The sequence below is a fragment of the Astyanax mexicanus genome, chromosome 7 (genome assembly GCF_023375975.1).
Source record: "Astyanax mexicanus isolate ESR-SI-001 chromosome 7, AstMex3_surface, whole genome shotgun sequence".
Taxonomy (NCBI): Eukaryota; Metazoa; Chordata; class Actinopteri; order Characiformes; family Acestrorhamphidae; genus Astyanax; species Astyanax mexicanus.
The window spans coordinates 20,260,690-20,332,778 of NC_064414.1; the positions used below are offsets into that span (position 1 = coordinate 20,260,690).

General features: G+C 36.8%; 2 protein-coding genes, 1 long non-coding RNA gene and 1 other non-coding gene across 4 annotated transcripts; 3 read left to right on the forward strand and 1 right to left on the reverse strand.

Moving 5' to 3' along the window:
* The first annotated feature begins 10,654 nt into the window (after nucleotides 1–10,654).
* On the forward strand, nucleotides 10,655–11,378 carry LOC103023856 (transmembrane protein 229B-like). Its single transcript, XM_007235277.3, has one exon. The coding sequence runs from the start codon at nucleotides 10,655–10,657 to the stop codon at nucleotides 11,219–11,221; it is 567 nt and encodes a 188-aa protein (XP_007235339.3). The 3' UTR covers nucleotides 11,222–11,378.
* A 4,287-nt stretch (nucleotides 11,379–15,665) lies between these two features.
* Nucleotides 15,666–32,215, reverse strand: haao (3-hydroxyanthranilate 3,4-dioxygenase). Its single transcript, XM_007235270.4, has 10 exons — nucleotides 32,020–32,215; nucleotides 31,838–31,916; nucleotides 26,267–26,350; nucleotides 25,972–26,078; nucleotides 24,120–24,209; nucleotides 23,978–24,021; nucleotides 22,720–22,865; nucleotides 16,788–16,856; nucleotides 16,589–16,671; nucleotides 15,666–16,432 (listed from the first exon to the last, which is right to left on the reverse strand). Exons 1-10 carry the CDS (start codon nucleotides 32,106–32,108, stop codon nucleotides 16,357–16,359), a joined length of 867 nt encoding a protein of 288 aa, XP_007235332.3. The 5' UTR covers nucleotides 32,109–32,215; the 3' UTR covers nucleotides 15,666–16,356.
* A 633-nt stretch (nucleotides 32,216–32,848) lies between these two features.
* Nucleotides 32,849–45,645, forward strand: LOC111196024 (uncharacterized). Its single transcript, XR_002651970.2, has 3 exons — nucleotides 32,849–32,952; nucleotides 37,694–37,910; nucleotides 45,514–45,645. It is a non-coding gene; the product is annotated as an uncharacterized LOC111196024 (long non-coding RNA).
* Nucleotides 34,194–34,287, forward strand: trnai-uau (transfer RNA isoleucine (anticodon UAU)). The gene is made up of 2 exons: nucleotides 34,194–34,231; nucleotides 34,252–34,287. It is a non-coding gene; the product is annotated as a tRNA-Ile (tRNA).
* Nucleotides 45,646–72,089: the final 26,444 nt, after the last annotated feature.

A 72,089-nucleotide genomic window follows, 5' to 3' on the forward strand; every position in this document is an offset into this window, starting at 1 on the left:
CAGTGACATCATGCACCTCAGCGAGTTTACACGCCACACATGGTATTTTTCAAGCTTGCCAATCAATCGGCTGCATATTATAATGTACTCTTGTTTAGCCAATCAGAATATAGATCGCTCTGTTGTTAGGCAGACCTAGTCAAAAGAGGGTGGAGTTTCAGCCAGAGTGTCAGGCGCGAAGAACTGTCCAAAAAGTTCTGAAACCCCCCCAAACAATCTCACTCCCACCAAACTACAAAACTTGAGAGCCCTGTGTGAAATACTGTTTAATATGTTTGAGAAGTTTATCATACTGTGAAAATCTCTTACCATTGCAACCCTAGTCCCATGATTTTTAATTGGGCCCGCCTGTCATAGAACCTCAGTTGGTTTTCTCTAATGAATATTTGGTCCCACTTTATAATAAGTGTCCCTAAGTACTATGTAGTTACATGGTAACAATACATGTAACTACAGTGTAACTACTGATGAAGTACACATTGTTACAGATTAACTACATAGGTACAGGTTATGTAATTACACATGTGTATTAAGGTTAATTTTGACTTGTGTAAGTACACATGTGTACCAGGGGGAGTGTACTTACACAAGTAATAGAGCACATGTACTTACACTTGTGTAACAATGTGTGTGTACTTACACATGTGTAATAGTGTGTGTGATAAGTTGAGTGTAAACTTATCCAACAGATATTGTCTGATATGTAATTAGGGCTGATTGAGTGTTTTGAAAACTAAAATAATTTTTTAGATTTGATCATGGGAAGAAAAGGATGTCAGCATATCATCCCCTCAGGGGGAAAGTACTCATTGATATCCAGCACATTACCTTACTTTTTTAGCTCACTTTAAAGACTCCACTTATGTTCATTCAGAACAAAAACCTACAGGTTTCCATCTTATAAATCAAATCATTAAACACTCCTTCTTTTAATATTTAATGTAATGTTTAACTATACTTAAAATGTAATATAATTAAAATGTTTCTAACCTTTATCTAGTTTTAATGGTATGATTATGTTGCCATTACATTATCAGGGATCAACCCCTCTATAACCTTGCAGATCTATAACAGCAAGTTTCAGCAAACTGAATTGTAAAGAAAAAACTCCTATTTATTACACTATCCCAAAAGCAGTACTCTGATTAACAACCTGTAATTTACCAGTACTTACATAATAACTACACAGGAACATTTTAAAGTGTAACATTAAAATGCTATATAATAAATATTTTTAACTTTGGTACATCTATATCATATTTAACAGCAATGTACTTACACAGTACTTACACAATAACTACACAGGAACATTTTAAATTGTAACATTAAAATCCTATATAATAAATATGTTTAACTTTGGTACACATATTTCGTATGTAACAACAATGTACTTACACAGTACTTACACAATAACTACACAGGAACTGTCCACTTATTTTAAAGTGTAACATTTAATGTACTTACTGTGGGATAAATATGTTTAACTTTGGTACACATATTTCGTATGTAACAACAATGTACTTACACAGTACTTACACAATAACTACACAGGAACTGTCCACTTATTTTAAAGTGTAACATTTATTGTACTTACTGTGGGATAAATATGTTTAACTTTGGTACACATATTTCATATGTAACAGCAATGTACTTACACAGTACTTACACAATAAATACACAGGAACTGTCCACTTATTTTAAAGTGTAACATTTAATGTACTTACTGTGGGATAAATATGTTTAACTTTGGTACACATATTTCGTATGTAACAACAATGTACTTACACAGTACTTACACAATAACTACACAGGAACTGTCCACTTATTTTAAAGTGTAACATTTAATGTACTTACTGTGGGATAAATATGTTTAACTTTGGTACACATATATCATATGTAACAGCAATGTACTTACACAGTACTTACACAATAAATACACAGGAACTGTACACTTATTTTAAAGTGTAACATTTAATGTACTTACTGTGGGATAAATATGTTTAACTTTGGTACACATATTTCATATGTAACAGCAATGTACTTACACAGTACTTACACAATAAATACACAGGAACTGTCCACTTATTTTAAAGTGTAACATTTAATGTACTTACTGTGGGATAAATATGTTTAACTTTGGTACACATATATCATATGTAACAGCAATGTACTTACACAGTACTTACACAATAACTACACAGGAACATTTTAAATTGTAACATTAAAATCCTATATAATAAATGTTTAACTTTGGTACACATATATCATATGTAACAACAATGTACTTACACAGTACTTACACAATAAATACACAGGAACTGTACACTTATTTTCAAGTGTAACATTTAATGTACTTACTGTGGGATATATATGTTTAACTTTGGTACACAAATTTCATATGTAACAGCAATGTACTTACACTGTACTTACACAATAAATACACAGGAACGGTCCACTTATTTTCAAGTGTAACATTTAAAATACTTATTTTCGAATAAATGTATTTAGGTTTGGTACGCATATATCATATGTAACAGCAATGTACTTACACAATAAATACACAGGAACTGTCCACTTATTTTAAAGTGTAACATTTAAAATACTTATTTTCGAGTAAATGTATTTAGGTTTGGTACACATATATCATATGTAACAGCAATGTACTTACACTGTACTTACACAATAACTACACAGGAACTGTCCACTTATTTTAAAGTGTAACACTTACTCTGACAGATCTGCGTTGGATTATAGTATCCTAAATAGTAATTTAACAGTCACTACCTAATAGATCACTTTATGAAAGTACACAATCGCAAACATACAGAACACAATAGAAATGTTTATCCAATGTTTTAACAATAAAATTATCATGATAAAATAAAACATTTCCAATGAACCTCTATTTCCCTACAGCAAAAACAAACAAAAAAAAGCTCATGAATTCATGAGGCATGAATAAAAGTTCAGCATCCCTGCTTGAAGAAGCTATCTTATCATTGGAGACAATACACCTCCCACTTGTCCAACACCTGTAACACAAAGGAAAAGAGAAGTTAGAGATGATGCAAAAAAAAAAAAAACATTTTTTGGACAATAATGCACAATTATTCATGAATTTTACCTGTCAGGTATTAAAGATCAGTAAACTCAAGTGGTGTACAGCGTTACAAAGGAGTTTATAAAGGAGCAGTATTAGCATTAGCTAACTGTAGCACTAGTTTTTTCGCTGTGCAAAGGTGCGTCATTGCTGTTTTAAAACAAGCTACATGAGATGACCTGGTAACTAATATCGGCCCGGCCTACCGAAACATGCAAGTAAAGGTGACATTAAAAAAACTAGACAAATAAAACTAATGAAACTAAAGGTTTGGAGGACATGACCTGTTTGATTTGTATTCAGGAACATGTGGATTTTAAAATGAAGTTCAGGAAATAGACAATTTTATAATTTTATTTGTTATATTTTGACATTAGCAGATTAATTTTTTTATTTTATTTTCTATTACAATTACAATTACATTTTTCAGTAATGTTCCTTATCAAACATGAAAGCTTTTTATGTAATGACTAAATAGAAATCCACGAGATTTAGTGGTGTAATGCTAGGTATTGCCTGGTTTCTACCACTTTACAAAGCGTTATTATTCTGTGATTGTTTTCCGTGAATGACCTTGCTTTTTGTTCTCGACTTCACTGTGGATTATCTCGTGTATTACCTCCCGACTCTGATATGGTCTTAGCCTCCAGGTATCTGTTTGCTGGCGTTATATGCTTTCTGTTTTGACTATCCCTGGACCCTGTGGATTTTTAATAAAATCTCAAAACTGGTTCCGTGAGTGTCTGTATTCCGTCCCCATCATGACAAGAAAGCTCAATTAAGTAGAAACATCCACTAGATCAAGTTTTTAGTTTGGACAAATATGAATCTGAAAAACTACAAATAAATGCTTTTTTATATAAAAAAATACACTTAAGTCTAGTTTGCTTCTAAAAAGAAATGGTGAACAGGGCTGGACAATATGGCAAAATGTAGTTATTGTATTGTGGTGGATATGTTTTCGATAGCTGGTTATAAAGGCAGGTCTCTGAATGAAAACACACAGATCAAACCCACACTGCAGCTTGAGTCAGTTAGCTTAATTTTGGAATTGGCTAGATAGGGAGTCCAGGTTTAAGAAAAAATAAACTATATATATATATATATATATATATATATATATATATAATGTTCAACTTGCCCTGATGTGCCTGATCATTTAATTTTCAAATTGTGTTTATTAATTTGGGATTGCAGGACTGTGATCTATAATGAACGAAAATTAATTTAGCTAACTAGTTAGCTAGAAGCTGGATGTAGTGGATAGCCATAATTTAGTACAACACTGTATGTTGGTAGTTTAAAGCAGTTTTTAAACCCTGGACACTGCCCTAAACTGATTAGCTAAAAAAAAAACAGTCCTTTACTGAGTTTACCTGTTATCCCTTAGCCCCCTATGGAGCTTCATGTTTCTCCAGCAGTGTGTTAGACACATCATACCACCACGTACCTTATTAAGTGCATTTATAGAAAGCTCTATAATATGTTGTATAATACAATGCTGTAATCTGACTTCTGTTCATTTGTAGTTCACAGTAAGACCACATGTCCTGACTTCTGCCAAAAATCTCTATGAAACGAAAAGTTACTTTCTTTTACATAAAAGGACACCATCGTAAGAAGTGCACTTAGAATAAACAAATTAAAAGCACAGGACCCAATGCTTCTAAGTATTTTTAAGAGTGAAGAAAATGTAAATATACAACATATATTGTTATATTATTTTAAATATTAGGTGATAACTGATCAATTTTAATAATATTAATATAAACATATTTTTTTCTATGTAAATGTAATGTAGAGTAACATAGAGTAACTTAGGTTGTTAAGTCACCTTTACTTGCATGTAACTAATAATAAACAGAATACAGAAAAAAAAAAATATTTTTTGTGATTAAAAGTAATTGGGTGTCTGCCAAACCCAACCCCCCCCAAGCCCGCTCCTATGCCCTTGTGTGTGTGTGCCAGCAATGAAGTAGCTAATTACATTCATTAGAATTAATGTCCACAAAATTAATGTATAGCGAGTGTTTTATGTAAACATTATATATTTAAAAAAATGTTTGGGGTTATATTACACCAGCCAACTAGTCCAGTGTTTTAAAGTTTTGTGTGGGCTGATTAACTCACCTTTTTCCTCAGCTGCTCTGGCAGGCATCTTTTTCCTTGCTGGTCTTGGAGGGGCCATTTTATGAAGCATTAGCAGCAGCAATCTAATGTAAACATGCAGGAACATTTACTCTTATTTTAGACAAAGTTCCAGACTCAAACACTGCAGCTTCTCTCCTCCACCGTCAGCGCGCGTGCACACCCGCACACACGCACGCACACACACACACACACACACAAACACACACACACACACAAACACACACACACACACACACGCACACACACACACACACACAAGCGCGCCCGCGCGCGGCTCTGCTCGCAAAAACCGGGGAAATATCGCGTTGCCTCAACAGCCAATCAAATCCGTCCGTGCTCATCCAATCAGTGGAAAATACCGGGAAATTCAAAATCCAAGTCCTCCACTAAGGCGCGCGGATCGTAAATAACAGAGTTAACGCGGATAATGCTGATATATTTTACAGCATACGATGGTTTGTTTAATTCACTGCTTTAAAAACGGTAAAGGAAACAGACGACTAATTAATTGGTTTTGTAAGTAAGGACTGCTGTACAGAGATCCGCCCTGCTCCTGCTGCTCCTGCTCCTGCTGCTGCTGTGGGAGGAAGATGAAGCTTCAGCACACTGCAGATCAGACGGGCTTAAACGGTAAGATCTTTCATACACTATCACAATTACACATTACAGCATTCTACACAAAATACTGCTTTTAGAACTGCAAGATGTCTTCTTCTTTTTTTTACTGGCTAAATTATGCTATAACATAGTTAATATATTGACTGAATGAAAGTGTATAAATTTAAAGTTACAAAGTTATAAAGGTACAGCGTATTATTATTATTATTATTATTATTATTATTATTATTATTATTATATTGTTTTATTGTTTTATTATTACATTTTTATGGAAACAAAAAAGGCAACAACAGTCACATTTTCCATGAATAATGCACTGTACTAAATGGCTCTAACTAACTTTCTAACTACTAAAGATTTCCTCCATAAAAGTAAATCTGCTAATGTCAAAATATAACAAATAAAATTATAAAATTGTCTATTTCCTGAACTTCATTTTAAAATCAACATGTTCCTGAATACAAATCAAACAGGTCATGTCCTCCAAACCTTTAGTTGTATTAGTTTTATTTGTGTAGTTTTTTTGTCTATTTTTAAACCTGCAGAAATTGGGTTGATTCCTGTTACTGATTTGGAATTATTAAGTTGAGTAGAGAGAAAACAAACCCTCACATTTTCACAATATAAATAACTTACTTCACTGCAAAAATCACCTACACCTTTAGCCCGTATACGGGACAAGGCATTATAAGGGGTTATTTTACACTAAAGCCATGTTCTTGCATAAAGTTTAATGTCTAAAGCAAAGTTCTCTTTCTCCAATAGAAAAACCTGACAGCTATCTGGACAGCTATCTGGACAAAAATATAAAATACAGAAAAGAGTGAATATTAATATAAATGAGAATGGGTGTGCAAACCTATATGTATATAGAGCTCTGGAATAAAATTAAAAATGAATTTAATAATAAAAAAAAAAATTCTGAATCAGTTTCTGAGTAAAATGAACATTGTTGTTTTATTCTATAAACTACAGACAACATTTCTTCCAAATTCCAAATAAAAATATTATCATTTAGAGCATTTATTTACAGAAAATGAGAAATGGCTGAAATAAAAAAAAAAGATGCAGAGCTTTCAGACCTCAAATAATGCAAAGAAAACAAGTTCCTATTCATAAAGTTTTAAGAGTTCAGAAATAATCAATATTTGGTGGAATAACCCTTACTTTTAATTACAGTTTTTATGCATCTTGGCATGTTCTCCTCCACCAGTCTTACACACTGCTTTTGGATAACTTTATGCCACTCCTGCTGCAAAAAATCAAGCAATTGATTATATTCCATAGGTTTTCATTTTCTTTCTCTTATTTCTTTCCAGAGCTGTATATAGTACCAGTCAAACGTTTGGACACACATTCTCATTAATGTTTGTTCTTTATTTGAACTATTTACTGCGTTTTAGATTAATATCAAACACGTTTGCAGGTAGTTATTAGACAAAAAAGTGTTTGGTTTTCACAAACGCTTGATACAAAAACTCAACCCAAGTGGTTTGGGATGAATTGGAGCTCAGATTGTGTGAGTGAGTAGAACTAAATGAAAAAATTACATTTTCAGGGCTTTCAGAAAACAAAGCATGGTTCAGCATTATTTATTTGTAATATATTTTTCAGGTGTATGTGGAAATGGATTATATGACGCACTATCAACAAACGTGTATTTTCTGTTCTATGTTCATAAATAAGGCGCAACATATTGTAAGCGACAATAGTAAGAAACATGTAATTCAGCATGTATTGCTGCTGGGAGCGATTCAGCGAGAATTAAAAAATGCTTTTTTTAATTCTTAAAAAGTCAAACGAGTGCTGGATGTTAATCTACACAGATTTCTCTCCTGAAATTTGTTTTTTAAACGTAGGTTCTAACATTTACTAGCACTAAGCGCTACTAACGACTGCTGAGTGTTAGCCGATATTAGTTACCAGGTCATCTCATGTAGCTTGTTTTAAAACAGCAATGACGCACCTTTGCACAGCGAAAAAACTAGTGCTACAGTTAGCTAATGCTAATACTGCTCCTTTATAAACTCCTTTGTAACGCTGTACACCACTTGAGTTTACTGATCTTTAATACCTGACAGGTAAAATTCATGAATAATTGTGCATTATTGTCCAAAAAATGTTTTTTTTTTTTGCATCATCTCTAACTTCTCTTTTCCTTTGTGTTACAGGTGTTGGACAAGTGGGAGGTGTATTGTCTCCAATGATAAGATAGCTTCTTCAAGCAGGGATGCTGAACTTTTATTCATGCCTCATGAATTCATGAGCTTTTTTTTGTTTGTTTTTGCTGTAGGGAAATAGAGGTTCATTGGAAATGTTTTATTTTATCATGATAATTTTATTGTTAAAACATTGGATAAACATTTCTATTGTGTTCTGTATGTTTGCGATTGTGTACTTTCATAAAGTGATCTATTAGGTAGTGACTGTTAAATTACTATTTAGGATACTATAATCCAACGCAGATCTGTCAGAGTAAGTGTTACACTTTAAAATAAGTGGACAGTTCCTGTGTAGTTATTGTGTAAGTACAGTGTAAGTACATTGCTGTTACATATGATATATGTGTACCAAACCTAAATACATTTACTCGAAAATAAGTATTTTAAATGTTACACTTTAAAATAAGTGGACAGTTCCTGTGTATTTATTGTGTAAGTACATTGCTGTTACATATGATATATGCGTACCAAACCTAAATACATTTATTCGAAAATAAGTATTTTAAATGTTACACTTGAAAATAAGTGGACCGTTCCTGTGTATTTATTGTGTAAGTACAGTGTAAGTACATTGCTGTTACATATGAAATTTGTGTACCAAAGTTAAACATATATATCCCACAGTAAGTACATTAAATGTTACACTTTAAAATAAGTGGACAGTTCCTGTGTATTTATTGTGTAAGTACTGTGTAAGTACATTGCTGTTACATATGAAATATGTGTACCAAAGTTAAACATATTTATCCCACAGTAAGTACATTAAATGTTACACTTTAAAATAAGTGGACAGTTCCTGTGTATTTATTGTGTAAGTACTGTGTAAGTACATTGCTGTTACATATGAAATATGTGTACCAAAGTTAAACATATTTATCCCACAGTAAGTACATTAAATGTTACACTTGAAAATAAGTGTACAGTTCCTGTGTATTTATTGTGTAAGTACTGTGTAAGTACATTGCTGTTACATATGAAATATGTGTACCAAAGTTAAACATATTTATCCCACAGTAAGTACATTAAATGTTACACTTTAAAATAAGTGGACAGTTCCTGTGTAGTTATTGTGTAAGTACTGTGTAAGTACATTGTTGTTACATACGAAATATGTGTACCAAAGTTAAACATATTTATCCCACAGTAAGTACATTAAATGTTACACTTTAAAATAAGTGGACAGTTCCTGTGTATTTATTGTGTAAGTACTGTGTAAGTACATTGCTGTTACATATGAAATATGTGTACCAAAGTTAAACATATTTATCCCACAGTAAGTACAATAAATGTTACACTTTAAAATAAGTGGACAGTTCCTGTGTAGTTATTGTGTAAGTACTGTGTAAGTACATTGTTGTTACATACGAAATATGTGTACCAAAGTTAAACATATTTATTATATAGGATTTTAATGTTACAATTTAAAATGTTCCTGTGTAGTTATTGTGTAAGTACTGTGTAAGTACATTGCTGTTAAATATGATATAGATGTACCAAAGTTAAAAATATTTATTATATAGCATTTTAATGTTACACTTTAAAATGTTCCTGTGTAGTTATTATGTAAGTACTGGTAAATTACAGGTTGTTAATCAGAGTACTGCTTTTGGGATAGTGTAATAAATAGGAGTTTTTTCTTTACAATTCAGTTTGCTGAAACTTGCTGTTATAGATCTGCAAGGTTATAGAGGGGTTGATCCCTGATAATGTAATGGCAACATAATCATACCATTAAAACTAGATAAAGGTTAGAAACATTTTAATTATATTACATTTTAAGTATAGTTAAACATTACATTAAATATTAAAAGAAGGAGTGTTTAATGATTTGATTTATAAGATGGAAACCTGTAGGTTTTTGTTCTGAATGAACATAAGTGGAGTCTTTAAAGTGAGCTAAAAAAGTAAGGTAATGTGCTGGATATCAATGAGTACTTTCCCCCTGAGGGGATGATATGCTGACATCCTTTTCTTCCCATGATCAAATCTAAAAAATTATTTTAGTTTTCAAAACACTCAATCAGCCCTAATTACATATCAGACAATATCTGTTGGATAAGTTTACACTCAACTTATCACACACACTATTACACATGTGTAAGTACACACACATTGTTACACAAGTGTAAGTACATGTGCTCTATTACTTGTGTAAGTACACTCCCCCTGGTACACATGTGTACTTACACAAGTCAAAATTAACCTTAATACACATGTGTAATTACATAACCTGTACCTATGTAGTTAATCTGTAACAATGTGTACTTCATCAGTAGTTACACTGTAGTTACATGGATTGTTACCATGTAACTACATAGTACTTAGGGACACTTATTATAAAGTGGGACCGAATATTTTATTGGAGGGATTATCATTATAAACTGATGAATAAATTTAACATGATTGTTTTCAAAGTTTATGGAACCTCCATGAAATGTAAAGGTTCTATGCTGACTCTCTAGGTTTCTCTAGAACCATAGGCCAAAGACAAGCCAGGAACAAGCTACATTTTAAAGAGCTTATCTGTCATGTAGTTAATCAAGAACAGTATAATCAATAAAGAATGTGTCTGATGATGATGAATAAATATGCTCTAACAGGGCTGTGCCCTTTCTTTCCTGGTACAGGTCCTGGAGCTGACATAAAGACACCTCCTAATCTTCATGATCAGCCAGCCCTAGCACTGCTGTCTCCACTCGCTCGCCTCTATATCTACGCCCTGCATGGGTGTGTGTGTGAAGTGGTGTTCACTGCTGCCTGGAACTGGTACTACACTCGGGACCGGAGGCTCTCTGGCTACACCAGTTTGTGGGCACTCCTCATCTACAGCTCGGCCATCTTTATCATGGAGTTCATAAGTGCAAAGCTACACCAGAGACATTGCCCACTACTGCTAAGGTTGGCCGTGTACATCCTCTTCATATACCTGTGGGAGTTCAGCTGGGGTTTCACGCTCAGGTTGTTGCAGGCATGTCCCTGGGACTACTCAGATTTCAGGTATAATCTTATTGGACTGGTGACGCTGGAGTACGCAGTGCCGTGGGCGTTGGCTGCTTTCTTAGCAGAGCAACATGTGATCAAGAACACTCTAAAGATACGAATGGAGGGGGAGTTAATGCTCTCCAGATGATGAGGTGCTTCCATCAGGATTGTATGCATTGTTTACATTAAAGTTACAACAAATGCTTGTCCTGGTGATGTAATTTCATTTTCATGTAGAATCATAATCAATAATCCCTGGTGAAATTTCAATATTTTTCATTAACTCATTTAAACTCCTTCTAGAGTTTTCTTCAGATTACTTCTAAATTACATGTGTATAAACTGCAGAACATCGGATGATAAAATGCAAAGGAATGGTCGATAGCTGAAACGATGAAGAAATGGCAGACAATTGATTTACTGGAGATGCAACACTACACCTAGGTAAAACAATAACATTGTCAGAGCACTGCTACTTGGGAATCTCATTACACAAGTTTTCAGTATTGGAACAAGTGACTCTGCCCAACTACACTTATTTTTGCTTACTTTGTCGAACTCATCTTAGGATATTTGTCAAATTCACTTGTTAATTAGCAGGAATTAACTGCAAAACATATATTATGATAACCTGCAATGAAATAGTCAATACTTTGCAGGATGACAAAAAGGCAGGCAGTTGAGTTGCTTGGGATGCCACATGAAAACAAGTAAATACATCTTGGTTGTACGTGGAATTTTTGCAAATTTGACACAAACGTATTTTATATTTAAGAATAGAAAAATAAAAATTCTTTGCTCCTTTGTTGTGAGTGTGGCAAGAGTACTTCATACTGTCCCCTAGATGTTGCAAAATATTTGATTACTGCCATTATCCTTGTCTAATGCTCACTAATTTTGGTGAAAACATTGTCTTTACCCTGACAGTAAAATTACCCTTTGGGTTGTACTTACTACACCCTAAAGGGAGTCAGCCATGGTGATATTTATGCACCAATATAAAGTCTTGTTTACTGCAGAATGAGGTAGGCATTACATGAGTTTGCGGGTTTGTCAAAAGGTAAAAAAAAAAATATATATATAATAATAATAAATCACATCTGGGCTAGATGTGATCCGTGTAGAGACCAATAGAGTTCAAGCTCTCGAAATGTCCCAACTAAGGTTCTTTAAGATATTTACAATATACTAAAATGCATTCATTCTCAATGGGCATATATGCAGCTAAAATGGGAAGCCTAGTGCATTCCAAATTTCTATACAGTAACATTTTAATATTACATTATATTAATTATGGCTTTTAGACTCTATAGGCTATTATCAGCCTTTAAGGTATATTGATAAAAATATTTTTAAACCCTAGTGTACTGTACTTCTAGTAATGAATGTAAATACCTTTGCCGATTTTAGAAGGCCCAGAAACCAGTGCTCTGGGCGGCTCCTGGGCTTGATAACTAAATCCTTTATGCTTGACAAAAAAATATATATGTCTGAACACAACTTTTGAGGCACATTTGTCAGTACTTCACACATAGCATCCAAGCCATCAACCAAGTCAATGCCAAGCCTCTGATCTGATTGCATTTTGCAATATTGGATCTTTAAACGGTTGTAAGTAGAGCTTCACAGAGCTAAAGGCAGAAATTAGCGCGAGACAAAAACTTTTGAAAAGTAAATTTATTGAAAACAACAATTTAACTGAAATAGGCTGTTCATCAACCCCCCCCCCCCCCCCCCCCCAAAAAAAAAAAAACCCTCAAAACGGAAATTAAAGTGTCAAAAAATGGACTCAGTAGTGAGTAGCTCCACCATTCTTGTTGATCACTTCAAACAATCGTTTAGGCAAACTTGATGCCAGTGTTTTCAGGAGGCTAGTGGGAACGTTGCTCCAAGTGTTGAAGATGGCTTCAAGAAGAAGGGCATCCACTGTCTGGAACTGATGTCCGTTTTTGTAAATTTCCCTTGCCATCCATCCCCAAATGTTCTCAATCGGGTTTAGATCAGGGGAACACGCAGGAAGGTCCAAAATAGTGATGTTATTCTCCTGGAAAAAGTCACGCGGGCATTGTGAACTGCAGCATTGTCCTGTTGAAAAACCCAGTCAATACCACACAGACGAGGGCCCTCAGTCATGAGGGATGCCTGCTGCAACATCTCCACATAGCCCCCCCCACTGTGCCGTGTAGAAAACATCTCAGGTGGGATCTCCTTGTCATGCCAGTAACGTTGGAAGCCATCAGGACCATCGAGGTTAAATTTTTTCTCATCAGAGAAGACAACTTTCTTCCACCTTTCAATGTCCCATGTTTGGTGCACCCTTGCGAAGTCCAAACGGGCAATTTTGTGGCACTGAAGAAGACGTGGCCTTTGAAGGCGTTTTTATTTTCCTGAAGCCCTTCCCTCGCAGATGTCGTCTGATGGTTATAGGGCTGCAGTCAGCACCAGTAATGGCCTTAATTTGGGTAGAGGATCGTCCTGTGTCTTGGCGGACAGCCAATCAGATCCTGCGGCTTAGAGCTGGTGAAATCTTTTTGGGTCTACCACTTGATTGTTTTGTTCAATAACCCTCAGGATCATTTAAAAAATGCAAAATGACTGTCTTACTGCGTCCAACCTCAGCAGCAATGGCACGTTGTGAGAGGCCTTGCTTACGCAGTTCAACAATCCTGCCAACACTCAAAGTCAGTAAGCTTTTTTGCTTTTGTCATCAGGAGGTCTTGACAGTGCAAATACTTAACAGAAAATAACATGGAATCCAAATGTTTGTGCAGCTTTTGGCTTTTAAAGGCTATGGTCTTAAACTTTTGATCAGCTGAAAAAATCATGTTTGAGTGTAAATGCAGTTTTAACAAAATTGGCTGCTCAAAAGTTTTTGTCTCTTGCGAAGATTTCTTCTTTTAGCACTGTGAAGCCCTACTTAGAACGTACTTAAGAGCCAATATTGCAAAATGCAAATTCTTGCAATTTTTTAACTGGTCTTAAGATTTTGATCAGGAGTGTATACCCATACTCTACATACATATTGTTGAAGTAGTAAGGGGCAATCTACATCTACTTAAAATGCTTTAAATTATGTCTATATAGAAGCCTTTCCACCATTTTAGCTGCCACATTCTTTGGAAAAGCACTTTGGAAAATAGCTGCACCTTGACATTCGTCATATCATGATATCTGACTGCAGATTCATAGTTAAATAAAGGCACATCAGTCTTTCCTGCAAGCAGACAGACGTACAGGAAAAAATAGTGATGAAATGAAGATACATCTGGGGGAGAAGACCTAAAATAGAATGGTGCAAGCTGAAGAAAGACTCATTTTCACGTGAAATGTGACTAATGCAGAATAAAAATCCCTATATAGGTCTAAGGAAAACATAAAATAGAAACTTTTAGTAAGATTTAGTAAAATCTTGCTAAAAAAAAAAAAAGAACAATTTAGTAAGATTGAATTAAGATTGTTTATTAAGATTTAAAGGTCTCATTCTGCTAAAATCCACTTGTTCTTGTTCTTCAATGCCATGGAGGGGTGTGGGTTGGAGGAGGGCATAGTGCACTGCCGCGGGGATAGTAGCATCGTGGCCGTGGGTAGGGGGTTATTTGCGCTGTCGCCATGGGCAGTGTCTACTTGCACTCGCACCGCAGCATTGATAACATATTTTGGTCGCAGAGATGCTTGAGTCTGACAAAGTGAAATTTAAGGGTTAACTTTACCTAGCACTCAGTGCTACATCTTTATAACTAAGGCTGTATATCTGAAAAACTGTCCTTTGAGTTTTAGAGCTGTAAAATTGACTGTGGGGGGGGCGGCAGCTAGGCGTTCTCTCCTGCAATGCTGTTAGCCAATCAGAGGTGATATATTTGCATGTATGAATATTAATGAGGAAGAGCCAAAACCCGTCTTTCTTTTCAGGGCTTAATAGAAACACCTGAGCACTTTTTTTCACAAAAAAAAAAAAATAGCTCACATGGCATTCATTCATACTAGAGACCACAACTAGACAGTTTAAAATGAATGAAAGACCTTTAAAGCTACCTCTTCTTATTTTTATTTCATTGTGTTGCTGCTGTCTGAGTCTCCCCCCATCTTTGTTTTTTTTCAAGAGGCATTCGTTGGGTGATTTTCATCCGTCGTTAGTGATAGAGAGTAACATATTTTATGGGTGTAATTTACCTGATGTTAGTGTTTGTGTGTTTAAATCAGGCGCTCATATGTCTCAGGAATAAGTGGACCAAAGACCAAGTTCTCAGCAGCATTATTTTTTAGTTAAGACATTACCTGTGAAGGATTACCTGATTTTCCAATAAATTTAGGGTTTCCAATAAAAATAGGGTCATCCGAGGTAACTTTTTTGCATTTTAATTTATGTGATGTTGTATGTTATAAAATTAAAGAAGGGTTCCAAAACTTGTCATACAATGTATACCCAATGTTAGCGATGGTGTTACTAATTTGAACGTTAGTGTTCTAGGCCTAAATGAATAAATCATAGAATTTTTTATACTTATTAAAGCATTGGTCATTGCATGACTGGCTAAAATACTGCTTACTGTTATATCTGTGAACAAACATACAAATAAACACAATAGACAATATCACATTATCAAATATTATTTTATATAGGTCATGTCCATTTATTCTACGATAATTCAATATTATAGCTATCTTGACAGGCCTAGGTGTGCTCAAACCTTCAGCCTACAAATCCTGTATAAGTCCACCTCCTAAAATAAATCTAATCCCATCTGAGTAGGGTGTATGATTGCATGATTGCCAATATTGATCTCCATTTGTCCTATATTATTGTTTTTACAGGCTAAAGATGTTAGTAAAAAATTCCTGACAACCAATTTCTGTAATGAAGAAATTTTTGATGTAAGAGTTTTTTTTTATTATTCTACTTTTGTTGGTGTAACTGTCCTTACTGTCCAAGGAGGGCTTTCCGCTAGATTTTTGAGTGTTGCTGTGAGAATTTGATTGCTTTAAGTTACAAGGGTTTTAGTGAGGTCAGGATGTTTAATGATTATCCAATAATATTTTATTATCTCACCTCATCTGGAAAGCCCTGGATGGAGCAGCACCATTCCAGACAATACACTTCCACTGCTCTACAGCTCAATGTTGTGGGGCTGCATTTGCAGATCTGTGTCAGCAATGGATGCTACTTAAGGTAGATGAATGCATTCATTAGAAAGGGAGTTCAAAAGCATTTGAAAGCATTGTCTAAATATAAAGAATATGGCGCATTTATAGGGATCTAAAGCTGAGTAATTGTGTTGCTAATGTTTAGGATGGTCTCTTCCTCTCTGGATCCTGAGCCACATATAAAGCAACACAATCTGTAGGCCTGTTCCAGGTATACCTAAGGAACACACAAAACAAGCACACACAAACACACACCCAGAGAAACACACGCACACATACTTAGATCACATGAAGTTTCAGTAAAGCCTGTAGCAGTCAACTGACGTCTTTCAAAATGCGTCACTGCTAACCTCACTGCACAACACCCACTTACTCAGTCTGCTCAAGTATTAGAAGACAGTCTCCCGCAGAGAGATTGTACTCTCGGCCATTCATAGTGACACTTGATGATCCCTCCTACAGTGCAGAGCAGAGAAAGAAATGAAATACTAAACCAAAAACGGAGGTTTTCAATACTTCAATACTGTAACAGAGGCATCATAAAGGAATACAGAGTATCTTAAGAAAGATACCAGCTGCCAGATCCAGACATCAGTGGCTCTTTTGGAAGGTTCAGACTTTCCAGGTCCGTACAGGAATGTCTGGAAACAGAATGATAAAAAAAAGGTTATTGTTATTATACTGTCCTTTAAATCAGGGCTCATCAGTTTTATTCATGAAGGGCCAGTGTACAGTACAGTTTGGTGATTTCCCTGCTCAAACACATCTGATTCCATTCTTTTTAACCCTTCTATTGTGTTCGGGTCAAAATTGACCCGTTTTCAAGTTTAAATGTGTAAAAATTACCATTTGCTTTTTTGTTCTGGAATGAGGCTTCATCTAATCCTCAGACACACCTGATTGAATGTAGAAATATACATTTTTACCATTTTAGTAAATTCTAAAGGTCTCAAAAAAAAAAAGTTACATCTGTGGTGTTACGGGTCAAAAATGACCCGGCAGAGACTACTGGCTGTTTTATGCATCACCTTAAAGCTATGGGTTGCTCTGAGGATCAATTGTGGCCCAATATGCCCAATTATGGCCCACACACACACACACACAGGCTTCTTTCACATGCACAGACACAGAGACATATAGAAAATGCATACAGGCACACACACACACACCACCCCCCACGTGAACTAAGACTTTCTCACAGCATATTGATACATTGTTTATAAACATTGGCCCACATACACACACACACAAACACCACCCCCCACGTGAACTAAAACTTTCTCACAGCATATTGATACATTGTTTATAAACAAACATTGGCACATATAAAGAGGGTTTGGGTGGGATATTATTAGTTGAATTCTGTAGGAGTATCAGTCAACATGAGCAAAAGGTATTCTGTTCATGAGGTGCTAGATCATATCTTTGGTAATGATGGTGATCTTGTAGAGAGAGAGAAGGAAGTGAAGCTGAGGAGGATGTGTCTGAGGAGGAGGATGATGTTCAGTATGACCCTGAACAAGACCAAACATCTGATGAGGAGGACCCAGATGTCACAGATGCTCAAGGAGAGGTCTTCAAGTCAAAAAAAGGTGACATTTCATGGTTATCAAGCCCTCCTCAAACCCAAGCCAGGGCACCGATGGAAAACATCCTCAGAATGACTCCAGGGCCTACTAGATACGCTGTGTCACACGCCCAAGACATCAAGTCAACGTTTGAACTGTTCTTTCCACGACCTATTCAGAGTATCCTACTTGAGATGACCAACATGGAAGGGAGAAGAGTGTTTGGTGATAGCTGGACGGAGATGGACAAAACACAGCTAGATGCGCACATGGGACTGTTGCTTCTTGCGGGGGTGTACAGATCCTGTAATGAAGCTACGGCCAGCTTATGGGATAGTGAGTCAGGACGCCCTATTTTTCGTGCCACAATGTCCCTTCAAGCCTTTCATGTGTTATCAAGAGTGCTACGTTTTGACAACAGGGAGACCAGAGTTGCTCGTCGTGAGAATGACATCAGGGAGGTTTGGGACAAATGGGTGGAAAATTTACCCTTTGTGTACAATCCTGGGCCAGAGGTGACAGTGGATGAACGGCTAGTCCCTTTCAGAGGCCGCTGTCCCTTCAGGCAGTACATGCCAAGCAAGCCTGGAAAATATGGGATCAAAATATGGGCAGCTTGTGATGCAAAAACTGCCTATGCATGGAATATGCAAATATATACCGGAAAATCTGCCACCGGAGTGCCAGAGAAGAACCAGGGCAAGCGGGTCGTCCTGGACATGACCAAGGGTCTTCGGGGGCACAACATAACTTGTGATAATTTTTTTACCTCCTATGACCTTGCGCAAGAGCTTCTAAAGAGGAAGCTGACGATGGTGGGAACAGTCAGGAAGAACAAACCTGAGCTTCCCTTAGCTCTTCTTGGAACGAAAGACAGGGCTCCTCTCTCATCCAAGTTTGCATTCTCAGAAAGAACCACAGTTGTCTCCTACTGTCCCAAAAAGAACAAAAATGTCATTCTGATGTCAACTCTCCACAGGGATGCTGGTGTGAGCAGTAGGGAGGACAAGAAGCCAGACATGATCCTGGAATACAACAAGAACAAAGGTGGTGTTGACAACCTGGACAAGGTCACCGGCACATACACATGCAAGCGGGGGACAAAAAGGTGGCCAATGGTTGTGTTCTACAACATGCTGGACGTTTCGGCATACAACGCATATGTAGTGTGGACTGAAATAGATCCAGGATGGAATGGAGAAAAACCTTTCAAGAGGAGGCTTTTTCTGGAGGAGTTGGGCAAGTCTCTGGTTTCTCCCTATATCGAAAGACGAAAGAGGCTGCCCCGAAGCGAAGCGTCTGTTCGTTTGGTGAAAGGGCTTCAGCCAACACTCACATCATCATCCTGTGATACAAACCAGGGAGGAGATTCCAGGAGCAGCAAGAGGAAGAGGTGCCAGTCCTGCCCCGCCAACAAGGACAGGAAGTCCAACACCACTTGCCACACATGCAAGAAATTCATTTGCGCGGAGCACACAGTAACCATCAAATACTGTGATTCATGCATTTGAACACACACACAAACACACACACACACACAGTTAAAGTTTCTGATGCTAAGTTTCATGGTTCATAAGTTCATAAGTTCATTCAGAGTGACTCACCTGCACTAACATCATATTATTTTTCAATGTTCAGTTTATGGTTAATGCAGGCGCACACACACACACGCACTGTTGTTGGTCATTGTTCATTTGTTAAAGTTAAATTGCTTGGTTAATTGGTATGGTTAAATAAAAGTTGGTTTTATGGAAAGAAATTTGAACACTTGTTGTCTTTATCCTACTATTTATCTATGCGGGTCAGTTTTGACCCGAAACACCAAAGATGTCACTATTGTTAATAATTTTAAATAATATTATTTTTTTCTTTGGTAGGTGTACTCTAATATAGGTCTATAACACATTTACAGTTTCTAATTACTCAGTCTATAAGTATGACAAATATTTTTTGTGAATTTAAATAGTTTTTGCATTCAAAAACGAGTGGTACTTTTTAAAACACTGTGTCTGTGGAGCCAACTAAAGAAATTTCCCACACTGGTTCCATTTATATGAATGTATACTAAGCCAACAATGAGTTGAAAAACAATATTGGAAGAAAACTGGTGATTTTAAGCATTTTCAAGCATTTTCAAATCACGGGTCAAAATTGACCCGCAAACACCACAGGTGTAAACAGCTTTCTAACACAATATAAGGGTTAAAAAATAAAGAGGAAGCAGTTGGCTTCTAACGCACTTCTAATATGGGAATAATAGTTTATAAACTCTTTACAACCAGTTATCATGGTCCCCAGGCAAACTGTGTAATTTTCAAAGGATTAGAATTGGGTGGAAATGAATTGGATAACTGGGGTGCGTTTCCCGATAGCGATTGTTCTTAGGGATTTAAGAACAACTTTAAGAACGACTTAACTTTAAGAACGCCATTTTTCCGACTGTTTCCAGAAGCCACTCTTAAGTCTCCATACTTACGAAGGACCTTTAAGTAGCACTTTGGTGGCTCCGCCCCCGTGTCTGTGAGGTTTAAGGCAAAGCCAGATGAAAACTAGACCACCGATTTATATACAGTTCTTCATTATTAAGCCACAAAGGTATAATTTTGTATGATATAAAAAGCCAAATAAAATATATTTACTTATTTGTTTACTACTACGACTGTCAGACTGGGGAAAACCGTTAATTTAATCCATATGTGTGTGATATGTGTGAATAAAAATTATATTTGTAGGTAATTGTAACTTTTTCTTCACGTGAATACGATTATTTCAACCATATAATAAACCCAAATACTATGAATAAATATGCGCAGGTTAATAAATTAATTTAAATAGTCTGGAATTTAGTCTTTTTTTTATTGTTTATTTTTTTATAAATACGTATGCTGAATGCATCTTTAAATGCATTTTTTTAAGGATCAAAAGCGGCCTCTTTCGTTTTTGAGTCAGAACTGCACGTGGATTCCACGTTAAGAAGAACTTAGTTATTTACGAGTGGGTCAGACCACTCGTAAAGTTACGAACGAGTTTAAGTACTACGTTAGTTACGAAGGCTTTCGGGAAACGCTCGTAATTTTAAGATTGTTCGTAAGTACGAAGTTACGAAGTACTTAGCGTTAAGAACGTTTTGGGAAACGCACCCCTGATTTATAGACTAACTATAGACTCCGATGCACACACTGAGAATCTAGTAGTGAAAAGTTCCCCATGTTGTGAGTTATTAATGTGTTTGCGCTATATTTTGGCCAATTAGCACAGAGGCTAATCCAGCAAGCTACCTATTGAGCCATCCACTACTTTTATCCACACTTTATTTTCCTCCAAACTGTCAACACACTGTCACTGTTCTGAAGACTCTCAGCCTCTCTGTCTCTCTCTCTCTCAGTGTCTCTCTCTCTCTCCGTGTCTCTTTCTCTCTCCGTGTCTCTCTCTCTCTCTGTGTCTCTCTCTCTCACACACACACACACACACACACACACACACACACACACAGCTCTGTTAAACTCAGGAAATCAGAACATTACAATATTCTAATTTGAAAAGCATCAAATGGCTATTTAGCACTTGGCGCTAAAATGATATTTTTTAATACTGTTGTTTGATGGACAGATTGATAAATTCATGGATTAATGGATCACTCAATCACAATGTGGATGAATTGATGTTTGCTACAGGAATGTTTTCTACAGGAGTGTTCCAGACATGCACGGCCTCCCTCTGCCACCTGCCTGTGTCAATACTCAACACATTCACAACCCAGATTCTGTCTCAATTTTCTGATTACATGAGCTAAATTTCCCCTGACTGATTCACAGGCTTGCAAATGTCACAGAAACATCTGTGGAAATCTAGTTTACCCGAATAAACTAGTTGGGGACATGTTTGTGGAAACCTGTAGAAACTCTAAGAAACAAATAGCAGGGGGGTTTCATGTGTTGTTAATGTTTGTATTTGTTTTGTAAATGTATGATACACTCTTAGTCATGCTTTTTGGTGCACATGCACATAGAAATTTCGATTTTACTCATGCCTTTAAAAGGAAACCAGTTGGTGGTAAGTGGCTTTGCTGCATTGTGTAAGAATGAAACAGCTCAAACTCTTGATTCATGCATTATATGTCCAGATGTGTGAGGACTACCAGAGATGTATAGTAATGAAGCAGAACTACTGTACTAAAATAATTAAGTACTAAAATGCTGTATCTGTATTTCCTGCACTATTATTTCTTTCTCTTTAATCCACTTTTACCACTATATATTTCCACTGAGTTTAATACTTTCACTCTTTTACTTTGATATATATTTTTATGTGATGCATTTTACTCGTTACAATAATAATAAAAAAGGTTAGGATTTATTCCAAACCCACATTATCATTAAAGCCAGAGTTGTAGATGCTCTGCACCGTCACCGGGTTTAATGAAGCTTCTCATCATTCAGTAAATCAAGCTATTGAGCTTCATAAGAAGACTGTGCTGCTTCCTTCTGCCTTTCACGCTGCAAACTTTCCACTACCCTTCTGTAATAACTACATAACACAATACTGTATTTTCACTTTCAGTACTTGAGTAGTACACTTTAGAATAAACTACTTACAATGCTTAAGTACAATATTCTGGCCACAGAGAGTCAGTTTCAATTCAGGGCACGTCTAGGATGTTAAAAAAGAGCAGGAATAAGGCTACATCTGCTACAAACAAGGAAGCCAAATTGGTTGACCCTCAGGTGTACTTTGTTTGGTCAGTCCCTGCCATCTAAAATAGACACTCATTTTCTATTCCCAAACAGAAAAAATAAACTTTTTTTTATATAGACCACTAAAACTTAATTTTCTCACTGTGGGACTAATAAAGGATCATCTTATCTTATCTGATCTTATCTTACCTTAAACCCTTTAAAGCAAAAATGCATGAATAAATTACACTTTGTCTCCATACCTCAGTCTCAAACTCAGCTCCAAACATGTCCACAGGCTGTCCACTGGCCAGTGTAGGCTTCTGTTTCTCCAGCCAGTCTTGGAAGCAGAATGGGGTCATTACTTCAATCGTGTTGAGGGAGAAGGGCGCCGGCTTGATGGGATCATCTGCAAAAGTTCACACATCAATTAATTTACTGTCCAGTTGATATATTGTTACAAAACTATGACAGCATTGTTAAAAAAAATACAGAGCTCTAGCAATGGCATTACATTTTTAAACATGCTTTTATACACAGACATGGTACATGGTACATAGTAGAGGAACAAGTATCATGTCTAATGGAAGCTAAAGAATACTGCCCTCACCTGCGGGATGTGTGTGTGTAGGACCACATATCAGGCCTAATTTGAACTTTGATATTTTACACTGCCTTGCCATGAGCACCACTGGTCACTGGCCAGTGTTAAATTCATTCACATGATAACACCTCAAAGGTTATGACAGCTTCATTTTCAGTTTTCATACTGTTATCCTATGACTTCCGACATGTCAGTGTATTTTAGGTGTTGCTTAAAAAGGAACTCCAGTATGAAATGGACTTTAGGTGTAATAAAACATAATAACAAATGCAAACTTTTGTTGAACAGCCCACCTCCATTTACCGCTAACATTCTAAAATACAGTGCTTTTAGCCAATGCTACCAACATGCTTACAATGCTAGTATTAGGGGCATAGCATTGCCCATGCAAATAAAACACTATATCATGACGCCCAAAGAACTATCTCAAGGTACTGTGTGTATATACTGTGTGTCTTTTTAATAAACTATCTGTGCACTTTTAAACTTCTCAGTGACTCGTTTTAAATATCAGGGCTCCCAAAATTCTACCAATGAAGTGTGGAGCTACTTTGAGTTTGTTATTGGTGTAAAAAAAAAAAAAAAGATTTCTTTAAATAAAAAAGCTATGCCCCAATCACTAGCATTGTAGGCCTGTTGGGAGTATCAGCTATAAGCGCTGTATTTCAAAATGCTGGGGGTGAACGGAGAAGGTCTATTCAAGGTTCATAATCGTCAACATGTTTAACAAAATCTCAAGTGCATTTCACACCAGACTTCTCCTTTAATGTGAACATTTGCTTGATTACGTGAGCCTAGAGCCCAGTAAAATATTACCTGAACTTTATGTTGACTGAGCTTTCTTATTTTATTGACTACTACATGTCGGAAGCAACATGAACACATATAAAACATGCTTGAATTCAGAAAACTTTTACCTGGGTCAGGTTTCCCAGTCTTATGCTGCTTTGAGGCCATAAACCTGACAGCAAGAAAAAAAATAAATAAATAAACGTTTTATATACAACCACATGGCTGTGTCTAAACCCATAAAGTGTAATTCACATTACTATGACTTACTCCTTAATAACTGGAACTAGTTGGGTGCCCAGGTTCTCACAGTAAAACCAACGTTCAAACAGGATATCTGTGCTGTTATCCACATAATACCTAGAAACAAACCAAAATTGTGAGTAAACTGTTAATTATGTTCAGCGAGCATAAATGAAATACATTCTACCAAAACTCCTACTATTCTAGGTTTATTGACTACAAAAAATATGGATCTTTGATATTCATTTTAACAATATTGAGAGAGTGAGGTAATATAACTAAACACATAAAACAAAATACACTACAGTTAACAGCTGGCATTTTCCCATTTGGCTGAAATAATCCCAGTAGGGCATTTTCTAAACCACTAACATTATCTGAAATCAAGGTTACTCCCATTTCTCTATGCATAATTCTTTCATGTGATGTTTTGAGTTTTTTTGCACATTCACCATCCATATTAAAAAAAAAAAAAAAAAAAAAAAAAAAAAACACCACAGCATCTTAAATGTCTCAAGATCCATCCTTTGACTTGGTCATTACAGTTAAGGCATTCCTTTACAAATTTACTGGAATGTTTTGAGTCATTATCATGACGCATGGCCCCCTCAGCGTGATCCTAGACAGATGGCCACATATTCTTCTCAAGCAACCTCTGATACAGCAAAGAATTCAAAATGGATTTTATAATATTATTGAGAGTTTGCCAGACACAGTTTTAACTGAAGGTGCGCACAAAATAAAATGATGGTACTCGCTAAAGGGCACGGGAAAGTTTTGCCATTTGCTGTTCTAAACAAGTCTTCTTCTAATTTACATAAACAGACGATTTAAGTAGTCATTAAGGCTTCATAAGAGGGAAATTGCATTTGTATTAATTACACTGAAAAATAAAATAAAACTATTTATTTTTTGGAATAGAGCAATAACAGCTTACTTTAATATTCTAAACATCACTTAATTCCACATCTGCAGCAAGTTTAGAGCGCTGCTGCCAGGGTTCAGTCTCGTAGGAGAAAGAGTGATCATATTACACCTGCTCTCTGTTTATTGCACTGGTTACTTGTTAGTTTTAGAGTAGATTTAAAGTACTAGTAAGGTTTCTTAAACGTCTTCATGGCCTTGCTCCTCTTTACTTTAGTGATAAGATTGTTAGGAATGTTCCAGCCAGAGCTCTTAGGTCTTTACATAGCAATCTGCTGGTAGTTCCCAAAACTCAGCTGACATTTGGAGAGGATGCTTTCAGTCATTATGGCCCAAAGCTTTGGAATGCTCTGTATTTAGTATTTTAGTAGAGTTAATTTTATTCTTATTTTCTTTTTACCTGTCTCTGATCCTACCTAAACTATTGTTATTTGTAATTTTGGTTCTCTATTAAATTCCATTTAATTTTTTTATAATGACTGCAAATGTTTTATTAATTGCATTTATTCATGATTTTAATTGTTTACCTTTTTGTGATGTGATCTAAGTTGCATTTATAGTTCATTAAATAAAGGGTATAAAAAGACTGAAAAAGGGGTAAAAGAATAGATTGGACTTCATTACTGCAATATTGTCCATTCCTCACTCAAGTCAGTCACTCACCCAATAACTCATTGGGTCATTCTTCATGTCTGTTTAAGTAGTTACTGAAATAACAGGCCTCAGCACGTACACACAGGGGTTACAGGCATTTAAACCAATATTAATTCAAGGTAAAAGTGAAGTAGTGACAAGATTCTACTTAATAAAAAAGGTTCTCTGATGGGTTAGGAATGATATGTGTTTAGCAGGAAAGGAAGTAATGATATGCTCTAGGGGGGGGGGGGGGCAGTTGATAACACTAAAGACGTGAGTGTGTGTGTGAGTGTGTTTTACTAGCTGCCGACTCAGTTACCGGAGGCAGTCTGTCTCCGAGCGCAGTCTCCTCCTCTCCACCACCAGACCCACTGTGTTGGCCTGCCTCTGAGGAGAGTGGGGGATTCGTGCTGGCAGCAGAAACATCTGGCAACAACAGCAGGGCCGCAGTATACTGGTTAGACAGTTAGACGGATGCAAACACCCACAAGAATGACAAGAAATGAAAGCTGGAAAATGAAAGGCGTGAAACAGCACCACAGCCACTGCAGAGAACACACTGGGTGAAGACAACACACACACATTCACGTGACAATCACAGTTCTGAGCCCCACCTCTCCTTCACGGATGTGCACATCTTTGTGTTTGCCATTCTCTATCACCTTCAAGACCATGTCTCCTCGGATCTGGTAAAACAGCTGAGACACAAAGCAGAATAAGGTGTGAAATCAGTGGCAAAAATATCATATACTATACAATATAATTACTATTTTAATTGCATGCAGGTCACATGTGATTGTTTGCAAAGCATTAGTGCGTGATGGCGCATGCAGGCATTTCATTGGTTATTTAGGATTTTAGGAAATCATTTATTGAAGCAGTTGTTTAAGTTGTCAAATAAAATATAGCCACCACAGGAGCTGCTATGCTGTCATTAAAATGTAGCTGTAAAGAGTTTTCATATAAACCAGTGGAGGCTCACAGAACCTCTATATACACTTAGTGCCATTAATGGGTTTGTGCTGACCTCTACTGACCAAGATCAACACAACAGTTATGCTTATTCTGGATATTTACTATAAATTAAGCATTATTACTTTATATATCATCATCTACACACAGTTCATGTAGCATAATAATTACCCAAGAGGTTACAGTTTCCCATTCTTTCCCTCTTTGACAAAATTTTAATCTAGCACTTGACTTGGATGGATAATTTGTAACAAATTCTCTTTAGACTTTGCCTAAACGTTTTATAGGTTTTCCCTTCCTGTGCAAAGATAGAAAAAAAAAGCCTTTAAAAATCATCATTCACTAGTTTGTCATAAGTCCATTCTTATTAGGGTTGTCACGATACCAAAATTTTGACTTCGATACCGATACCAACTGTAGTATCACGATTCTCGATACCAAAACGATACTTGGAAGAAAAAAAAACAATAAAAATATCTGAACATAAAATGTTTATTTTTGACTGAACTGGATTGAACACTGAACAATCGGTGCAAACGTTTTTATTCTAAAATGAAACATTTGTACAAAAAAAAAAAGTTTCGTTATTATAACCTTAACTATAACATAATTATCTAAACACTTCCTAAAAACTAAAACTAAAACCAGAGGTAATGGTAGCCTGACTATGTGAACCTGACGGGCGGGCAGAAGTTAAGTTCTGAATAAGGAAAATAAAGAGACAGAAGAACATTACAATGTTATGTTCCTTTTAACACTCACTGCTCCGTTTTATTAATCAACCGTTTACCGTTTTTAATAAGCCCATGTTCAGTGTAACGATCAAGCAGGCTACGTGCCTGACCACAGATTTGCGATGGAAACGCGAAAACGTGAACATCTTGAGTTCATGTTTCACAGCCAATGGGATAATGGAGAAATAGAGAAAAACACGGGTCCAAAACAAAACTCCTGCACACTCCCCTCCGTGTTAACGTGATTTACTAGCAGTCGCTAGTAAATCTTAGTAAAGCTACAGACAGAGTGTATCTTGACTAACTCCACTAACCTGTCGACTTCTCAGCTCTTTGTAGAGATCAGGGTGCTTGTCTGCTAAATGAATGAGCGAAATATGATCAGAATTATGTTAAATAACACTGTAACATAGAAGCATAGAACTATTATTTAATTAAAATGATTTTTAAGAACAGCTAAACACAGTTCTGCAAGTCAAACGCGGAGGCGTTCACGTGCGAGAGAGAGACAGAGAAAGAGTGAGAGAGCGAGAGATTTGCGTGTTCTGATGTGAGCTACTCACAGGTAAAGGTTCTATTTTATCTCCTCGTGCTCATATTCTAGTCCCACACATAAGTCTGCAGCTCCCTCAGTGTTTTCTGTCGTATTTTGTGGTTAGCGCGAGCGCGAGGTGCCGCCGCGCTTGTGCCGAATCCGCTACTGAATCCGACTCCCGCTTCGCGGACAGAATCGGCACAACACCCCCGCTGTACAACTGCGGGAGTGAAAACAGCGCTAATAAATAAAGTAGTTTAGTTTCACTTTCAGTTTTCGTTATTTTATTTAAAAATAAAAATATCAATAAAAAACAGATGCCTACATCTCAGACTATTTTCCCACACTTCACTCCTGGCGCCCGTTTTGTCCACAAGTCGCGGACGAGAGACATCTGTTATTTTAGCCGTCGCCATTCTACACTCGCTGCTGCTCTGCTGGCTTGCGCGTGAATCGATTCATTTGTTCAGAACACTAAGTTTATCTGAATCCTGCCACACCGACTGCTGCGGTGTGAATCAGTTTTCTTATGAACTGAATCAAATCGCGCCTACTAATTTGACTCATTTGAAGCTAGTGACTGGGCTATATACAGTATCGAAAGCATCGAACGCTAAAGAACCGAATCGTTTGTGATGACGTAGTATCGAAAAAGAATCGAACCTTCGGTACACCGTGCAACTCTAATTCTTATACTTAAATACTGGAATCAAAATGATAGCTTCAGTTTTAAGTGAAGTTAACCAACGTTTTAAAGGAGGAACATGCCAGAAGCCACATTAATTTCAGCAATAATATCAGTACTGCATATATTTTTGTTACTTGCAGTCTCCGTTTTATTTTGATGACATGATGCACAAGTGAGCACATTTGACTGTAAGTTCACATGCATATATCTCCTGAAGAGATCTGTTAAAAAAAATACACTGACATGCCAAAAGTCATTAAAAACAGCAGCATGTAAATAGATCATTAAGTGTTACATCAGGAGTCAACTTGGGAAATTCCACATCTGTGTGAGGTTCTATCTTTTGCCAGTCACAAAGTTGAGCAGGCTTAAATCCACAGTGTCATGTGCCATGATATGTGGCATGTCAGTGTCAATATGAGATTTGTATGTGATGTGACTTTGCCAAAATAAAGACTGGACAATTGCCAAGGTATTCCTTTTAATTTCCAACTTTCCAACCTCCTCTCTCTTTCTTTTATCAGTATTATTTATTGAATTCTTTCCTTGGTCATTGTCATAATACACAGCCCTACTAATCTTCTGTTTTTAGACAGATTGCCTCATGTAGGTTTGTACAAAAAAATTACCAAAATGTAATTAAAACTACCAGTTTCCTTTGAAATATTCTCTAAAAAGTTTCCAATACTGTGCAGCTAATGTACTGAACCTGATTCTAATTCACATAGCAACATCTGCAATAACTGTTGTTATTCTGCTTAATCTCACTTCATCTCTCTATTGTTTTTATTATTTATTATTTAAAAATAATTATAATATAAAGTGTTAACACTCTGCTCTAACAATGGTCAATTTTCTCAATATTTTCCTCTCTTTAAATAAGATAAATATTTCAGAGGGCCATGTTTGAAAACTCATCAGTACAGATAGTTTGTGCACACAACACACAATTAATTTGTTTCTGGGTGTTCTAGACACATACGTGTCTTTTTACTTTTTTTTATTATTATTATTTTAATATTTTTATTTTTTTTATTTTTTAATCAATGGTACATACACTTGGGTATCTGGAGTGCTCACTGAGACACAAACTATGAAACAGAACAATTCTGTCAGTTTTTATACAAGTTGCCTAAATTAGATCATTCAACACAGATTTGGCTCAGTTTTCTACATCACAAACCATCTCAGTTAGGTAGCTGTTTTGCCCCATGAGAATATACTGTACTACTGAGAATATACTTTGGACACAACTTCTGATTCAGTGTTTTACTTTATTTCTTTATTTAAATTATTTTCTACATTATAGATTAATATTAAAAACATGAAGGGACACATATTATGTGGGAATTATGTAGTAGACAAAAAAATGTTGGGCCCCTGATCTAAAGCCAACTGAGATGGGTAATTTGGTGATTTGGGATAAACTGGAGCTACACAGCATAAAGAAAAGCAGCAACTTTTGTTCAGAAACTCCTTCAAGATGCTGAAAAAACTATTCTTGGTGACTCTTCTTTATGAAGACACAGATTAAAATACCAACAGTGTGCAGATCTGTTCTTAAAGCTAAATTTGGCTACTTAAATGAATCTAAATTATAAAATATTCTGGTTTGTTTAACACATTTTCCATTTACAAAATAATTCCACATGTTACTATAAAGTTTTAATGTCTTCACTATTATATTTACATCGTAAAAAAAACATAAAATAAAATAAAACACAGAAAAGAGGTGTGTCCAAACTTTGAATGCTACTGTATATCTAGTTTTCTGTAGCTCAAAATGTGCACGGTGGTATACTGTAGTTTTTTTATTGTTGAGGCTGGTTATATAAAGCTAATGTTGAAGTTGGGAAAGAAACTGTTCCTAACAGTGACATACAGTGACACAGTGCATATATTCTCAGTGTAAGACATGTCAGGTGATATGAGAGCAGTGTATCTTCCCTAAAATGAAACCTACACTACTGCTAAGCAAAGAGGAAGCAGAGGAAAACAGCAGAAGTGAAAGAATGTGTATTAAGTGTGGACACTTAATATGTGAAAAACAAGGGCAGATTCAAAAGTCAAGTCAGAAAACTCTGGACTTGACTTTGAGACTCGGCATGCAATAATTAACCCGGACAGATCACTGAACTGTCCAGTCAATAGAGAGTAGACTATTTCAAGGCTATGCTTGTGCAGGAGATATGATATAATCATTTGTAATTTGTTTAATTAGACAGACTGTAGTCTAAATAAGAACGGGACGGGATAAATTAACAATAAAAAGTGACGTACTGTAAATAACAGGATTCAGCAAGAAGAAAAAAACACTAAGTCCCAATCCTATTTCACCCTTAGGCCCTACCACTTAGCCCTAAGTGTGTTAGGGCTACTTGGCTCATCAAACTAAGATTTTTCAGAGGCTCACTCAAAACTGAGGGATAAAAGAATCACTGGCAAGATGATAGCACAAGTGACAAAATGAAACCCACAAATTTGAGTATTTTCCTTGTTAAAAATCATCATAACCACTATTATGCCATAGTTTAATGTGTTGTTTCAATGTTTTGTAGCCATTTTCTTCATAACAAGCATAGAAAATATGTAGTAGTTTGTCTCGGTAGCTAGCTAACAAGCTAACTTTCACATTCCACCTTAAATAGTGCAACAGACACAGGGAGGCTGCAGCATTTAAGGTGGAACAGAAAAATAAAAGCTAATAAAAGCTAATTTTAGCTCCCCATCACAGGGGAATGAAAGAATAAACAATAATAATTAATTGCTGCACCACCCTCGTTCTAAAGTTAACTAGTTAAACAGCAGCTAGGTTGTTGAATTGCTAGAACTAGCTATGTCTGTACTGGTGGGCTTGAAGAGTTGTCCCAATTCTTAACGTACCTCTGTTCCAAGGGGAAGGGTTACAATCAAAAATGGGACTGGGCCTACCCTACTACAGTGCAAAAACCAAATTTAATTAGAGACACCACAATTGCAAAACACACTTAGTTAAAAAAAGCACTTACACATAGAAAAGGCTTCTCTGGAATAAGAAGTAGAATCACAGAATCAAATCAGTAACAAATCACAGACAAAGTTGCAATCAATTAAATGCGAAATATCAGAAAGAAGACATATTTCATTAAAAAAATCAGCAAAGATTAAAAGATAAGAACAAAGCTTTACAACAAATCTGCAGATTTGCCTTTAGAACCCATTGAATTGAAGCCCAAATTTGTCCTGTAAACCCAATTTTCTACCATTTATACTTCACCTCTTCACCCTCCTCTATGTGGTAATCCTTCCGTATGTTGGGACCTCCAACATACATTATATTAAGCTGATAGAAGAACCTGAAAATGATGATTTTCCTCCTCAGTTCAGTACAAGTGATTTCAGTAAATAACGTTACAGTACTTAACTAACGTTAAATGTCTGCACGTCTGTAATACTTACATTAATTTGTTGCAGACGGGTGGTAGAAAGGATTTCTCATTCTCCGCAATCCACTGATCTACATTAAGATGAAGAGACTCGTTTGTCATTTTTCTGGATGACGGCTTCGAACCACAGTAAGTTAGTTTAGTTTAATGTATGTGTGTGTGTGTGTGTGTCTCTGTCTGACTGCTGCTGGTCTGAAGTTGCTTTCTGCAGCTGCAGTTTCTTGAAACGCGGAACAGTTGCTGGAAAGTTTTGTAACTTTCCTGTCAAAATAAAAGCCATTCTGAAATATACCAAATTCGAACAAAAAATACAGAAGGAGGAGGACAGGTAACGCTAGTTAACACTCGGTAAAGTGGCACATCTCACTATGCCTTCAGTTTTTTTTCCAAAGTAATGTTTAAAATATTGAAAGTTCTCTATTTTTGTGTAATAAATAATATATCAATTAATAAAAATGTTGGCAAATGAAATTATTGAGCAACACTGTTTTATTGTATGCATTTTTATTAAGGAGTCAAATTATACAAACTTAATTTACTTGGAATACAGTTTTCAGCTGACATTTTTATAAACATTCATGACATTAATACAGTACAATACAGTGCAATAATTGCAATTTCAATGGTGAAATAATTATACCTAATATTAAACCTGGTGCCAGTGTTTGTGTGTGTATAATTTATTTTATTATTTACATCAATCCATGAATTTAGCCGTTTTTATTGTTTTCTATTATATTTTCTTAAACTAGTTTAGGATATTCAATGAAAAAAGAAATCTATGTTTTTAAGGATGAACTTTTATTTTGACAGAATTTTGTTTTGGACTCCGGCGGGAAAAGGGGCGGGGTGCTGCAGTCTGGAGCCAGGATAGCGAGAGGTGCAGAAATGGACTATGAGCCCAGACTTTACTTTCGGAGTTCAGCGACCTAAAGTACCCGAAAAGGTTTAACTAAAATGCTCGTGTTTGCTAATTAAATTTCCCTTGAATGTGTGATTTTATATGGTTTAACATTGTATAGCCTGAATAGTCAGTCAGCTGTCAATGATAAATACGTTTTTTAGCTTCAAGTTCATGTTTAAGTTTAAAATCCCAGTGAGTACATAGTTATACTTGACTTAGCTAGCTAACTTTAATGAATTATATAAGACGAAAGGACTTTATTACGATGAAGGGTTCAGGATTTATTAGTTCAATATCAATAATGTGAGATAAGGATAGAGCCTGCTGTCAGCACTAACTACATAAGGGAGTAGGATTTGTTGTATAGCTAACAGCTGTCAGTCCTTTATCATACTTGAGATTAATTAGAATCAGTCAGTAACGTTAGCTAGTTAGTTAGTTCGTTAACTGTGTGTCGAGGCCAATTTAATGTAATCAGCGAGCATCAGACCAACTAACTTTTAGCTAGTTAGCCAATTAAACTGGATTGACTAGCTAGTTAATGGTGGCCCATATTATTGGGGACTCGGTAAAATGAGGAATGTGCCAAAACACGTGTAATAAAATGATAGCTTAGTTAAGCTAACCTAGGTTAGTTAGGGTTAACTTGGTAGCTAGCGTATAACAAAACTCCTTTTATTTATTTCGTGAATAAATAATAAAACACTAAGAAATTGGGGAGCTCTAAATATAAATTATTAAGATAAGCTAGCTAGTTAGCAAGCTAATTTACCTTCTATTTATGACCACTTCATATTAAAGCATTGTAACGTTAAATGTAAGCCTAATTTAAATTAGGGAAACGCTTTAACGTTACTCATCCAAATAAACGCGTTTCAGGGAGATTGTTAGCTCGTTATATGTGTGTAGAATAATATCCAGGACTTTTTTGACTTTGAAAGTAACTTAACCTAAATAGTTTTTATAAGTATAGTTTTATAATTTAGACGCTCACAAACGCTAAAGCTAACAGTACAGACATTACAGTCACTTACTATAAGCTGCTGTTTGGTTTGCTAGCTAACGTTAGCTAGCGTTGCTAACTGGCTAATTTAACTGTCTTTTGTGCCCGTTTGGACTAAAGAATAAATAATAAATCGGCTCGTTCTCTCAGAGCATTACACTAGAGAGAGAAAAACGCGGATGCCGCACAACTAAGTAGATAATTATTGACCAGCTGATGTGATGATCGCGGTGTTGGAGTGTTGTAATTATAAGCCGTGCAGGGAGCCTGGGTGGATGGAGCTCCAGTGGCGCAATCGGTTAGCGCGCGGTACTTATACAGCAGTACAATGCAGAGCAATGCCGAGGTTGTGAGTTCGAGCCTCACCTGGAGCAGACATTTTGATTCACAGAAAAACAGACTTAGACTAATATATAAAAAAGAGAAGCACGATAGACAGCTGCACAGAGGTTTGTTTTAATGAGAGTACAGTGGAGGAACTGTAGAATTACAGGCTGGGGGAACCTTTTTGTAGTTGTAACCTATCCCAGCTATAGATGTGGTGGCTGTGGTTTTAGAAACAGTTCGATTTCTCAACTATAAATCGAGGGGATGCTTAATTGTTTTTATGTATGAAGACAAGTTCATATTTATAACGTTTTCAGAATTTATAAAGAGTTCCGAAATCAATATTTGGTGGAATAACCCTGTTGTTTAATCACAGTTTTCATGCATCTTGGCATGGTCTCCTCCACCAGTCTTACACACTGCTTTTGGATAACTTTATGCCACTCCTGGTGCCAAAAATCAAGCAGTTCGGCTTGGTTTGATGGCTTGTGATCATCCATCTCATTATCTCTTGATTATATTCCAGAGGTTTTTAATTTGGTAAAATCAAAGAAATTCATCATTTTTTTTAGAGCTGTATATATATATTTTATTTCGATTTTTGTACCTATACCTCACAGAAAGGCGGATTCCTCATTAAAAAGTAAATAAAATGTGTGTAAACCAGATTATAACCTCTCGTAAATTTGTGCTGTGTATTTTCTGTAAATAATGTGTATACAGGGGCAACAGGGGGCGCTGTAGGATAAATGAACAGACATTCTCCTCTGTAAATGTGTGAACCACTTGGTGGCAGTGTTGTACAAGAATTCAGTTTTTCAACAGCATGTGCATTTTTTCATTACCCTCTGTAAATTCTCTCTCTCTCTCTCTCTCTCTCTCTCTCTCTCTCTCTCACACACACACAATTAAAGTGCTGTACTACTCCTTGATGTTAGCATGTTAGCTGCACTCTTGTACACTGTTTAGAGGTGGTCTATATGGCGTAATGGTAACGGAGAAAGTGGTTGGAAAAGTAAAGGAATGGAAAATGCACTTGTAAACAAAACAAACGTATATTCAGAGAATATAAACTTTACATTTCCACAGAGAATCCATAAAATAATGTGTACTAAACATACTAACACAATACATATGCGTGTATAAATGGCAGCTGAATTGAATTCTGATTTGGAGTATCTTCTGTTTCATTTTAAACTGCCCCAGTAATTGTTCTAGACAATTCACATTACGCTTTTGTCCTTATTAATTAGTTATATTATCTAATGTATAATGAACTAATGTCTAAAGTATTTTGTTGAGTAATTTAACTTATTACGTACCACTTTAAAATAAGGCTCCTTTATAAAGAGTGTACAAAAAGTTAAAGAAGTTTATTACAGTTTTTCCCAAACGTTTAAACGCATTTCTAAAAACTTGGCTCAGTTTCTCAAAACTCTAAACACAAACTGAAAATTATTAACTCCTTTGTTGAAACTCTACAAATCTCCAGCAAAACTGATTCCTTCCACCAAAACAACACACACAGCTATTTTATGCTTATCTCTTACAGAGCATCAAATTATCAGTTATCAGAAGTATTTGGTTATGTTTTTGACTTCATGAGGCCGCTGTACAAATTCAAATGCATAAAAGTCAATGGAAATATGTTGGCTTTCTGTTGTTTTTATTTATTTGGTGTGGTGTAGGACCCCCCCATTTACAGTACTACACAAATATAAGCTATATGTACTGTATGTAAAATGTTGCAAAACTGTAATTTTCACCTATTTTCACAATGAGAAACATGATAAGGAAAATTCACATACAAAGAGGACACAAAAATGTATTTATTGCAAAATGCAAAGAAACAGAGCACTGTTCTTCAGACCCCTGATATCGGTCAGGCAAGAAGACCTCATCTAAATCAGCTGAAATATTCTCCCTCGCCAAACAGCGGGGGGAAAACACCTTGCATGGCAAATCCATCTTTGGCAATCATCTGCGTGGATGTCATCACATGCCTCCCCCATTACATGAAGTAGAGCCACACGCTCGTGGGGTCTGCGTTTGTACACTTTCCACCTCCATGCAGAAAAGAATTCCTCTATTGGATTGAGGAAAGGGGAATATGGTGGAAGGTGCAGCACAACAAACTGTGGATTTAGAGAACCAATCATTGACCAGAGCTGCCCAGTGGAAACTTACATTATCCCAGATGACAACGTAGTAGGGCTGTATCAGTCACGTGAGGCTTCTTTTATACTCTGACAAATGATTGAAACGTTCTGCTAATTAAGTTTACATAGCTGCAACTTGTGTGAGAATACTTGGTAATTAAGGTTTTGTTTTTGAAGGTCAGTGATTCTCAGGTGAGCAAGGTGTACTAAATGATGAAATTTGTGTTTAGTGATTTGCAAAGCTGTGATTTAGAATGATATTTGAGTGAGAACATATAAAATTGTGTTTAGAGTTTAGCAGTTTGGAGTCACAATGTTGACACATGAGCTTCATGTTTTTGGATTTGTGTGCATAGTTCCACATTTTTTGTGTAAACATTTGGGAAAAACTGTAATGGTTATAAATGAAGTTGTAAATACTTTTAAAACCTTAACAAGCACTTACAACACATACATACAAAGAACAGTGAGTTTTTTTTTTTAACATACTCTGTTTAATAAAATAATATAACAAGTCAGTTCCGTCGTTTAACCCTTTTAGACCCTGCATCCATTACAATATATATATTGTATATATATATTTTTATGTTAAAATTTATTGTTGCACATAACACTATTTAAATGTTGTTGTCCATCAGAATAGACCATGAACCAGCCAATGAACAAGTTTATAAACCAATGAAACAGTAACTTGGCCCCACCCACTGTACTGAAAACACAGTGTTACTAGAGCCATTGAGGCAAAGTAACAACTAACTAACTTTTTACTAATTTAATTAATGTTATTTATAACACTTTTTAATCAAGTTTTTTACTAGTTAGAGATGGCTTATGAAATAAAAAGGTCAATATAATTTTTAAATATACCACACAAGCTTCCAGTGCAATAAAAAAAAACAAACCGTATTTATTTGCTATATAGATTTTATAGTATAAAATTAGTCTTCCTTTTTTCAGTGCATTGCAGATTAAAAAACTGCATTTTTATCACAACTGGAGACAATTCAGGTCTGAAAGGGTTAATATGTTATTATAGATAAAATCATTAAAATTATTTACAGAAATATTAATGCTTACTGATGCATAGGACAAAGTAAGATAAGTATCACAACTTCTAAAGATTGTTTATCTACAGCATGTATGACTTTGCTATTAATTTTCTGTTTTTGAAAAGCATGTTCTTTTGAATCTGGACATTCTCTACTGCATTTGTCCACTCAAGCAATGCACTTAATCCTGATTTTAGGGCAGTTTAACTTTTAAAATAGCTAATCAAATGAATGTTTTGTACCAGGTGATCTTGATGAGTTTGCTGCTGGACTGTGGAGACCTGCTGAAGAATGAACTATAAATCAGTGCTACAATGAATCAAATAAAGCATCAGGTTGCAAACCGAGTCAACAACAACCAGAGGCTGGAGAGCTTAGACAAATGGTTGACCATGAGTGACATATCCCCCATCCCCCAACCTCAAGTTCCAACAAAGCTTTCTCCAGAGGAGAGCACTTAAGGTGAGAGTTCTCCAGAGGTTTCTGGTAAAGGAAGGGGTTCTACTCAGTATGTAGAACCATGATAAACCAAAGAACACAAACAACTTACTTGTTTTGTCCTGGTTTAATGGTTCCTGTGGTCAGCCAGACACTTCCTGTACCAGTTTTCTCCAGCTTCCAATAGTCTTTTTCAGCTGTAGGAAACAGTACATATTGCTCTTATTATTGCTACATATTGCTAAACACGTATTTTTAAAAATAAACTAATATTTTATATATATATATATATATATATATATATATATATATATATATATATATATATATATATAATATTTTTTAATCCTTTAATTTCTCCAAAATTGCGCATTTTTAATCCAGTGCGCCTTATGCATGCATTCTACCAGTCAGGTTGTAATAAGCAGTAAAGCTACTCCGCTGAAGAACAACATTATACAGGAGTTTCAGGTTACAGGACTAGCTCTTTTACAATTCAGTGGGTTTTTTTTATTTTTATATATAATTTTTTTTACAATACTTAAAGGGCTTTTTTCAGTGTTTACCTCATTTGTTGTCCTTAAAGGCCCTGTCAGTTTCTGCTAAATTGTATATGCTGGATTTTGTAGCATTTCTGGATATTGATTGGACCCGAAGAGCTTAAATGGCAAAAATAAAGGGAAAAAAATCTGATTGAAACTTTTCACCAGTAGTGTATAGTTCTAAAAAAACACATATAATTAGTACAGACCCTTCCTCTGCAAAAAAATAGGGAACAAGTGATTTACAGCTGTTCTTTAGAGAACAAGCAACTAAAATGTTCCTCAGGGAGCCAAAAATGGTTGCTGTATGGCATCACTCCAAAGTGTGGAGTGGAAAACAAGATCAGTGCCGAGGAAGAAACCATCCCTTTATGTCTCCTTTGAGCAGGACCCACATTAACACACACTGGATCTGGTGCAATGTTATTTTCAGATGTCTCTCACTCATAAATCACTCCATCCTATCTAGCATTGCTTGATGCAATGGTGAAGGTGTTTGAAACAAATTGGGCTTATTTTTAACAGTAGTAAAGATGGACCAGTACATAATAGACAGAGATAGCATGCTCAAATTAAAGTACATTTGAGGGTAAGTCACAAAATATATAACAATTTTATAAAACATAAACATAATACTTAAGTACAGTATAATTAATTTGACCAGTAAGAACAGTAACACAGTAAGTAGTCAGGTCAGTGGTTTCCTCTACTCTGTAGGTCATGGCCTCACACACACACAGAGCACACTCAAGGCGTGTTCTTGTGAAATCAGTGCAATGCCTATACAGGCCCTCTATCAATGGGAAGTCAGCAGCATCCATCATCGCTGTGTTCTGTCTGCACTTGTGGTGTCTCAAAGGGGAACATATGCCAACTTGTCTTTGGAGCACAAGCGAGACCAAACGCAGAATTATCACTACAATACTCTTTTTGTCCAGATATTTTCAGAATGCTTATCTTCTGGTACTGTTTTAAAGGAGAATTCTTTCTGTTTTATTTAGAAAGACTGGGTGATGTAATTATTACTGTCGCTTTTAGTGATATTAGTCCTGCCTGAATCCACCCTGTCAGTAATTTTAACAGACTGCTCACTCCCACATAAGATCTCACCTCTTTTATATACTATAAAACAAAATCCAGAAATAGCTTTGAAGTTTCTATGTAATAAGATGATAGTCTTGCTCTGTCTGGATGGGTATGATGGCCTCTGTCTAATAGCCGATGTAGCAAAACTGACCTGTTCATCTGTTCAGTAATATTGTGTTAGTGTCAGTTTGAAAGATGCAGTGACACAAGCTTGCCTAGACCCTCCCAGCACTGGTGATATTATATACCATATTATTTGCGCATTTAAAATCCTTTAATTTCTTCAAAATTGACAGTACATCTTTTAATCCAGTGCGCCTTATGCAAGCATTCTACCAGTCAGGTTGTAAGGAGCAGTAAAGATACTCCGCTGAAGAACAACATTATACAGGAGATTCAGTGAAGTTTCTCCAGAGCAGTATAAGCGTTAGCCGCTAACCACAACGCTAGCTCTTTCACCGTTCAGCGGTGAGTATTATTGGACTGTAGCCTGTGCATTGACCGTGTTAAAAGAAGCTACATGGGACGAACCGCTAGCTGATTGAGCCCTGGCTTACCGGAACACTCAAGGCCTCGGCATACTTCCAGCGAAACGAATTGCGTGAGCATTGCACGAAGTCAAGCGTGCTTTCACAAGCTTTCGAGCTTGCATACTTTCTGAGGCTTCGCTTTGCCTGTCTCATATGCTCCACAACCGCAGTCTATCTGTCTAGACAAGCTCCGATATGTATCTCTCAATGAAGAATCATAAAGGTGACGGTAACGCTGTACCTGCTCAGCGAGCCTCTCTTCGAAATCATCCATGTTTGTTTTCTTGTCATGCCTCTTTTTTAACGACCAGTCACCAGTGTTGGGAGTAACGGCGTTAAAACTAACGGTGTTACTAACGCCGTTACTTTTTTTCAGTAACGAGTAATCTAACTAATTACTATGGCTGTAACTATAACGCCGTTACCATTTCCGACACCCCATTACTGCACGTTACTTTAGCCGCTCTATGAACTTTTTTTTTTTTTTAACTTCGCTTTGCCCTGGTTAACCTCTCCTCTGTCCGGTGAACTTGAGCTTCTGGCCGCTGTGCCTGTGGGTTGGCGTGGTGAAGTGAGGCACAATTGTGACGATTTGCGTGCTCTAATCAATTCAGTGATTGCCGTGGACAGGCCAAGTTCCGAATTAAGGACGTTAAACTCTTTTTAGCTGCTCCGGTTTTTGTGGTGCTGCTGCTTTCTCTCTTAGAGCTTAGATTCTCTGCCCGAACCCGACCTGACCCGAGGACCGACCCGAAATCGGGCTCCTATTTTTATTTTATATAAAGCTCTGGTGTGATAATCACAATGTTGCTAAGTAACCAATTATTATTGTTCACTAAAGCGAACGAAATAGCGAAAACTGAAAGTGAAAAAACATTTGTGTTAACTGAATCTGATAAAAACGGTAATTAAAAGCAAAAAACATAACTATCTCAAACTGTATTTTGTGTTTATAAAACTAACTAAAACGAACTGAAATTACTGATAGAATACCCTCTTTTTCGTGTTTAATTTATTTATAAGCGCTGTTGTACAGCGGAGTTGTACAGCGGGCGGTCTTGTGCCGAGCGCGCGGCACCTCGTGGTCCGTGGCGTTAGTTCTTGTGTAAAGCACTCGCGCTAGCCGCAAAATAGGACAGAAAACACTGAGAAACTGCAGAACTATGTATGGGATTACAATATGAGCGCCAGGCAGATGAAAGAGAAACAGGAGATACAGTGTGTGAGATGTGTGAAAACTAATAAAAACTAGCAAGCCCACCCTAAAAACTTACTGAATTAAAAATTAAAATGTAATCACGTAGCTCTGGGCGCACGTAAACGCCTCCGCGTTTGACTTGCAGCATTGTGTGTAGCTGTTCTTAAAAATCATTTAAATTAAATAATAGTTCTATGCTTCTATGTTACAGTGTTAATTAACATCATTCTGATTATATTTCGCTCATTCAAACAGCCCGAAAACAGACAGTTTATGGGGCGGATCGGCTCGGGCTCGGGCTCATAATGACAGTTCATGGTTCGTGTTGGGTCGGGCTCTGGCAGAACGTGCACGTTTTGGACCCGATCTAAGCTCTATTCTCTTTTGGTGAAGCTGTTATATTAATACCATTTTAACGGTCATTAGATTTTGTTTTTGTCCATTATTTTGTTTTGTTTATATATACATATTTCCTTTGAGTGTGGCTTGGTTTGTTTAATTTCATCCCCAGACGCGTTTTTCCGTTTTTTTCAGTATTACAAGTTTTAGTAATTTTCTTTGGTTCTGTGGAGAATTTCGTTTTATTTTTTCGAAATTCGTTAGATTATATTTTTGTCAACATTTTGGGTTTATTTTCGTTTGTTATTTTTCTAATAATAATAATAGTAAATGCATAATTGATTTCCTTTTTTTTGATGGGCGAATAATAAAAAGTAACGAGATAGTTACTTTTACTGGTAACTAATTACTTTTATAGTGGAGTAACTCCGTTAGTAACTCAGTTACTTTTTTGGAGAAGTAACGAGTAACTATAACTAATTACTTTTTCAAAGTAACGTGCCCAACACTGCCAGTCACAGGCGTTGTCGCCTTGTGTGTTCGGGCATGGAGTTCGCCCAGCTTCCATGTGCATGACACGGTGAACGAAGCCCCTGTGCGACGTCTGCGGCTGTTAGTTTTTCTGCAATTACGTCACATTGTTTGCTAAAGCCACGCGAACTTCGTCTCCGCATGAAGTATGCCGAGGCCTTCAGGGTTCCTCAGTGTAGCGCTGTCAGGCGGCATTTACTAGCGCTGCTGCTAACCACAGCTAGTGCTGCTAACCATGCTGTTAAAAATATTAGACTTATCACTTACTACACTAGCTACCCAGTAATGCTGCATCTGGTGCAGTTCGTAATGAGGCGATGGCTGGTTTCACGTGTGTCGGAGTAGGCATGGGCTAGGCTTCACCATTCTAGTGTTAAGAGCATTACTAGTGATAGGGAGTGTCCTAATGAGTGGGTTGGCTAATTGGCCTTCTAAATTGGGGAGAAAAAGGTATAAAATAATGAAAAGAGATGTACTTGTTTTCTTTGTGGCCTAAGTATTGAGTCACCCTAATTATACTTCTTAAAGCATTAAAATGTGTAAAATGTTTCATTTTTGTGGCAAAATTGGCTGTAAATTCCCAAGCTAATGATAACGCAATGATAAGACATCTCGGTAGATGGTTGGCTTGATGGTTAGATGGTTAATGGTGTTTTTAACCCTCTTTTAAACCTGTGATTGGCTGAAATATAGCATATGGCACTTTTTTGAGTGATGACACACTAAAGTTAAGCAGTTAATCCTGTTTCTGTCATTTTCTGTTTGGCAGGAGAATCTAAAGCGATTGTCGGCAGGATAATCTGGTAGTGTGAGAACACCAATGAGTAAGTATTGTACCAACTGGTGAAGCTGGCCAATACTTATCTCCATTATTAGGATTGAAATTACAAGAGACTGTTTTGTATCTCTGATCGATCGTAATTATAAACATTATGTGGTTCAATTACATTGCAAAGTCAATTCTATGCAATAACACAACTAGCTTTCACTTTGTCGGTGGAAGGACCTGCTGGCTTATCTCTTGCGTCATCTGCCCTACAGGTCTGCCGTGTTTCCTAGAAGAAAACAGATTTGTGTCTCATTAACAAACTGACTTTAACCTTTGTTTACAGTCAAAACATGGCAATGAGCCAAGCCTTGCAAATAACTCTTATGTTTTTTTCTATTGATAACACTCATGTAAATACAGAAAAGTAACATTTTACTTCAGTTTAATGTTCAACATGATGTACACATTTAATGCAACGAATGTTGGATTTTCTGCTGTTTTATATGTTTTTATAAACTAAAATAACATGTACGTAATAATGCTACAACTGTATTAAATGGTCCGATAAGAAACATTAAATATAAACATCACATCCGTATCACATTCTCGTTTTTTGTGTATATGTTGCCTACTTTTTAAATTATGTCAATATTTAATGATGAGTTGACTGATAGAGGTGGTTTAAAATTTAATTAAATTGTGCTGAAAGATAAATGTTAATGACCCCAAAAATTTGCATACATCCAGCCTACTTATGAAATCATCTCAAGTCTAATCAGTCATGTGTGAGATTTTAGAAGTGGGGCTAAGAGCTAACGCTAAGAGAAAGGCCAGTGCTAGGTGCAGATCTCCACACAGATAGCTGGGTACTAGACCAAAAGCTTACCCTACCAGACACTACTACACTCTATTTATCTAAGTAACTGCAGACAAATCTGAATATTCACCAAAAAGACCAGAAGAAAATGGCAACACTATTTGGTAAGACTCACAAATAATAAAAAAAAATAAAAATAAATACAATTTTAACAAAAACATGCTATATATGATACAGAGCTGCAACAATTAGTTGGCGTAAAAGACAACATTGATTAAAGAAAACTATTGACGTGGAATTTCATTGTCGCACATCGTTAATGTGTGATGGGGTGAGGGGGAGGGAGCTCACGTGAAAGAAAAAAGGGTGAGAGAGGAAGACACACGCACATCCGGATTGACCGCTCCTCATGTTTAGTTGGCCAATTAGATTTCAGTGTGGGTGGGACTTGCAGCGTGTGAGAGAGCGGGAGAAAGAGAGATGTGCATACAGTGTAAAAGTGTTAGAGAGATACTGTACTCTGTCCACTCTATTAAAATTAAGGTATATGTTATTGTAACTACAGACTTTAATAAATAAAAAAAAAACTTTATTTTCTTAGGCAATCAATCATTTCAGGGATGTATGTAGTAAAACAATACATACAATTATCCTAAAATCTCTGAAAATAACATGCAGCCTGTGTGAATGTTTCCTGTAATAAACCTCAAATTATAAACATGTACTGAAAATTGGTCTTGGGGCCTACATTTTTTAGCTGTCCTCATGAGTAGTAAGTACAAATGAAGCGCGTGACAAAAAAACGATTGTGCTTAATTGACTAATCAAACAAAAAATAGTCATTAGTTGCAGCCCTACTATGATAGAGTATTTTGCTATGAGTCGGCAATGTATTTGTTGTTTAAAATCGTAAAAAAAACAGATGCCAATAAGAAACAATTGGCAAACAGGCAAAACACTTGTCAAGCTACAGAAATTGTTGGCAATACTTTGCAAAGCTAAACTATAGGTTTAAAAAGTACTTGTCTGATTCCAAATAGGTGTGTGTAGTTAGATGAATCTAAAAATTAAATGAATCTGTTTGATTGACTGTTGAGCTGTGACCATGATGTCAGAGAGCAAAGCATTATGGGAGTTGTAGTAAATGCACTAAACGCATGCAGCAAGAGATTCACATTGGCACACTGTAAGTAAACCAGTCAGTTAAAGCAGTGTTCATATTTTTTTTTCCTTAGAAGAACATTATAAAAAGAAATACAGCATGAATTGCATTATTATTTGGCAAATTAAAAATGTTTTTTTTTTTATCCTCCATCTTTTCACCTGTTTGTGGATTTTTGTGAATCCGAGGCCTTGCTTGGACCCCTTTATTGCCACTACAGCTGCATTTGTTTGTGTTCTCTAGTGACTTTGTATTTGTGCTTAGCTTGTTTGAAAGTTATATTCTCCTTTTTATCCATCTATGAAGAAAGTTCAGCTGTATTCAATGTGCACAGCTTACTGGTAAGCCTGGTGTCATTATTACAGGCACTATTAGATAAATCAGAATAAAAACTAAAACCAGATTGGTTATAATTATTGCAGACTTTGTAATGCTTTGATGTGTGTTCAGATGTGTGGGTGCTGACACTAAACATAAAGGCAGGATCATCATAGACACATTGTCATACTTAGCAGTGAAATTTCCAGATTGTTTGTCAGACGCCTCATAAATCAGTCAGAATTTCCTGTAGCATTTCTCTGTGTAAGCAACAGATTGCCACAGTTGTTGCTGTCATGGGTGTGATGGGTTAATACAATTTACTCTTCTTACAGAGCCTGGTGACATGTTAGCGGCACAAGCATGACGTCGCTTGTCAGGATTGTGCAGGAGCAGGGAGAGGACGCGAAGGCAGACACAAATGCAAATATTTTATTAAACAGCAAAGAAAACAAAAAGAAAACAACCAACCAGATAAACAAAAAACACTGAGAACATGGAACTAAGAAAACCAACAACCTAACAGATGAAAAGACGTACAACCACAGACGAGGGAGAGATGAACGAAGTGCACTATTTATACACACAGAAGGGGACTGGAAAGAGGAAACACCTGCAGACAGGTAACAAGGGGGCCGAGCTACAAATGAACAGGTAAGCACACAGACGGGAGCACATGGAGGAACATGCATAGAGGAAAAAGGTAAACAAACAGAGAAACTCAAGCACAGAAGGGAGATGACAGATAACAGGGCAAGGACGTGACATCGCTACAGATTAAATCTCTCTCTTTTCTGTCTCACACTCACAAATGCACAGACCCACAAACACACACACCCACATTCACTCATGAAAAGCTTCCTCTGGGCCAGCTTGTTTTAGGACGTTAGTCTTTTTTTTTTTTGCTATTGTAATGATGGGAAAACACCTTGTGCCGCAGCTCACAACATGCAAAATGCATGTAGTACTAATTGTCTTAATTAATTATGCCATGTTTTGGACATAACATGGAATGAATCTATCAGCATTTCACTTCCCTTTAAGAGCCATGTATGCATCGCTATCCTAGAAGCGCAACGCTTCTGCGTGTCTCAGCAGAGGAAAATGACCTGCTCGTTCATGCAGTAAAGGTGCGCAAGATGGTAATTTACGGGAACAGCGATGTTAATTAATTTCGTATTCTGTTTATTATTGATGTTATAGTTGGGTTTGTGCACTGCTGGGTGTACGCATGGCGAACCTGCGTTGCCGAGACAGAAATGAACGTCTGACAGTTGACTGTTGTCAGGGTTTGAATCAGTCAGTGACCCACATGTTTTTTTACACTGCCAAGATAGCAATACGTCAGAATTTCTTTGCTGTGCAAATTGGAGAGAAATTGGGAATATATATATATATATATATATATATATATATATATATATATATATATATATATATATATATATATATATATATATATATTTATATATAGTCTCCCTCTCTAGAAAATGCACCCTAATACAAGCATGTATATTTTTTACAGAATATTGTTGTGATTAATACAAATATTTGACACCAATAATGAAAATATAATTCCATTTTGTAATTTTAACACATTTGAACATCACAGCAAATAAAAAAATTCTATTGTAATTAATAATTTTTTTTTGTTGTTGTTGATGGACACCACTGTTAATAATTCATGTCGTTGCTGAATTATCTCAAATTTTGTCAGTTTTCAGTTTACTACATAATTTGAACACAACCATTTTTATTACATTGTTTCAGCATTTCTTGAGTGAAGAATGGACCAATAGAAATTCTTCAGAATTACTTGAAATTTACTTTTTTCTATCTTTTTACACTGAAAGTAAAGAAGGTGTTGTCTCTCTCCTGTAAAGTCTTCGTTTTGGATATACTTGTTTTTGATTGGACAGCGTTGATATGTAGCTCATTATGGTTGATCGTTAATTCAATGCTGTGATCATGAACATCACTCTGACTGTTTTTTTTCCCCACACCTCATTTTGCTCCAGGCAGATCAATGATGAAGCATTTCTATTTCTCCCAAAGGGAAGTGATGTCATTTCACTTTGCATGTGAAACAACAAATCAATGCTCTGAGGTCAAGCACTGTCAAAAGAATGATTTCTTGCTTGCTGTAATCTGTGTGATGAATAATTATTAAATGAAATCCTCTTTTACTTTTTTGTGGTTGTAGTCTTGAGTAATGTCTTTGGTGGTGAGCTATAATTAATTAGTAACACTGGAATGGAAACCATTCCAGAAATATCAATGTAAAAACAGGCTTTTCAGAATTTAAGGTGAAAAAAAAAATCAGTCTTCGCTTTTCCCAACACTTTTGCTCCTCCTAACTAAAAGCTAATTTACAGCCCAATAACGTTTAAAGTGTTCCCAGGTTGTTGTAAAAGCCAAGACCCATTTTTTTTAGTTTGGAGTGTCCTCATGTCTGTATTTGAAGTATGCTTAGGTTTCTTGATTCACACAAAACCGCTGGAATAAAAAGGGTTTGGAGCTTGTACGAACTGGCAGAAGGGAAGTGTGGGAAGAGTGAGTTTGCTGTACAGGAGGGGGATGGATTTACCAAGGTTTCTGAGTTCTTATGTGGAACATTGAAATCTCTTTAGCCTAATTAAATATCACTAGCTCAGAGCTCCTTTCTTTGGTCTTTGCTTCTTCCCTTAACACACTGCGTAGTTCAGTTCTGATGGAAACTGGCCTGACTTTAAAGAACCTAAATCCATCTCACTGTTCCTCACATAGGAATAAGTCATGACTATTTTTACTGATTTCTTTAGAGCATTTTTTTAATCTTGTACATCAGCACATACTGGCTGTGAGTCTCTTGGTGTGTCTGAAACACTCACTATGTGCAATACTCACTATGTAATGCACTAATTTGAGGTTCTGCCATTTTTGTAGTGCCTAAGTTTCAGTGAACTGTAACAATACCACAATGAACTGTATTTATATTTGCTTATTTATTTGCTACATAATATTGTTTGGTTTGAAGCTTTGTGTGAAACACTCAGCAAAATATGTGTGTGTCATTTCACATTGTACACAATAATATTTTTGAAATGATTAAAAAGTTAATTTTGTGATAATTGCAGTATTCTATTCTGTCGTATCCTATTTTATTCTGTTACAGCTCTGGAAAAAATAAGAGACCACTTAAAAATAAAGAGTTTCGTTGATTTTACTAAATTAAAAAACTCTAAAATATAATCAAGAGGAAGATGGATGATAACAAGCCATCAAACCAAGCTGAACTGCTTGATTTTTTGCACCAAGAGTGGCATAAAGTTATCCAAAAGCAGTGTGTAAGACTGGTGGAGGAGAACATGCCAAGATGCATGAAAACTGTGATTAAAAACCAGGGTTATTTCACCAAATATTGATTTCTGAACTCTTAATAACTTAAAACTCTATGAAAGCTTTGCATCTTTTTTGTTATTTCAGCTATTTCTCATTTTCTTCAAATAAATGCTCTAAATTACAATGTTTTTATTTGGAATTTGGGAGAAATTTTGTCTGTAGTTTATAAAATAAAACAACAATGTTTTTTTAACTCAAACATATACCTATAAACAGCAAAATTAGAGAAACTGATTCAGAAACTGAAGCGGTCTCTTAACTTTTTCCAGAGCTGTATATTATATAGCAGTCTTGAAAGCAGTATATTTTTATTTCACAGTGAATCCTTAGGGCATTTTTTTTGTATAATTGTTTATGTTTGCAGTTTATATTGATGTACTAAATATTCTGTACTTTGGGCTTGTGATAGAATATTTTACTGCATTATTTTGTATTTAGTTTATTATTATTTATTTTAAATATTGAGTCATGTTATGTTAACATTTACAGATTTTACAGATGTTTTATACAAAGTTTACAGATGTTTTGTTTCTACTGACCTTTAACAAACGAAAACTTTAACATTAATCACTAAACTGTCTAAAATATCATGATATTATTTTAGTGCCACACCTAATCAGCAATAACTTTATTCACATAACAAAACAGTGAGCTGCATTAGCACTGCTAGAAGACCATTGGACAAAAGTTTTTTTTAATTTTTAAAAAGAATCCTTTGGTATCACTTTCTATAATTCCTGTATTCATAATGCATCATGAATGTCTTTATCATGCATTGTATAATATAAATAATATTTTATAAATGCTTTCATAATATTATAAATATAATAAATACTTATAGTGGCAAATTTAACATAAATAAAATACAAGTATGTAACATTAACAAGGGAGGTGTCATAATGCCTAATAATATCTGTTCATAAGAACATTAAACATACTAATATATGGCATTTAAAAAAAACTTTTTTTTAAGTCACATACTGTTATGTATGTTGATATAAGTATTTGTGAGTTAATGTGCAAACTTATGACAGCCATTATAATGTATTCCGTATGCTTTATAATGCATTTATAATGCAGGACTTAAAATTATCGCTTAAAATGATCATCTATTTATTTGTATATGTTTGAGTAAAGTTAATATTGTTGTTTTATTCTATAAACTACTGACAACATTTCTCCCAGATTCCAATTAAAAATATTCTTATTTAGTGTATTTATTTGCAGAAAATGAGAAAAAGACAAAAAGATGTAGAGCTTTCAGAACTCAAATAATGCAAAGAACACAAGTTCATATTCATTTAGAAACAACAATATTATTCTTTTAATAATTCAGAAATCAGTAATTGCTGGAATAACCCTAAATTTTAATCACAGTTTTCATGCATCTTGGCATGCTCTCCACTAGTCTTCCAATCCTGGCGCAAACATTTAAGCAGTTGAGCTTTGTTTGAGGGCTTGTGACAATTTGATAGTGTAAATTGATTGTTGGACTCTATTTGTTTAGATTAGAAATGGTTGATTACATGTTAATCTGGCCTGTGCTGTGTTTTGTGGTGGGCCTTGAGCTGCAAATAGTTGGGAAGCCCTGTTCTAGCACTTCAAGACAAGAACATCAACTTTACACATGATTTTTGTTCAGATGTTGGAGCTGTCTTCAAATGAACACGGCTGATTTTCCACGGCTTTTGCATAAATGAATAGTTTACTGGAACTGCTGATTTATAAATGGATGTATAAATAGTTTAACACACATGGCACATACATGAAAAGCTTATTCCAGTCTCCAAATCTTTCACTCTGATTGTCTCAGCATGGACAGTCCTTTTGAAAGTGAGCTCCCCCTTAAGATTTGCTAGACAGCTTGGAGTCGACTCTCCTCTGTAGGGTTTCAGAGCCTTTTTATCAGTGTAAAGACTGCTTTGGGCATTTCTCTTTGTTTTATCAGGCCATAGACAGTATACGCTCCATCCTTCCTCCTCCCTCCTGGCTTCAGCATTTAAACAGGACGCCACAAGAACCACATCCTCTGGACCCACTACCCACAACCAGATACCATGAATAATGGATGCTCACTGAAAGAACTGGGCTTCTTCCTTCGTGTGCGTTCAAGGGTGCCACACAGTGGCAATGTGTTTATCATCCTCGCAGAAGAGCTTTCCCTGCCAAGACCCTTAAGCTCATCTGAGTGTTATTTTAGTAGGGTGGTCTGAACTCCCAAGCGAAAAAGAATTAACTGCTCATTGAGTAAAACGGAGAAAAGGGGGGACGGTCAAGCTTTTATTACTTGAACAGGAATGGCATTACACTTCCACAAGTGCTGTACCAAAGTGGATTGGTTCTAAAAATTAAAATAATAATAATTTACAAAGGAAGAAATCTTTTTCTAACAGACAAAAAATATCAGGACATAAAGAATCATGTTTGTAATAGAGATTTGTGCATGGGAATGTTCTGTAGACCTTCTAAAGGTTCTTCAAACTCACACATTCTTACATTACAAACATGGATCATTATGGGACCCAAGCTTCTTGAATGGCAGGGATGTGTTTTATGTGTGTAAATGACTTACATCATATTTATCATGTCTAAATTATGTTTGTTGAAATGTCTTACACACTCATACATAAAAAAAACTAGTTGTACTCAGAAGGAATCAACCAACAGGATTCAAACTTGGTGGGTAGTCAAAAGCTGGGTTTGCGAGTTGCAGTGTGTCTGCGTGTGTGTGTGTGTAAAGAGTGAGGGTGTACATGCACTGAGCTCTTCTGCATAGCTAAGATAGGATTGGGCGGTTGACTGTTGACTGTTGTTAGGGTTTTAATCAGTCAGTGGCGCTCCTGTATTTCCCACAGCCAAGATAGAAACACACCTGATATTTACCTGACAAACTATATTTACCCACTCATTAGGATTCCCTAGTTAGTCCCCAACACACCAGGTGGGTGAAGACTAGCACATGCCTTCCTGCCTCAGTATTGCCGAGTAGAATCACACCACGCTCGGAGAAAAGGGGAGCAACTCAGCTCTGATACATCAGCTCTCAGGCGCGCTGTGCTGCAGACATCACCCTTTAGTGATGTGGGGAGAGAGCGCCATCAACCCACCCGGAGGGAGCGGGGCCAATTTTGCTCCCTCTGGGCACCGGCAGCTGATGGCAGAGCTACACGAACAGGGTTCGATCCTGCGATAGACCGCTGGACCACTCAGCACCCGTCAATATATTCCTACACTGCAACACTATTTTAACAACACGGGCTCGAGGCGTGAAAGAAGACCGTTGACAGCGCGTAGGATAGCAACATGCATCACAAGATGCCTTGCGCCGCAGGGTGTACGATAGGGCCTTTTGACAGTCCAACATCGCGATAATGAGGCTCTGCTGTGAACCTACACATTCTGGTACTCCAACAGGTCAATGCTCGTCTACATACTGCTGCCATCCCAACCACATTCCTTGTAGACACAGATGCTATGCCATGGCCGTCCATATCCCGCCAGACCTATCCCCTATAGAAAATTTGTGGGATGCTTTTGGATACACTTTCAATACTTCACTCCTACTGCAAAATCTGTATGAACTGTGTAGAAATATTAAAATTGCATGGGATGAATTACAATGGATTACCAGAACGCCATTAGGAACCTCAACAACTTTGTGCAGTCATATCTGGCATGTTGAGTTGGGACCCTAGAAATATCGATGTAGCCCATTGGTTGAAAACCTTTATGAAACTCAATGGCATCATTTAAAGAATTCTTAAAAACACATTTCTTTATAAAAGGCCGTAATCACAGTTTACAGCAACTATGCACCTGAAAAATTTTGCTACCTGACTTCTAAACTATTACATCCCTCTATTTTACTTTAAGCAAAACATCCCTTTGTTACCATGTTAGGCCATACTGCATCCAGTTTTATAGCGTAAAGGTATCACTCTTTATGGCTTTGTGATGTACTGGGAGATATGAACCTTGTTCCAGTCTGTAAAGACATCCTGACATCAGTAGTTATAGTGTGAATAGTGCTAGTGGTTCATGAGTGAATCACTGTTATTTTCAGTGTAAATCACTCAGTCAATCCAGTAAAATGTGCTGGATTCTGCCAAGTTCCACTAAAGCGAACCAAAAAACTTGAAAGAGCCAAACCTATATATTGTTGGGTAGACAGTTACAAAGACAGTTATTATAATAGTAGGAGCATGAGAAGAACAAAATCCATAGAAAACGTTCAATAGAACATATAAACAAATGAAGAATGAAATATAATATAATATAATATAATAATATATAACATAGCTGACGTAAGTAGTCCAGTATTAAGACTAGACTAGGTCTGTAGCAGAGACTCAAGAGAACCGAAATCAAATGGTCCAACTAAGCTTCTTTAATATATTTAGTGTACTAAAATATATTAATATTCAATGGGCATATATGTAGCTCAAACAGGCAGCCTAGTGCATCCTATATTTCCTAGCTCCGCCCCAATTTCAGTAGTGGGTTCTGATTGGATAGTGATTACATTTAATTTTGGCACAAATTCCACGCTGCTCAGAGATGGAGTGCAATTCCTGTGCACTGTGATTTGCTTTTAAACATTCGCAGCTCCACACAAGGGAAATACGATGCCAATGAGCTGATTGCATTTTAAGTGCTATTCTGACACAAATTCAGCGTTTGTTTTTGAAATTTTATTTCTTGTGTATTTTTTTTCAGTAAAGAGATCAAGTGCAGTGAAATGTAATGTAATTCATGTTGGCATGTATTCTGCATGTTAGTGAGGAAAAGCAATGCATCTTGTGGATCACATTTACATTTTTTCATGGTAGTGTTTGCTTTTCAATTTGGCACTAATTTCTCTCCATTGTACTGGGAGGAACTTTGTAGTAGAATACATTTTGTACAGATGGAGGTGTTTACACTACTATAACGTGGCTCAAATGCATCTCAGATCACCTCCTGTAGTGGTTTATACACTTGCATTTTTATGTGGCTTGTCCTTATCCAGATTTAATCTTGATACTCCAATCATATGTATGTAACATATAAGTGACTAGTTGTAAGCAGCATCTTCATTGTTGAACCCAGTTGCAGAACAATTGATCTCAAAGCAGGTAAATAAATAAATAAACACACCGCTCCTCATGCAGGATCGAATCCGTGTTGTCCGTGTTGCAGTCCAACACACTATCGCTGCCCCGGCTAGTAAATCGGGACACGGCCGGAAAAAAATGCCTTTACAAGGAAATAGGGAGCCCAAGAACGGGCAGAAAAACGAGAATGGGCGGAAACTAAAGTCACGCTGAGCGCGAGAGAGAGACAGGGGAGGTATGTAAATAAAAGCTCACCAGAGAAGCATTTTATTTTTTTACTTTTTTACTATAGTTCAAACAAATTCACGGGCAAGATGCTTGCGGGTCACATCTGGACCACAGGCCACCTATTGCAAACCCCTGATTTAGACTAAGCAGTCTTTTTTTTTCAAACAATTAATTGTTCAAATTTAATTCTGATTACTCTGAAAACCTATGTTTTCTGTGTGGGACAGATTTGGCAAACTCCAGAGATGAGAGCCAGATGAGTTTGAAATGCTGTAACATGTCTCCAATGCATCTCAGACCAAATCCTATCTGTTTTAAATACATTTTTGTTGCATTTACACTTGTTTGTTGCTTGGCTAAACTTATCTGATCTTATTCTCAAATTCAAATTGCGTAAAGGAGTCTAGGTGTAAACGGGGTGTTTAACAAAATGTCAATCTAAACATTCCTACTTTAAATGATAAATGGACTAACAGAAATGATCCTAAATTGCTTAAGTGAATGAAACCATTTTTTTATTTACATTGACTTCCATTAAAAGTAAACCACACTTCTACTAGAAACCAGCAACCACAAAAAAAAAAAACATCAGAAAAGGATTGCTATGGCTTTTGCTACAACACAGATTTATGTGTATGTTTATGCCTATTTTTGCAACGGCATGTCTTCATTATTTCTATAGTAGCCCACATAATTTGGTATGTTGCAAATGACTCTGCTCTACTTTACTATTCATTGTGGCTTTTACAGCGGTCAAGTGGCTTCTTGCAAATAATGCGCCCCGCTATTTTGCTGCTGATTGGATTGCGGTGGCTCTCGTTTCATAACATGTCTGCCAATAAAACACACCACAGTTCTGTAGTGTAGTTTTGTAGCTTTTAACCCTTTCACTCACACTAGAGTTTACCTCTGTGTAGATTTATACGGTTGCTTTCAGACAAATATTTTTGTGAATTTGTAATAGTGTCCATGTGTCAAACATAATGTATTTACCACGTTTGGTTATTAATGATGTGCTAAGGAGGGAGGAAAAAAGCATGAATGGCCTATTTCAGTTTGTTCGCTTATGCCTTTTACTTTACAGGGGAATGAGCCCACTGTATGTGATTTTGACAGTGGCTAAAGCTGGCCCCCCTTCTAGTCCCTTCAGTCCGTGCCAGGCTCTGATCCCCCCAATGCAAGGCAGCTGACATCATTCCTTCCAGACGCTGGAGCTTGTTATTGCTGCCATTCCAGGACTTGGACCTGCTGGAGCTGAGCAAACATTTCAGAGGACTTCACAGGGGCTCTGTCGTTCCAGTAAGAGAAGCGACGCAGTGGGGCAGCGCGCTAGCGTGCGCCAGGCCGGGGGGCCTCGTGACTTCTTTAATTACATAGCATTGAGATCTACTGCATTAGCACCTACAGTGAGGCCTATCATTTATAGGCCTAGCAACTTACGAGCTGTAAAGCTGCTCATCTTAGAGAGCCTGTTAAATTACCAGCAACCAAAAAAAGACATCTAAAGAGCAAGTGTTTGTGCTTTTTCTATGACTTCATATCATCATAAATACACGCTCTGCAAATGTTAGTTCAGGTGCTGTTTACCTTTATTCATGCAGTGAAAGACGTACATAGAGAGGCAGTGTACCATTCAATCAGCCTTTCTAATGTCACTAATCTGAGCTTGTCAAACAAGCCACCGCCACTATCCTCAGTTCCTTCAGGTGTGGAAGCTTAGCGAAGAAGATGCAGGTCTTCTGCTGAACCGATCTCAGAGAAGAAATGACTGCAAGCTAGGGGCATGTTTCAAAGAAGCAATTTGCAACCATTTTGCCTCATAGTTTGCAAATTTTGTAGGAAGCATGAGATTCACAAATCATCCCCTGCACCCTGCTGTTCCCCTAAAACGTCGACTCTGGTGACAACATATTAAAAGCACAAAATTCCATTGGGTTCCATTAGGTTTCTACAAGGGTGTACAGTTTTAAAGATGCACGCTTTTAGAGACACAGGCAATGTTAAAGTGGAACAGAACATTCATATAAGAATCCAGGTGTAGTTTTTTGTGGACTGTTTGTAATTTCTCCACAACCTAAGCAAAAATGTTTTAAACTCTTTAAACACTTTAAATCTACTACTATGCAACATATGCACAATTTTAAGGTGTGAATATGAGGCAGAATTCTTTAAGCAACCCTCTCTATATTCAGAAAAAATTGTTAGATCAAAAGATAGCAATGTTAGCAATATCATTCAGCTCTTATTACTATAATTGCTGCCTAATTATTTCAAGGTGTTGATATCACAGTAAATGCTTTGAATTTCTTAGATATAGCTGTGCAGTAATCTTATCAGACTAGATAGCAGCTGATAACAGATGGCAGAAAGGCTTGAAACTTGCCTTGGACTCATAACCAAAGACTTGAGACTTGACCAAGTCTTATCCAACAAAGGCTTGAGACTTGCTTTGGACTTGTGACCAAAAACCTGAGACTCACCCAACAAAGACTTTAGATTTAACCAAGTCTGAGCCCGCAAAGACTTGAGACTTGACTTGAACTAGTGACCAAATGCTTGAAATTTGACCAAGTCTCACACATCAAAGACTTGAGACTTGACTTGGACTTGTGACCAAAGATTTGAGACTTGACCAAGTCTTACCCAACAAAGACTTAAGACTTGACTTGGACTCGTGACCAAATACTTAAGACTTGACTTGGACTTGTGACCAAAGACTTGAGACTTGACCAAGTCTTACCCAACAAAGACTTAAGACTTGACTTGGACTCATGACCAAAGACATAAGACTTGACGTAAACTAATGACCAAAGACTTGAGACTTGACCAAGTCTCACCCAACAAAGACTCGAGACTTAACGTGGCCATGTGACCAAAGACTTGAGACTGGACCAATTCCAAATCACCAAAATTTCTGCTACTGCTTCAGAGTTAACGCAAAATCAAATTTTCCCTCGCAAATATGGCATTTGCTTTGATTGTGCTGAGGTGACAAGCTCCAGTGTAACATATGCACATTGCCCAGTGATGCAGGAAAGATGTGCTTCCATCTCCTACAAACTGGACCAATGTTGTCTCTTTTGCTCTGTGTACTTAGTGCTCATGGCCAAGATTAACAGAGAGCTTTATAGGGGCTGCTCAGACTTTCGACCCCCTCCTCCCTCACATTCTTTTGTTCCTGTACACGCTTAGCTCACTCGGCTAATACGGGACAGCCCCTGAGCCTCCCTGCATCCTCATCTCGTCAGAGGCGGCCTGGATGGACGGCTTTGAACTCCAGGGGCTTACCCATATCCATTGCCCATCTCTCCAGCTTTCAGAGTTCAAGGTGCCTCAGGGCACCACTCATGGCCCCATATATTTTCTCCAGACCACTAAAACCAACATGTCTCTCTGCCTATTGTGCTGTAGCTTCTGCATGAGGCCGGCTGTTGATTTGGCACCACTGAATCGTTTGGACAGCATTTGATCCAGCCTAATCCCGGCAAGCGAGACCGGACTGAACTGGTGTTCCCTTCTAATGGAAGAACCAGTTTTGACACATGGTTCAATCCACACCTGTGTTTGAATGTACGCACACAAACCATTTCTACATTTCTGATTGGTTCTACTGAAAAATGTAGGTTTAAGAAGGTTCTTCACATAGGTTCTGATCATATTTACAAAAAGACTTACAAGGAAACATTCATTGATAAGCATGGCTTGGTTTCAAATGTTCTGTATCACAATTATCTTGCTTCCTCTGTTGAATTCATGTTACAATTAATCTATTTAATGATTATCATACATATTTACAGTCTAGTTAGAACATTATGACCACCTGTTTGTCATTTGGACCACCACAGGACCACCACAGTGCAGGTATGGTAGAGGTGTGTCAGCAGATACAGCAGTGCTGCTGGAGTTTTTATACATTATACACATTGCTTGTCCTAAATTGAAACATATTTTATTTTCATTAGTTTCTCATGTTCACTCATGTGGTTTTCTCATACCTTTTTTTAATGTTATTTTGATGTGATCAATAATATTTTCTGCAGTCAGAAGAAGTATGTATGATATTATTCATATGTACGTAGTATGTATGAGTATGTATCATGATAGTATGGTATTTTTTGGCAGTCTCTAGTTATAGAACTACAAAGTTATACTATATAATCGGTAGAGTTGATAAGATGGATAAGATGGACAGTGAGTGTAGAAACGATATTTACATTCTTACTGGACTGTGGCGATTGCTCTAAGACTGCAAGGGAAGCTCAGCTTCCCCTAAAATGTAAAAAAATAAGTGATTAAATATATACTGTTGTGTGTACATGTCACTGATTAAATATGCACTACACCGCGCTGAACTTAGTTCAGAATCAGCTTCTTATCACTGGTAACGCCGCGGCTTTCCTCTCACTCATTCCCGCAGCTTCACAGCGCTGCTTTAAACAGTGCACAGACTTCAATAGCGGAGCAAAGCGCGCGGCGAAACGAGACGAGTCATTGGATAAATGCTGGGCTTTGTCCCGCCCATCGGACGCTCAGCGTCTCTGGGGGTTTATGGGGCAGTGGGCTGGCCTCAACTTCTGCATGATGATTGGATGATCTGTCTGAGGCGGAGTCCATTTTTAATTGACAGCGAAATGAGCGAATCAGCGATCTTTTAGTGTAAAACTCTGTACTGGGAGCATTTTCATTCTGTTCTGAGTTGAACCTGAGACTTTCCTAATCCTCATAGCGGCATTTTCTTTATTAAAAACGACTAGCGACAAATCGAGCTCCTATTTCTGGTGCTTTTCTGTAGCTGCTTGTGTTTGGAGACTGACTTCTGTACTGTTGTCCATGCCTCTTGATGAAACCATCTCAGGACATAAATGAACAGGGGCCAGTAGTAAGTATTGTGTTATCATTAAAAATAATTAAAATAATTTAAATTATTAAAGGGATTATTTAAGGAAATTAAAACTGTGTGAAATAAATTTACGTGCATTTTTTCCTTTACCAACTTTAAAGATTTTGCGTAATGTTTTTTTTTTACTGATCATTTTATGTTTATTCATGTCATAGCGTCTTTTTTTATGTAATTTTTCAATGTAAAGAATGGGTACCTTTTTGTTGTGTAGTGAAAACTTGAAAATAATGCCTTTTGTTTACAGGGAGAATAGAATTTTTGTATAAATAAAACTACATATGTTAAGATGTAGGCTGAAATTGAGCTTCCCCTCCTTGAAAGACCAGCATCCGCCACTGACTGGACCGTATAGTAAAGTGTCATCAGCTGCAGTCATTCTTGCCTGGGAGCCCACTTAGCTGTTTGTTCTTTCACTCCTGTAATGGGACAGAAATAAGTATTGTGTCCCATGACTTTCGTCACATCCCATGAAAGCAAAAGAAGGCGGCATTGAGCCTCAGTATATGTCTTCTTGTATATAATTTCTTCTGCTTCACTGTTTCTTCTCTGTTTGCACTGTGACCATCTACTACACTGTCCACTGTGGGTGGTAATGCCCTTTATGATGTATTTCTGGTACTCATGTTACACTGTTAAATTGAGGAATGTTTAATGCCAGCGCAACTTCGGAAATGGAATGTCCCATCAATCTACTAGAGGACTATGTCAGCAGAACCAGTTGTGCATTAGATCATATTTGGAGCACTTCATGCTGTTCTGAGAAAGGCAGAAAGATGACTACTGCTATATTTCTTGGTACCCTTCCTGCTCACTGTGGAAAGATCTCATAAAACTAAGATACAATACGTCACAAAAATATTCCAGCTACTTTTTTTGACAGGTGTAGTTTAGAAGAACGTACTTGAAGGATTTTACGAGGCTGTAGAGAGGAATACACAAGAATTTAAATACACAGGCAGTCAAAAGGCTCAGATGTACATATGTCATGTACAGACATTTAGTGTGTCTGTTAGGTAGTTTTGGATGAGTTTGAATGGAACTGTCATTCCTTTTTTAGTAGTTAATCATGGAACAATGAAAGATTCCATAACGCTCGATCAGATAATGGAGTAGGTTGAGTAATGAGGAAGTTCTGAAGGAGATGATGTCATGGGAAATTGAATCTTCAGATTTAGTTTTCAAATGTACACTTTTAAATCCAGTTAAATAAGGCACTGATTTATTTTCACCAATGGTGTTTATACAGTAATCAAACTTTTATGTTGATCAAAACAACTGCACCAGGGTCCATGAGAGGAGGTGGTTTTACTCCGGTCCCAAACAAACTCTGGAGTCTTTACTTATGTGGTAAAAAGTTAATCATGTTTGAACTAAATGGCTGTTCAGGTGCAGTTTAAACTGATTTACTAGCCAGATAATTTCTACAACTATACACAAACCATGGGTAGATGTTACTCAACATGCCTCAGTTGTTATCAATGACTCAATCAGCGGAAAATAAGCTCTAAGCTCTTAAGCCAAAGTTCCAACTAAACAACTTATTGACAGTTTTTGCGAACGTTCGGTGGAATGATGGTTTTGGGAAACATCTGTGTGACTTAACGATAGTTCAGACTTTGTTGGTTACCAATATACCGTAGTTACCTCCAGGGTTCAGACTACGGTTTTGGGAAATATTTGCATAACAACTGCATCGTTCCAACTATGTGACTATGTTTTTGGGAAACGCACCCCAGTATGTTTTTCCGGGACAGTTGTCTAATGCAGCCAGCAGTGCATTAAGCTAACATTAATTGAAAATTGACAGTTCTTGAACTCAACCTGGCAACTCATCTGGGCTTTGTGTCTGGGGAGGTTGGGGTTGAGCTGTGGTGCCCATTTTACACTTTTGCTGTCATTTAGCACATCTTGTTTCTTTTATTTGGAAATAAAATGAAGATGAATTGGATGAAAAGCATGATAATTGAATCCATGTCCTGTAATTGCGTAATCTGTTCATGAGACAGGACTGGTGTAGGTTATTGCTGGTACTGGTTGTTCGCAAACTCCAGCTGTGTAATTGTTATAGACATCTTAATGACTAGGATGCCTGTTCTCCATGATGCATTGTTACATATTCATGATGCACACTGTCATGTTTTGTATATTGCAGTTGTTTCAATGCATTGTCATGTACAGAAATGGAAAGCTATTTGAAGAAGAATCGAGAAATGAGAGCCTCGAGAGTCTTCAGGGAACCTGTGGTGGTTTTTCTATGGTTTGGTTCCAAACGACCTTTTTGAAATGGCTTGTTGGGAGTGTAAATAGCCTGGATTTGCCTCTTCTCTAATAAGTTCCTGTTGGACATGAGTCACTGTTCAAGTCTCTGCAGAAAGTAGGGCTGCAGTGGGAAGTACACAGACCCAACTCCCAGGTCCCTTTATGTTTTCTGTGTTTGGTTGAAATGGAGAGGTAACAAAACCCCAAACCCACTGGGCAGTTTTGATTTATGCAAGCAGGGCCACATTTGATATTCATTTCCGCAACTGTGGCCAGCTAAAAAAAACAACCACAAATAGAAGCGTACCTACAATGGAGCAGTGTGGAGCTGTGAGCGTGAGACTGTCCTATTTTAGCCGTGTTTATTCTTTTTTTTAACAGTTTCGTTTCATTCTCCGCAGATGTTTGTGTTTTGACATATGTAACTGTCTGTAATTATTAAAAACGCCTCTTAGTTATGAAGGAACCAAAGCAGACTTCTTTTTTTTCCCGTTTTATGCAACAGGACTTGGTGGTTTTTGTGCTGGCTATTGAAAACAAGCAAATCGCAGTCAGTTTCCCGAGACGAAAGCTTAAGGAAATAAGGTCTGATGGAACGTTGCTGGATGGAAGAAGTAAGGGAATAAAGATGAAAGGTTAATCAAATTCAGTGTTGAGAATAAAAGAGAATTCCCACCGGGGAGAACGGAAAAACAAGCCCTGCATTATCACTAGTCTCAAGTCTTACTATAAATGTTTGGACAAATTGAAGCTCTTGTCAGGCCTGTACAGTATGTGTTCATTTATCTGGCTGCAAAACTTCTGAGGCTCAATCTGGGCTATTATCCACAATATAATCACACTGTGAAAAGCATGCTTTCAAGGTTTTTTTTTTAGTAAAAGCACTGGTTTTATTAAAATTTGTGAGAGCTGAAAGGAACCATTTCAATGCTAAAATGGGTCTGTGCTTGATTAAAGAGGAACTCCACCAGTTTTTGCAGAACTCAGCTTGAAATGTAAAATTATATTAAATTGTGTATTATATAAAATTTTATTGTAGGAAACACACCAACTAGAATTTGTTTACAGTCATAGTAATAGAATACAACACAAATCTAGCTGCACTTACACTACCAGTGAAAGGTTTTACACACATTCTCATAAATATTTGTTCTTTATTTGTATTATTTACTACATTGTAGATAAATAATAAAGACTTAAAAATTATGAATAAACACAAATGCAATTAATATTAGTTCCTTATTTGTATGATGTACTACATTGTAGAGTAATATTAACGACTTAAAAACTACAAAGGTACACAAATGGTAGTAGTCAAAAGATCATGCTATTTTTAATACTATTTTTTTTTTAACTATAAGGAACAGTATCAATAAACATCTATTTTCTGGTCTATTTTTATACACAAGGCCCTCATAATTATAAGGCGCATTTTTTTCTATTCATTTAGCTTGTCTTAACACGGTAAACGTAAAGCAACAGTCCAATATACTCACCTCTGAACAGCAAAAAAGCTAACTAACGCTAAGCGCGGTTAGTGGCTAATGCCAATGCTGCTCCATCACTGCTAGCCGGGGTTGGGAGCAGGCTACTGTTCGACATACTCACCTCTGAACAGCAAAAGCATTAACTAGCGCTTAGTGCGGTTAGCGGCTAATGCTAATGCTGCTCCAGCAGTGCTAGCCGGGGTTAGGAGCAGGCTACAGGCCGATAATACTCACCTCTGAACGGCAAAAGCAGCTAATGTTAACACTGCTCCAGTCTCGAGTCTGTGGTCAACAGTCCTTGATTCACAGTGTCATGTGTATGCTATGAATATGTGGTAACACTTTATTTTAAGAAACACAAATTAGGCGCTTAAAAATGTCTTATTATTTGCTTTAAAAAAGTCTTAATTACACATTTGTAAATTATTTATTCACTACTTACTAGCCTTTATTCTGTGTAAGTGTTATTGGTGCTTAATTAGGGCTCTGTGATTGATTAAATATTTATTCAGTTCTTTTTAGTGTCTAATTAGTGATGAACAGAACCTCACTTTAGAATATGGTACACTTCTTGGTTTATTAGTGATTTATTAACCCCTTATCAACTCCGGCACAGCCATAACCTTGCCAAACTCATATAGATCAAACTGCTGCCAATTATACACCAATAACATGTAGAATTAGCTAATAGATAATGCTTAATAATCTGATTAACATGGTGCTAACATAACTGTTTATTGTGCACTATAATAATTAATACAGCCATTATTAATCATTTCCACAAAACATACCATTAATTAAGCACCAATAAGACGTACACAGAATAAAGCTTAATACGTAGTGAATAAATCATTTACAAAAAAAAATCGAATTAAGGCTTTATTAAGCAAATAATAAGACATTAATAAGGGCCTAGTTTGTGTTCCTTAAAATAAAGTGTTTTAAAATAAAGTGTTTTAAAATGTTTTAGAAGGCATTACCACCCACAGTGGACAGCACAGTGGGCGGTTGTGATCGTAAATGGCAGTGTCTGGCTATAATATAATGCAAAAAGACCCCCCCCCCCCCCCCCCCCCCCACACACACACACACATATCCCTCTGGCAAGTAAAGTGTTCTTGTCATGGACAATTATAGTACTTCCTGTCTCATGACTTTTGGCATGTCAGGGTTTCATGTGTATGTATGTTTGTATGTAATTTTAATGAAATCCTTAAAAAAGTTGGTTCATACAGGACCTAAAAAAGTTTCCAGATGATTTAATAGAAGCTTCCTGTTGGAAGCAGTGTGTGGACCTGTGTGAAGATACACTGAGGGGTGATGAGGTTGTTGGACTGGATCTGATTACTGTTAGGAATGGCTGGGAGGCTTTTTGTGGTGGAATGCTTTCTCTATCGCACATTCCAGTGTCAAAACAAAGCTAAACTGCTCTCTCAGGGTGCTGGAGCAGGAAAGAGAGAGAAAGAGAGAGAGAGAGAGAGAGAGAGAGAGAGAGAGGGAAAGAGAGATTGAGCAAATGTGCCTGAGGGAGATGTACTCTGTCTAGACTGGTCCAAGGCTGGGCCTTTCTAGGCTGGGCTCGTTATTCTTATACGTTCTTCCTTCGTTAATAGGCCTAACACTCTAAAGGCCTAATCCTGTTTTAATAATAACATAATCACATATCTTTATTTTGCATCTGTGACAGCAAAGATTAGCGCTTCATGCTAGCAGATCTTCACACACTCGATTAGGGGTGGGCGATATAGCCCAAAAATAATATAACAATATTTCATGGTATTTCCTTGATAATGATTCTCTTGGCGATATGACAAAACACTGAATAAAAAAATATATATATATTTCAAGAAAACACTACTGCAACAAAACGAAAATTTTATTTTATTATTGCATACGATAAAATATGGCAAACCCCTAACTAAGATGTTAAAATATGCAAGAATTGTATCAGATTTGTAACAGAATTAGTCAATGATCCAGAATGTTATGATACTAGTAATGCACTACAAATATCTCCATATATCCAAGACTGAAGTAAAATATATGATACTGGACAGATATAATCTGTCTCTAGTAGATACATAATGAGAAATGAATACAGTGTGATTTTTTCTTTAGCTAAAAACATAGTTTTAAAAAAGTAATACCCTGATGTGATAATTAGGGGTAGGTGATATGGCACGATATTTCAGGGTACACCCCTACACTTGATTTTAGACTTCATGAGAAACATTTTGCTAGTATTGAATTATAGTAGAATCTTTTTTTTTTCTTTTAATTAGCCTTATTTATCAACTGTTTTTATTGTTTATTTTATTTGCACATTTATTAAGACCTTTATTCTTGGGGTCTTCTTCAGAAGCCTTAACTAGCCCAAAATATATGTCTGTCATACATTTGAAGCAAATGGCAAAACAACTGTGAATGTAAGACGCATTTTGTTTAAAAGGTATTTAATACTGCTTTTGGGATCAGTATTGCTATTTGCCTGAAGTGACATAACATTAATGGCAACAAACACTTTTTTTTGTTTTGGCGACCACTGACACTTTTTAAAGGAGACCAAAAAAACGCTCAACGCCACCCCTAAATTTTTACCCGCAACTGGATTTTCAAACAAGCCCATTTTTGTTGGAAAAAGGGCAAACCTGGCAACTCTGAGTATGTGTTGTTGGGTTAGGGGCCTAAAGCAGAGGGGTTATTATTTTGAAGATTACAAAATAACACATTGTACTATTCTCAGTACTATCCAACACAAAATATGTGTGTAAAATATTATTATAGAAATTTCTTATGTTTTTTACACCTACAAAATCTTGGTGTATTAAAGACTCATCAAAGATCACCAGTGCATACAAAATGTATAGAAGACATTGAAAATATATTATTCTGTTAATTATATGTTTAACTAATTTAACTTGGTTGTGATCATTAAATTAGGAAGTTAAATTAATTTTTATTATTTTTAATTTATTTTCTACATTGTATATTAACATTAAAGACATGAAAACAATTAAGTGACACATACTGAAGTACCTGTATGTATTAAAAAAAGAAAAAAAGTGTTTGGTCTCCACAATCCCCTGACCTAAACCCGGCTGAGATGGTGATTTGAGGTGATTTGGGATGAGCTGGAGCTTCAGAGCGTGAAGCAAAAGCAGCAGCTATTGTTCAGCACCTCCAGTAACTCCTTCAAGACACTGAGAAAACTATTCCAGGTGACTCTCCCTCATGAAGACACTAAGATTAAAAGACCACGAGTGTGCAGATCTGTCCTTAAAGATAAATGTGGTACTTAGAAGAATATAAAGTATAAAACATACTGTATTCTGGTTTGTTTAATATAATAACAAATAATTAACAAACAATTATTTAATGTGTTGCTGTAGAGCTTTAATGTCCTCAGCATTAAATTTACAATGTAAAACACAGCGAAGTCATTAGATAAAAGGAGCATGTCCAAGCCTTTGACTGGTACAGTATGAAGCACAAAAAATATTTCAATCTTTTTTTTTCTTTCTTATTTTTATTGGATAGAGTCAAATTGACACCTTTCTTGTTCAAACCTACTTACAAAGTTTTTTTTACAAAGAGTCTGATTTTCACTAGTGATCGTTTGATGTATGAGGACTTTGGAATCCATTATTTTTAGAGCATAGCTGTGAACAATTCTGCTTTTCAAAGAATTTAAAGCATTAAGACTTTTTTTATACATCCAAAAAACATTTCTCAAAAACAAATCCAAGAAGATTAAGGAATTAAAGCTAATTTAAATTACTTTTTCATATCCAACTCACACGAATCACACTTTAAACTATCATAGCTGTTGCATTTAAGGAGTGAATTGAGTGACGATTTTCATTATTTCCACCTGAACACCATATATATTTTTATTAAAGTACATCTACGCACGTTTTGTCTTCAGATTTATTTAACTATGGTTAATTATGCTGATGTAATGTATTTTGCTAGACTGTGAAAGCTGTGCACATTGAATTTGCTTGTGTTTACTTTTTCTCAGGGCTTGTTTTGAGTAGTTTAGCAGTCCTGCAGTACAGTGTGTATCTACAGGTCTGCCAGTGTGCCACCAGGAAATTGCCCACAATTGTAAAGTTCTGCTGTTTAAGAGCAAACAGCTGTGTGCCAGGGTCGAGAGAGAGCGGGGGGCTGAGAGAGTCTCTCAGAGCCCCTTTCTGCTGGACTGCCGTGGAAAATTCCTTTCCCGTCGAGCGAGCGATCTTTTTCTTATCGCTTCTCCCATCTGCCTGGGCCTCAGCTCCAGCCAGGCCCGTCTCAACACCTCAACACCAACTCCTATTCACTCCCACCTCACACACTCGTACACGCTCGCGCACACAGTCTCACTGACCCTCAGCACCAACCTATACTCCTCAGTCCCACACCTGCCCAGGCCTTTGAATGCACCTCCCTTTCATTTCAGGCTCGACCTGTGACTCGAGTCAATGGGCAGACGTGCGGCGGCGGTCCCCATGCTGAAAGCCGATAAGGCGTCGTCGGGGTGTGTGTATGAGCAGTGTGGATGCGGGCCGAGGTGACGGGAGTTCACAGCTCTCCTTGGCTCTTTTGTTGTTCTCCCCTGAGCTGAGACCGGTAACTGCCTTAAAAAAAAAAAAAAAAGTAGCGCAGTATATCCCCCCCTGCGCCGCGTGATTTACTGTAGAAAGGAAAAATCATTAGCCGACAGTTTTTTTCCTCTTGTTTTTTTTCCCCCCGAGTTTGTTTACTACAGTCTGTATGGAAAAGTCCTTCAGGAATGCAGAGGAAGTTGCCGTATCTGTTCGGAGCCGCTGCTTTATGAGGCTGCTGCTGATGAATGAAGGAAGGAGGGGGCCACCCCATATCCTGCCGTACCTAGGGCTATTGCCGAGCAGGAGGGGGGCGGTGGCGGCGGTGTTTTATAGATAGAAGGCGATGACACTGGGGCTGCTTTTCAGGATTCCTATGGCTGATTCAAAGCGCTGGTTGGAAACAGACGAGTGATATAATGGGGACATGCTAATGAATGGACTTGCACTTCTGGAAAACCCCCTCAATGAACACTTCTAGGCTCTGTAACTCACCGCAGTGGGATCAGGAGCCAGGATTCCCTCCAGCTATATAAATGTAGTGTTTCAAATATGATGCAAACTAGGCAACAGTCTTTGGCTGATTGACCTTTTTCTCCTCATTTCATAGAAATAAATTACAATTCAGTTCAATTAAATTTTGTTTATATAGCGCTTTTTACAACAAAGGTTGTCACAAAGCCGCTTTGCAGAGAAAAACAGGTTCACGCCTCTTATGAGCAGCACCACAGAGATGCCAATTTTTATGGTGACACATAAAAAGAGGAAGAAACCAAGGAAGGAACCCATCCTACTCGGGTCGACCCGCTCAGTACAAACAAACAACAAACAAATAACAGAACAAAACAGTACAGAGAATAAATGTGAGCCATAGCTAATGTAACAGGTACTAATTTATAAACATATAAAATGTGATGGGCACAAACTATCGAGCTATGGCTAATACAGAAACAGATTCTGAGTGTGTTAATGTTAATGTTAATGTGGGGTTGCAGCACCAGAGTACAACACAGCAGGCAGTGGAGAGCCAGGCTGGGAACATCAGGAAATATATACACACATTATACTCATACACTACATAAGAAATTAAGAGGCCACATCAGATTCTGAATCAGTTCCTCTGATTTTGCTATTTATAGATATATGTTTGAGTAAAATGAATATTGTTGTTTTATTCCATAAACAATTTCTCCCAAATTGCAAATAAACATATTGTCAATTAAAGCATTTGTTTGCAGAAAATGAGAAATTGCTGAAATAACAAAAAAAAAAAGATGCAGAGCTCTCAGATCTTAAACAATGCAAAAAAAAGTTCATAATCATAAAGTTTTAAGAGTTCAGAAATCAATATTTGGTGGAATAACCCTGGTTTTTAAATACAGTTTTCATGCATCTTGGCATCATGTTCTCCTCCACCAGTCTTACACACTGCTTTTGGATAACTTTATGCTACTCACTCCCGGTGCAAGAATTCAAGCAGTTCAGTTTGGTTTGATGGCTTGTGATCATCCATCTTCCTCTTGATTATATTCCAGAGGTTTTAAATTTGGTAATATCAAAGAAACTTATTGTTAAGTGATCATAAGTGATCTCTTATTTTTTCCAAAGCTGTATATTCACAGCCTCATTTCGCATCAGACACTGGATTATACTTCAGAACTTGTGTTTGTGACCAAAAACGTAGAAATAAAGCGACAAATGAAACAAAGAAAGTAACTTTTGAAGAGGCTTTGAAGGAGCGTTTTTTTTTGTTGAATGTTTCCAACAATGGATCTTTCATGGAACCTTACCTTTTTAGCCAAGCCATACAATTCTGGAAAAAAATAAGAGACCACTTAAAAATGATGAGTTTCTTTGATTTTAGCAAACTAAAAACCTCTGGAATATAATCAAGAGGAAGACAGATGACCACAAGCCATCAAACCAAACTGAACTGCTTATTTTTTGCACCAGAATTGTTATAAAGTTATCCAAAAGCAGTGTGTAAGACTGGTGGAGGAGAATATGCCAAGATGCATGAAAACTGTGATTAAAAACCAGGGTTATTTCACCAAATATAGATTTCTGAACTTTACGAATATGAACTTGTTTTCTTTGAATTATTTGAGGTCTGAAAGCTCTGCATCTTTTTTGTTATTTCAGCCATTTCTCATTTTCTGCAAATAAATGCTCTAAATGACAATATTTTTATTTGGAATTTGGGAGAAATGTTGTCCGTAGTTTTTAGAATAAAACAACAATGTTTATTTTACTCAAATATACATATAAATAGCAAAATCAGAAACTGAAGGTCTCTTCAATTTTTTTCAGAGCTTTATTTATGTATTATTTTAAAATGTTGATGTTAATAAGCTCAGAAGGTGACATGATGCAATTTTTGTGGGAGATGGAAATATTTGTCCATCTTTACTGAGTACAGGAAACGTAATTAAAGTCAAGATCTTTTGTCTTACAGTAGCTGTTCTGTAGTGAAAAACTCATGTCTACCATCTACCAGTTGGTTGGCTTGCATATCTGCTTCCTGCATGGGCCATTGACAAGTTGCCAAAGGAGAATCCAGGAACACAATTCTATCAAAATATAAAGAACAATATACAACTCATAATAATATGTAATGACAGATTCTACCAATTCTGGCCCTCGTGTGGGCTCTCAGTTCATGTTAGATCTCTAGTCAACTCAGTTCTTGTTGGTTAACGGACTTTCAAGCATGATGTCAATGTTGTGTTTCACATGAGAGAATCTGTGTTACCCCCACACTGCAGGATGTTGAGGTATAAATATTGGACATGATGGATATTTACAGTTCAAACCCAGACCGGCCACAACTGCACATTGCAGAATAGCTTGAAATTGGGACGCCTTCTGCAGTTGACAGAGGGGCAGAAAGGCTTTAAAACGGGTCTGACTGATCTGCAGAGTGGCCTAGGCATGAACTCATTTTATGATTGCTTCAACCAAAACATTTAATTACTGCAACAGGGGAAAATGCATGTTTCTGCAGTGATAGATGTGATAATAACTCATAATTACTAATGTAATCTTAGCTAAAGGCTGAACACAGCCACGGCCCGCCTACTGTTTCGCAACACACCTTTCCCATGGCTGAATGATGAAAGAGCAGTTAATGAAAGATAATAAAATGGCAAACAATGTTTAAATAAATAGACTATGTTTATTTATGTGGCTGTTTTTGATTGCTGAATGACATTCACTCTAAAAAAACACAGAGCTATAGATTGACTTTAACTTCTTTGAACCACACCATGGAAGAACCACTGCTGTTATGACATACAGTATGTGTGAGTGAGAAGAACCTTTAAAAAGCTTTTAAAAAGTTTTTACTTAAATGAGTACTATGCTTTTTTCTGCAAGCAGATGGCCACACCTCCCTTCTCCCCTTGTTGAGCTCCCATTAGGTGCTGTATCCATTAGCATCACTGCTTTGACCTCGCCAAGCCCGGCTGCTGCGTTTGTTAGAATCACGGTTCTAACCCTGTTGAGGCCGGCTGGTAGCATCATGGCTAGACTGTCCCAACTCTGTCAGGGTTGGCTGTTTTTAGCATTGTGGCTAAATTGCTCCAACACTGCTAAACCCAGCTGCTGTGGCTGTTAGCATTATGGGTTTAACCCTGCTGAGTCCAGCTGTTAGCATTTCGACTAACTCACACCAACTTTAAACACAGAGAACAGAGAACAACACACACAGATGACAACAGTGGTTCCTTCATGGAATCATTTGCAGAACTCTTTGTAGCTCCTTTATTTTTAAAATGGAAATGTCATTTAATAATCTAGTCCTAATCTTTTTTCATTTTTAATTGGCCCAATCCTATTTCTTTTTTGCAAATTTGTGGGTTTCTTTAGTCACTTGTTCCGCCAATTTCCAGGGATTCTCATAGCCCTCTGTTTTGAGTGTGCCTCTGAAAAAATCTCAGTTTGAAGGGTCATCATAACACTTCCCCCTACTCCTCCAGCCTAACAACAATTGGGACACGCTACCTATAGGTGTGCACACACAAAACAGAGACTTTTGCTGTAGTAAAACATGATAAAAAAGGACTTACCTTTGATAAATAGCACACCTCTGTTCTCCCACAGCATTCTAGATCCAGAAATCTTAACAGTTTGTCCAAACACCCTTCAGACTGGGTGATTTAGGGCATAATTTTCCTAGATAATTTATTTATTTTTATTTTTTTTAAACACTGTTTACATCCTGCAATGCTAGCTTCAGCTTTGAGCACTACCATTAATACTGGCGCTGGCTGCTACGTAGCTGCTATGTAGAGTCTGCATGGTGTAGCAGCTAGCAGCAAGCATAATGGCGGCGCACTGAGCTGAAGCTAGCATTATGGGATGTAAACAGTGTTTTTAATAAGCTTCTTGTGCATGTTGTAAGTTATTAATGCCTCGTTTTAAAAGTCAGGGCTCTCCGGATTCTAGCAAGGAGGAGCCTGGATAACGGTGAGAAAAGCGATTTTTCTTAAAATTATTCATTTACAAAGGCTCCTTGCCCTTTGAATGGTGTACTTGCATTCTTATGCTATTATATGATCATTATATCAGTGGCATCAAATGGTCTTAAAATGACAATAATATCACTTATTGCTTATCACTTATCGACAATTTATTGGCCTATACAAATTACTTATCAGGACAGGCCTGCTTACAAACTTGTGATTCTCAAGAAGAATATCCCTCATTAAATAGTAAGATAGAACTTATTTTAATTAGCTGTTTTCCTGAAATTTTCTCTACAATTTTTCTCTACATCTTCTATTATGCTTTCTGGTTTTAAAGCCCTGTGCAGACAGTGTTTTAGGCCAAGAGTATGCTTATGAAATCTGTGTATGTTTACAAATCAGATAGAAGCAATAAAAGCAACCTATAGAAGCTATAATTCATTTACAGTGAGTAGGATAACAGTACAGATCTCTTATGCAACACAGGCACAGCAGGTCTGTGCCTCGGCAA

What these genes read in the sequence shown, in the direction of transcription:
- LOC103023856 (XM_007235277.3), top strand. Translation starts at nt 10,655, where the DNA reads ATGTGTCTGATGATGATGAATAAATATGCTCTAACAGGGCTGTGCCCT.
- haao (XM_007235270.4), bottom strand. Translation starts at nt 32,108, where the DNA reads ATGACAAACGAGTCTCTTCATCTTAATGTAGATCAGTGGATTGCGGAG. An exon ending in ACATAGAGGAGGGTGAAGAG is followed by an intron (nt 26,351 to 31,837) that starts GTGAAGTATAAA and finishes TTTGTGTCTCAG; the next exon opens with CTGTTTTACCAGATCCGAGG. An exon ending in CTAATACTTGAGCAGACTGA is followed by an intron (nt 16,433 to 16,588) that starts GTAAGTGGGTGT and finishes TGTGTTCCTTAG; the next exon opens with GTATACCTGGAACAGGCCTA.